A 71,582-nucleotide genomic window follows, 5' to 3' on the forward strand; every position below is an offset into this window, starting at 1 on the left:
CTTCTGACCTGCAGGGATACATGCAGGCAGCACATTGTATATATACATAACAAATCTTTGAAAAAAGAAAGAAAGAAAGAAAGATGGTGTCTTAGGATTTCTATTGCTGTGAAGAGACACCATGACCATGGAAACTCTTATAAAAGAAAACATTTACTTGCGTCTCACAGTTTCAGAGATTTAGTTCATTATCATCATGGCGGGGAGCATGGCAGCATGCACGCAGACATGGAGCTGGAAAGGTAGCCAAGTATCCTACATCTTGACTTGCAGGCTACAGGAAGTGAAGAAAGACACTGGGCATGGCTTGAGCATATATGAGACCTCAAAGCCCGCCTCCACAGTGACACACTTCCTCTAACAAGGCCATACCTGCTCCAACAAAGTCACACTTCCCAGTAGTGCCACTTTCTTTGGGGGCCATTTTCTTTCAAACCACCACGGAGGGTGAGTAGCAGAATCTGTCTTACTGGAGTTTTGTTCATATCAGGTGAGACACTGGATATAAAGTACTAGGTTTAGTACCTGGCACATTTACCATGCTCGGTCAATGTTAATTTTGTTATTACTATAGTGGATGTTCTAGGACTCTGAGAGCATAATTCTGTCACATTGCATGGTCAGAGTGAAGATGAAGATGGTGGGCATCTTCAGGGGCCTTGGGAGCCAAGAATATCTTCATTCGTTCTCGATCTTAAGCACGGATGACTATAAGTACCATTCAGTGCGGGACCTACGAGTAGGCTGGAGAGTGTGGGATGTGGTCTAGCATGCTAGCTGTGGTTCCGAGCATGGTTCCATTAATGTTGAGCCCCTGCGGAGGCCATTGTATGAAGGTTAGGAAAGGTCTTTCCATCATGATGTGTTCAGATGCCTAGAACCTTCTGAAATCCCTCCATCTAATTTCCTTCCAGAATCCTCTGGAGACCTTAGGGTCTTTTTCAAGGGTTTACATTCAAGCAAGCATCCATTAATGTTGAGCCCCTGCGGAGGCCATTGTATGAAGGTTAGGAAAGGTCCTTCCATCATGATGTGTTCAGATGCCTAGAACCTTCTGAAATCCCTCCATCTAATTTCCTTCCAGAATCCTCTGGAGACCTTAGGGTCTTTTTCAAGGGTTTACATTCAAGCAAGCATCCCTTTGAAACACAGAGTGATCACCCCTTGGCCACCAAGACCTTTGTTAGAATGGATATAACTTGCTCAGTGTATAGTACACGCATAAACTATTCCATGAATATTAGTGATGGCTGTCACTGCAATGATGTCCTTCTAGGATGTCAACTTTACTGCGTGCTCTATGTGTGACCTCTGTTGGTCTCAGCATCCTCATCTACAAAGGAGGGCCAACAATAGCCTCACATGGGGTTGTTGCCAATATTAAAGCAACATGTGTAAGATTGACTGCATTTGGTTGCATTTCATGTATGCTCCCATACGCTTATGTTTTAAGGTTTTTGTAGCCAACACTCTTCACTCACTATTTAAACATAAATACCTTAGTATTTCAGTCCATGTACATTTTAATTCTAGTTATGTGTATGCATGTGTGTTATGTGCATGTGAGTGCTGGGGCACGTGGAGGCTAGAGGCATCTGATGTTGCTGGAGTTAGATGGTTGTGAACCACTTGATGTGGGTGCTGGAAACTGAGCTCAGATCCTCTGCAAGAGCAATATGTGCTCTTAACTGCAAAGCCATCTATCTCTCCAGCCCCCCCCCCCCATGCTTGCTTTTATTTCTCCTGGTTTCTTGCTTATCGTCTGCTATAGGTATGGAACTCCAGTTTGCTACAGTCTTTTATGCAATGATGAAGTTCTTCAGAGCAGTACCAAGAGCCAGATGCTGTTTATTGAATACTGTCTTTTCAATAGACTTTGAAAGCTCAGGGCTCAATTCCCAGCACCTAAATGCTGTTTCACGACCATCCATAAGTCTAGTTCTAGGGGGTCTGATGCCCTCTTCCGACCTTGCAGACATCAAGCGTGAATATGGCACACGCACGCACGCATGCACGCACACACGCACGCACGCACGCACGCACGCACGCACGAGCACGCACACACATACACACAGAGGCAAAATGCACACTACAAAATAAAATGAATAAATATAATTAAAGAGAGAGAGAAAGAAAAGCACACAAGCAAGCTGAGCGTTGTCTTTAGCTATGACATAGCTCATTGACATGTTCTAGATCAGTGGTTCTCAACCCTCACAACCCCTTTGGGGGTTGATCGACCCTTTCACAAGGGTCATATATCAGATATTTACATTATGATTCATAACAGTAGCAAAATTACTGTTATGAAGTAGCAGTGAAAATACTTTTATGGTTGGGGGTCACCACAACACGAGGAACTGTACTAAAGGGTCGCAGCATCAGGAAGGTTGAGAACCTCTGCTCTAAAGCAAAGATGTGATGGGTAAGTTTGGGGCTAAAACTACTGCCAAGGATCCCTGCTGTAGACAGTGTCTTGGCACAAAGTTCTGGCTGGTATTCATGATGTAGGCCAGGCTGGCCTCAAACTTGCAGCAATCCTCCTGCCTCTGCCTCCTGAGTGTTGGAGTTACAGACAGACACCACCACTCCTGGTGTTTGAAAATCCTTTTAGTGAATGTGCTTGCATTTGGAATTGTGCCTGACATGTCCTTTCAATCCTACAGTGTTATGCACTGCTGGGTACTGTAGTTCACTCATACCCCACCCTCCCCCTCACCTAGTATATCTCCAAGTAGTTCTTCACAAGCTTCAGATACAATAAAAACTATCATCCCTCAGGGTATGTGAGTGAGAATATTTTTTTTTTCTTTCTAACTCAGTGAACATATAAGGGTCTCATGAGATATACTTTAAATAGACTTAACCCAACATCTAGGAATAATCAACAAAATATAATCACAAGCATAAAAGAATGTGAATGTTTCACGTTAAAAATACGGAGACCTCATGTTAAATGTGGTGTTAAAAATCGACAATTAAGGGCTGGAGAGATGGCTCAGAGGTTAAGAGCACTGACTAGTCTTCCAGAGGTCCTGAGTTCAATTCCCAGCAACCACATGGTGGCTCACAACCATCTGTAATGAGATCTGGTGCCCTCTTCTGGCTTGCAGACATACATGCAGGCAGAACACTGTGTACATAATAAATAAAATCTTAAAAAAAAAAAAAAAAAGAGTTTAAAAAAAAAAATCGACAATTAAGCATGTAGGAACCAGGAAGTTCAAATAAATTATTTCTCTGCTATGCATTTAGCCACATCCTGAATTAGTTATGAAATCCATTTAACACCACAAACAGTGATGTCTTCAGCTGGTTTATTCAGAAAGAAAACAGGAATAAGAAATGCTTGAATGTTATATGTGTTCTATTCATGTGGTCAGGCCTTTTTTTTTTTTTAGATTAATCTGTATTTTGTGTGTCTGAGGGTTTTACATGTATGTATGTGCACCATGTTTGTGCAGTACCCAAGGAAGCCAGAAGAGGGCGTAATATCACCCGCAAGGAAAATTACAGCGTGTGAGCTGCCGTGTAAGTGCTTGGAATTAAACCTGGGTCCTTTGAAAGAGCAGCCAGTGCTCTTAGCATCTGAGCTGTCTCTGCAGCCCAATCCAGTTCATTTGTTGAGGAAAGAAACTGAGCTCTTGCCTAGCTGTTTGATCTGGGTGTTCTCTCCTCTTGAACATTGCGTCAGTCTGTCAATGAAAGAAAGACCTAACCACAAATGCAGCAGCCTGTGTAGTCTTTGGTCTCATCCAAAGACTACGTCATGGTCTAGTCTGTCCCCTGAAAGCATTGTTCTGAAAACATAATCACTTTGCTAACATCTGTCCTCACTCTTCTATGGACACACAGTAGTTGTGTCCACGTCATAGTAGTTGTAGCTTGGTCCCAAGAGGAGCCAAGTACGTTGTGTCTCTACTCCATAGCTGGGAGCTCTGCATGGCTCCAGCCACAGCCCGGAACTCACTGGCTCCTTGATTCCACCCCCTGTGTCTTTCTTTCTTTTTTTCTGCTTGCCAGCAGCCCCTCCCTTCCTTCCCTCTTGGGAGGCCTAGGAGACAGGGGTTCTTTTGCTTTTTGTAATGAGGTCTCATTGTATAGAGCAGGCCAGTCTCCCGTTCACTGTGGTCCAGCTTGGCCTCAAACTTGCCATCCTCTTGCCTGAGCTTCCTGAGTGCTGGGATTACAGGTCTGAACACACACACACACACATACACACACCTGCTCCAGCAGATATTCATTTTTAATATATATCTATTTAACCAGAGCCTACTGGCTCAAGTCTGTAAGCCTAGCAACTCAGTAAGCTGAGGCAGGAGGATCACAAGTTCAAGGTGAGCCAGGAGATAGGGTTCACCAGGCTGGCCTTGAACTCATGGAGATCCACTTGCCTCTGCTTTCCAGGTGCTGGGATTAAAGATATGCATCACCAAGGCCTGCAAGAACAGGTTTTTGTAATCATATATATATCTATATCTATCTATCTATCTATCTATCTATCTATCTATCTATCTATCTATATCTATATCTCCAATTTTCATATATAATCCAAAGCTGATCATAGCGGCCCGCGTGTTGGGGTGGGAGTCTATCATCGATGACTGCCGAGGCTCCCGATGCCTGTCCAGCTACCTAACAGTTCTCCCTTATATCCCACCCCTCACTAGGCTTTGCAGGTTCTGTTAGCAAACAATCCTCCAATCCATGAACATCCCCTAATGCCTTGCCAAGACATAGTCTATAGAACTCAAGAAACTCACTCTCCCATCAACCATCCACCCGGTCTCCGAGTTGTGCCCTCCAATACACACTCCACACTGCAGTCAGAGTCATAGACGCAAAGCCAGCTGTGAGACACCTCCGTCCTCAAGCTTTCTCTCTGCGCGCCCCTCCCCCACTGTCCTTCTCCAGGTCCCTCCCACATCACATTTGCCATTTGGTCTCCAGCTATGTGGAAACTGTTTTTCAGCTCCACGACAGTATCGTGATGTTCTTTTATTGAGGATGTTTGAATATGTCATTTCCTCTTTTCTGACACCCTGCCCTCCCCCAACTCCCTGGTAGATTTTCCTTTATATCTTCTGTAGAAAAGACTGGGATAATTGCTTACCCGTTACCCAGTCGCCATGCTCTGCAAACCTTACTTGGGCCGTATTGTGCCTGGTGAAGGGGCTGTAGGGTTCTAGTCTTCTCTACAGCTTGCAATAGCCATACAACATTCTGTCCATTATGACAGGAGTTCCAATAAGGAAGCCTATGGGTGGGGCCTCCAGGGGAGCTCTTTGGAAGGGCAAGTTCCTCTTCCGTCTCTCTTATTCTCTGAAATGCAATGGAGGGCGAATGCTCCAGAAGCCATCGACGCCGGTAGGGTGAAGAGACTGTGGAAGTGCCTTTTATGGTGGAACGGCCGGAAGAGAGAGAGAGGCCCTGGGTCATCGACGACCTTGGAATGGCTGGACTGTTGGCACGGACGATGACTCAGCATCAGCCCGAGGAGCTCCCTTAGTCTTTTGGGAACCTCCATTCAGATAAAAAACAAAAAAAAAAAAACAAAAAAAACAGCCCATCCTTGGATTCACCCCAGAAAAGAATTTCAGGATGAGCCAGTATGAAAGCAAAGTTAGATTTTGTTAAAAGTCATTTTAAATATAGATTTTTAAAGCATAAGTGTTAAGAGAAGGGGAGGGTGAGCGAAGAAAGTAAGCCCTACCCAAGACCGTGGGTACGGGCTTCTCGTCTTCACAGAAGCCACACGCTCCGGTGAGTTTCGAAGCTTTTATTTCAGAGGGTTGCTGGGAATTCAATGAGACACCAAGGTGGTTCTTCAGGTGAACCCGACTGGACCGCAATCGACAAGGTGAAACCAGATCACAGAAACACAGAAAGTAAGGAGAGCACCATCAAAAACCAAGTTCATAGTCTTGTGTGTGAGACGCTTAGGAAGCATCCGGGCGAAGTGTCGACTCAAGATCATACACATTCAGGGCTTGAGCCTATGTTCTAGTCTGCTTTTCCGTTGCTATGAGAAGAACCTTGGCCACACACACACACACACACACACACACACACACACACACACACACACACACACACCTAGCACCTCAAATGGAATAAGTTTATTCTGGAGCCAAATTTGAGTGACCATAGCCTGGGAACCTATACTTAGCTTTCCCCAAATATAACATTCGAATGTGGAAGCAGTTTCATGGAATTCTTATAGGAAAAGAACAAAGGGAGTTATAAAGTTGTTTTTTAAATACGTGGGTGGAAACCTTAAGTGGACAGTTAGAGCAGACAGATGAACTCAGCTATCAGCCTCAGATGTAGCCAATAGTGTTCTTAGCCCCGGGTGGAGAAGAGGGTTTTGTTAATTTATTCCTAAGTGGTTTTTTTTTAATCTGTTTATCTTGAATTTTATTAAATCTGATACAGAGGAGGGCAAGAATTAGCTTTTGGCCAAACATAAATTGTAATTAGCTTGTCAGATCAGCTGGTCCCATGCTCCCCTTAGTCACTAAAGTGTTTACCAGTCAATCAGATGGACCCATGCCTCCAAGTCCAGTTTATAGAGGAAAGAGTTTATTTCTGCATAAGCTTCCGGGTGATAGTTCATCACTGAGGGAAGTCAGGACAGGAACTCAAGAAACCCAATTTTAGGTACACAATATGCCATATTTTAACAAATGTGTGCACTCATGTAACCATCGTAAAAACAAAGATGTTGATCTTTCCAAAAGATTCTCTGCTGCTGTGCCTAGTGGCAACCCAATCCTCTGCTCCAGAGTCCCACCAATCCGGTCCCCTGCTCCAGAGTCCTACCAACCCAATCCTCTGCTCCAGAGTCCCACCAACCCAATCCTCTGCTCCAGAGTCCCATCAACCCAGTCCCCTGCTCCAGAGTCCCACCAACCCAGTCCCCTGCTCCAGAGTCCCACCAACCCAATCCTCTGCTCCAGAGTCCCACCAACCCGGTCCCCTGCTCCAGAGTCCCACCAATCCGGTCCCCTGCTCCAGAGTCCTACCAACCCAATCTTCTGCTCCAGAGTCCCATCACCCTGGTCCCCTGCTCCAGAGTCCCACAGACATGCTGTCTGTCTTTATAGATAATTTTCCTCTTTAGAGCATCCAGCACGTGGGAACCACGCTGCACTCTGTTCTGTGTCTGTCTTCTTTGGATCAGCATAATGGTTTTGTGGTTTGATTCATCTATGCTGGGAGAGTTGTTAGTTTGCTCTGTTTTATTACTGAACAATCCCATAATAAGAATACACCACAATTTGTTTACTTATTCATTTGTTCACAGATGTTTGAGTTGTTCCCAGTTTGAATTATTTTGTATAAAACCACTGTGAACATAGTATGGGTCTTTGTGTGGACAAAGGGTGGATCCGATTCACATAAAATTTCTTAGGCCTACTGCTACTATGAAAATTTCCAGGAATTCAGTAGTCCTAGCCCATTGCAAAGTATCCCTCCTAAGGTAAAGAACAAGCCTTTACATCTAGTTCCTCTTACTACAGAGGAAAAGACATAATTCCTAGATTTGAAGAGGAGCATGTACTTTATTTGGCCATGGCATGGCAATCCAGTTATCAAGTAATCAAAAAAGCAGCCAGGATTTGACCCCAGAGCAATGAGGGCCCTACACACAAGGTCAGGCTGCCATGTGCAAGGTCAGGTCACCACATGCAAGGTCAGGCTGCCATGTGCAAGGCCAGGTCGCCACATGCAAGGTCAGGCTGCCATGTGCAAGGCCACGTCACCACATGCAAGGCCACGTCACCACATGCAAGGCCAGGCTGCCATGTGCAAGTTGCTACACTACTTGGGCCTTGAAGACCAAATAGAAACGATGTACTTGAAGAGTCGGACAAAGACAGGGGTCTTGGGAAGACAGCTGCGGAGAACATCAGCCTAGCCCCTGAGGACTTTAAATCAAAGCCATGCCACCCTCCGGCGATGACTGGAGGCCTTTGGAGAAAGTTGATCTGCTATTGACTATGGATAATAAGCATCCAGCACGTCACCGTGGGCCACTGTGTCAGCTTCTGAACCCCAGTTTTCCATTAGAGATGTCACCTGACACAAGAGAGAAACTTGGGTCCGCACTGTCCACACAGCAACCTTTCTGATAATTTCATACACAAATGCTATGAAATATGATGATGTCTACCCACATCGCCCTCCTCCAACTCCCCCCATAGACTCACCAACACGCCCCCTCACAACTTCATGTCCTTTGTGTTTTTTTGATAACCCACTAAATCCAGACGGTGCTGCCCATATGTGCTTGAGTGGGTCCGTGCACTGGAGTATGGAAAGGTGAGCCATGGGACATCCTCAAGGAGGAATGAGTCTCCTCCTCAAGCAGCTATCACGGTCAATAGTTCCTCTGTACAGAGCTTGGAGACCATCTACTCCAGGAGTATGTCTCGATCTTGTGTAGGTCTTGTGCAGGTAACTACAGCTGAGGTGTGAAACGTTTGCTTGTTTTTAAACTGTATTGGCATGTGACATTCAGAACAAAACAAGCCTGGTCTCTTTGTTCGTCTTGTTTATCTTTCAGATCAGTATTGGTCTGAATATTGTTTTGAGCAGCTGAAGTGAAAGCAAATTATTTTGCAACGATATCTAATTTGTACCTATAGACCAAGTCTGTGTCTTCCTGACTTCCCTAGGACTGGTCCTATCTCCTGTGCCCTGTCCCTCACCGTCACGTGATGGTTAATGCTTCTTTTAATGAGCGTGGGGGCAGCCTTGCAAGAGAAGTGAAGGAACCCCGAGGTGCGTGTGGAGGACACATGAATGCTGTTCCCTGGCAGCCAGGCAGAGTGGTCCCATGTTACCATGGCAACGGAAGTGCATTGATGCTAAATGTCTGAGCAACCTCCACATTTTTAAATAGCAGCTGGTCAGTGCCACTGCCGTTCCTGGATTTGCTCTCTCTCAAGTCACTGCTTGGCCCCAGCTGTCCTGCTCTCTGTTGACAAATGGTTGTCCTTCACAGTCACACCACTAATAGCACACTAATTAATGAATATGCTAATTATCCTTCCTAACTCCGGGGACGTTTGTCTAAGTGACCTGTCACACACAGCGATGCAGCTAATGTTGAGTCCTGAGGGGCTGGGCATGAGACAGTGGCTCCATAACCTTGGAGTTGTGGGGTACTTCTGGTGAAATTGCCTGAACCCAAAGACAGGTGTCTTGGGGACACGTTATTTCCTGCAACAAATGTATGTTTTCCTTTTAAAAGAATCTCTCTTCAGAAGCAGAGAGGCGTGGCCCAATTGTTAGCCCCTGGGAGGTCTGCTAAAGCAGAGCTGTAGAATGACCAGGATTTCCCAAGATCCCCAAATGATTCCACAACAGAACTTAAGAGTGGTTGGACCTCCAGGCTCTGCAGTGTGATCTCTGTCTCTGTCTCTGTCTCTGTCTCTGTCTCTTGGTTTGTGTGTCCTCTTGACCATGTTTCTGGTAATGGTAGGGATAACTTTTTTTAAAGATCATTTTATTTTTAATTACGTGAATCAATCTCCCCCCCCTCCCCGTGTGTGTGTGTGTGTGTGTGTGTGTGTGTGTGTGTGTGCACGTGAGTACAGGAGCTCAAGCATCAGATGCAGGATGCTGGGAATCAAACTCAGGTCGTCTGCAAAAGCCATCTTTCCAGCCCCTGGTAGGGATAATTCGTCCCCTGAAGGGCTGCAGGGAAGGACGGCTGTGGAAACTTTTGGCAAAGAGCCGGGCCCGAACCACGTCCCAGGACACAGCTACCCAGTGCCTCCGGATGTAGGCGTTGGAGTTCCGACAGCGCAGGTGCTGCAGTGGTGTGGCATGCTGCAGGTCGCCCTGCCAGGGAAACCCGACCAGCACTACCTCCCGCTGCAGCCCTGCCCTTTTGTTCCATCTCGGCGGCAGCTCTCTATTGAGATAAATGGCATTTCCAGACGCTTCACCTCTGATAAGTGCTCCTCTGCTGCCGTTGCCAGAATCTTAATGTGTGCTCTGTGATTTAATGGCCATGTAGGCTGGCTATTAACACGCTCTTGGGTGGAGTGGACCTGCGTCTCCACCACAGGCTCTCCACGTTCATTTGGTGACTCTGGGGAGCCTAGAGGGGGGCGCCCCTGAACCACTTACCAAAGGTCTTCTCAGCCTGCTGCATTGCAAGTGGTTGTGCACTCTGCTCCCTGTGTGGGGGTCTGGAAGGTTTAGGAAGCAAGCAGGGGCCTCCCCTTCCTGTGTCCCAGAGCTGGGAAGAGTCCCAGTGAGTACTATTCTCTATGTGGGCCCCCTGAGCACCCCTTTGAACACCGCGGAATGTAACTGCTAGAGCAGGAAAGAGATGCAGGTGAGCTTCAAGACAAGCGTGCGTTACAGAAACGTTTAAAAACTCAACGTTGGCGGGCTGGAGACACTGCTTATCAAGTCACCTAGGACGCAGGTTCGGTGGGCAGAATCCGCATCTTGCGGCTCACAATTGCCTGTGACTCCAGCTCTAAGGGGATGGATACATGGGTGAACACAACAGAGAGAGAGAGAGAGAGAGAGAGAGAGAGAGAGAGAGAGAGAGAGAGAGCAAGAACATTAAAAGACCCCAAAAACCTGCAAGGAAGAACAGATGGTTCAATGGTTAAGAGCACTGGATGCTCTTGCAAGGACCTGGGTTCTATTCCCAACACCCATGTGGAAGCTCCCACCCATCTTTAGTTCCAGGGGATCTATCTGATGCTCTCTTCTGTTCTCCTGGGCACCAGGCATGCAGGCAGTCACAGACACACATGTGGTCAAAACACCCATACATATAATTAAAAAAATTAATCATAGAAAATCTTGGAAATTTGGGGGTGGGGGAGTTCAGTGGGTAATGTTCTTGCCACATAAACACCAGAACCTGAGTTTGATTCTCCTAACAGAAAACGCCCTGTGTGTGATTACCGGCCAGCAGCTTATTCTAATTGCTGAGTTCTAGGTCGGTGGGAGATCACATTACAAAATAAAAAATAAGGCTTGTAGGGTGGGACTGGAGAGATGGCTCAGAGGTTAAGAACATATAATGTTCTTCCGGAGGGCCCAGGTTCAGTTCCATGTCAGGCAGTTTACAATTTCCCATGACTCCAGCTCCAGGGGACCCAACACTCTGGTCTCAGTGGGCACCCCAGGTATGTGGCATACACTTACACAGACATACAGGTATACACATGGTTAAAGAGGAAATAAATTGTCCCCTCGAGCTTTGCCCTCCCAGAGCTCCTGAAAGGCAGATTGGAGGGGTAGAGCAGCCCTCAGTGGCCCGGAGGTGAGTGGGCCCAGGGGCCACTAGAGACAAGGCCCTGGGTGGGGGTGTGGGGGTGGGTGGGTAATCTTAAAAAACAAAACAAAACACTCCAGGTGGCCAGTGCCTGAGGAATGGCACCTGAGGTTCTCTTCTGGCTTCTACATGTACATTTCTGAGGGGGTCCCTGCAGGGATCCAGGCAGGGAACCAGACCTGGGTCAGACTTTGGGGAGTCTAATACAGTACAATTTGGGTAAAGGTTTCCAGGCAACAAATCAGTCCAATTTCAGGTGCACCATAAAGCTTAAGGTGTGACTATATAGACATGCCTTTACAAAGTACATGTGACGGTGAGGGTGGGTTCTATAGCTAAAGGGCCTAGAATCTAGTGTGGCCTCTGACTGAGATAGCATAGAGTACATGTGACATCCCCCTAAGGATGGGTTCTGTTGACAGGGAACTAAAGATAACGGTCTAGGGAGGGAGAGTCCGGGACAGACATTCTGGGGAATTTGGGTGAGGCCCAACTCTGTAGCAAAAGGTGGGTGAGGTCTGCAGCCACTGATAGTAGAAAGGTCTCCAGGTCATTAACAAAATCTATTCCCAGCCTTCTGGGCTGGCAAACAGGTGTTTTATCTCCTCCATTGAGAAGAGGCGCCCATGTGTTAAAATTCTTGGCTCCCTAGTGCTCTGTGGGCTCAAGGACACTGTTGCTCCCCACAGATTTCCCTTTCCCCAGGCTCCCAATCTGAAAACTTTAGTTTGGGATTATAAGTGGTGGGAAGTCCCAGCTCTAGGGTGGGTCTATCAACAGCTCCTAGGGTCTTATTTTCCAGGGGATGCTCCCCTCCTCCAGGCTCTTTCCTCTTCCTGGCCTTTGTTTAACCTCCTGGGAATAGAAATCTTGACAACTTGAGATTGTCCTCAGAGCTTAGCTTAGCAGAGTCTACCCTTGACAGATGACAGATCCCATAAGATGTTAAAAGCCCCAACTTGGGCTGGGTGTGGTGGCACACACCTTTGATCCCTCCACGAGAGAGGCAGCGGCAGATGGATCTCCGTGAGTGTGAGGTCAGCCTGGTGCACATAATGAGTTCCAGGACAGCCAGAGCTGCATAGTGAGACCCTGTCTCCCCAGCCACCAAAAAACAACAAACCTAAGTGGTAGGCGAGAATGTCTTCCACTGTGTGGAGAAAGTTGTTCTACACAGAGAAAGTCCAACATGCAAGGGAAACAGGAGAGACTGTGGTTGGTGGAGGGGCCGTGCTCCATTTGAGAATGCAACGTTTGAGTGTGTGTGTGTGTGTGTGTGTGTGTGTGTGTGTGTGGGTGGAGAGAGAGAGAGAGAGAGAGAGAGAGAGAGAGAGAGAGAGAGAGAGAGAGGGAGGAGATCTCCCTCCCTAGCTCCAAGGTCCAACCCCATTTCTGTTCTTTATAACTCAGTTTTTCAGCCCTTCAGAGTCTTTGGGCCAGAGTTCCCCCTTTCACACAAGCCAGTCTGAACTGCTTCTCTTCTGTGTGTCTGGAGATCCTTTAAGGGGGACTGATTTTCACACCTGATATGTCATCACTAAGATAGTTAATTTTTCTTTCCATTTTTGGAGACAGAGCCTCACTTTGTAGCCCAGGCTGAACTCAGATTCTAAGTCTTCCTGCCTCAGCCTCCCAAGTGCTAGGATTTCAGGCATGGGCCTCTGTGCCACCTGGAAGAGCTAGCTTTTTAAAAAAGACTAATTTATTTTTCTTTTATGTGTATGAGTGTTTGCCTGTATGTGTGCCTGCGCACCACTTGTGTGCAGTACCTGTGGAGGCCAGGAGAGGGCACCAGATTCTCTGGAACTGGAGTTACAGGTGGTTGTGCATGTGGGCACTGGGAGCTGAACCTGGATCCCTGGGAAGAGCAGCCAGTGATCTTAATCACCGAGCTGCCTCTCCAGCCTCTCCGCCTTCATGGGTGCTCAGATTTGTCCTCTGAGATCTCACCCTGGTGCACATACAAATCTTGATCTCACCCTGGTGCACACACAAATCTTGCTAGTGTTGAGTCCCTAACCAAGTGTGTCACAACTCTGTGATTGCTAATGTGTGTATCGGGTGCCTGGGTTATGGAACGCCCAGTTAGCTGATAAAAACATTGTTTCTGGGTGAGTCTGTGAGGATGTTTCTAGGCAAGTCCACTGAATCACTGGGTCGGGTGAAGATCTTCCTTCAATAATTTAGGTGAACAACATCCAGTCTATTGAGGCCCAAGAGGAACAGATAAAGAATGAACCCCCCTCTCCTGAGCTGGGACATCCATCTTCCACCCCTGGAGATGGAAGGACTGGTTCCCTGGCTTTGGGATTCAGTCACGGCCTTGTACCATTGACGTCCCCGACTGCAGCACGCCATCTTCTTTCCTGGGTCTCCGGCTGGCACATGGCAAATCATGGGGTTCCTTGGCCTCTGTGTGAACGGATCCTCACATTTAATTTTAACTATATACCACTGAGTCCTGTGTATCCCAGCTCTGCACACCCCCTCTGTGAACATCTCAGAGTTCACCGAGGACACACGATCTGACCTGTGCTGCTGTAGGTGTAGGGCAATGGCCTCGTCTCCACGCTGGCCTCTCCCACTCCCAGATGTGGCTCTCTGCTGCCGACAAAGACGGTGACCAGCGCCCTCATTCAGTGTGAGGTTTTCACAAAAGAGCCTCCCGAATATTTGGGTCTGGGACAAAAATTGCAGGCAGTTTGCCTTTTCTGTATAATTTCCGAAGGATTGCTATTTACACAGAAAGATGTCGTGTTGAGTGGCACCCCCAGCAGGTCTACCCATACAACGTAACTTATATGTGAGAACTGTAATATAAATACATATTTATATATAAATGATATAACATTTCCTCTTACTCCCTATAACTTCTCAAGTCCATTGCCTCTTTCTGTAATTATTACTGTTATTTACCTACAGAGATGTACATACAAGCATGTAAATACACTGCTGAGTTCATTTAATGTTGCTTGTATGTCTATGTATTAGGGCTGACCACTGGGTATTGGATGACCAATTGGGGACTCATCCCTAGGGAAGACTTAACTCTCCAATGCTCAGTGGTCATTGGTTGCTTGCATTCATCTGTGGGGTCTTGTGGGATTTCCCCAGACGTGTTGACATGTCAACTGGTGTCATCGTTCAGTTCTTGTTTAGGTGACCATATTGTCGCGATTTCAAGGGTACAGCTTCCCTGTCATGGAGGACACAGTCTCCCCCAAACACTTCCTGTCACAGTGGGAACTGCACTCTTCTCACTAAGCTGGAAATAAATTCAGGGAAGCCAGTCTAGGTGCTTGACAGTCCTCTTCCGGGCTTTCTCCTTGGGGGCTGTCTGGTAATCCTGTTTCTGACTTTTTTTTTTTAAATAGAGTTTTAAATTTTATTTATTTATGTATTTTTTGTTTTTAGATGTGAGTACTCTGTCTGCATGCAGGCCAGAGAGGGCTTCAGATCCCATTATAGATGGTTGTGAGCCACCATGTGGATGCTGGGAATTGAACTCAGGACCTTTGGAAGAACAGCCAGTGCTCTTAACCTCTGAGCCATCTCTCCAGCCCTGTTTCTGACTTTTGATGTATTCTTTGGTTTAGTTTTAATCTGTAATTGAATGTATAAATTCCTATTATTCATTTCCCTTTTTAAAATGTGTGTGTGTGTATGTGTGTGTACTCACATGTATGTGCCTGTAGAGATCAGAGGTAAACCTTGGATGTAGCTCCTCCTCCAGTGCCATCACTTTATTTTTTGAGACACGGCCTTTCCCTGCCTGGAACTCACTATTAAGTGAGTCCCGGGGATTCGCCTGTCTCTCTTCCCCTAGTGTGAGGTTATAAGTGTTCTGCCACACTTGACTTGTGTGGTACTGGGGACTGAACGCAGGTCCTCATGCTTGCGTTGTTAATCCTTTACCAGTGAAGCTAGCTCCAAGCCCCATAGCTTTCTTTTATTGCAGGAAATGAGACACCAGCTGTCTCGTTATCATTCATTTACTCATTCATTCATTCATTCATTCATCCATTCATTCATTCACCATCCATCCATTCATCCCAGCCTATGTGGCTGCTATGCTGCATGCTACAATGTGTCAAATGGCATTGCCCACTAGGAATTCAAAGAACAAAAGGCATAGACAGGTCTTTTTGGTGCTGTATTCACTTGATTTTATTTTTTAAAATCTCATTTCCCTTTTTTTTTTTTTTTTTTTAAGACAGGGTTTCTCTGTGTAGCTTTGGAGCTTGTCCTGGATCTCGCTCTGTAGACCAGGCTGGCCTTGAACTCACAGAGATCGACCTGCCTCTGCCTCCCGAGTGCTGGGATTAAAGGTGTGTGTCACCGCCCCCTGGCCCCCTTTTTCTTTCTTTTTGACAATACAGGAAACAGTGGTGGCTCCTGGAGCCTCATGTTGGTCGGGGTCCGGAATTCCTGCTGAATGATCTCAGGGAGGCTGCCCATGACAAGCAAATCGGAGAACGTGCCACACACTTGCTTTTCCCCCAGACTCTGCTATTCCTAGAAGGCAACACCGAACCATAGGCCGGGCACTTTGTGGAATAATAATTAGAAAAGAAAGAGTGAAAAAAAGAAGGAGGAGGAGGAGGAGCAAGGGGAGGAGGGAGAGCAAGAGGAGGGGGAGGAGCAACAGGAGGAGGGGAGACAGAGGAGGGGGAGGAGCAACAGGAGGAGGGGGAGGAGCAAGAGGAGGAGGGGAGCAAGAGGAGGGGGAGGAGCAAGAGGAGGGGGAGGAGCAAGAGGAGGAGGGGAGACAGAGGAGGGGGAGGAGCAACAGGAGGAGGGGGAGGAGCAAGAGGAGGAGGGGAGACAGAGGAGGGGAAGGAGCAAGAGGAGGGGGAGGAGCAAGAGGAGGGGGAGGAGCAACAGGAGGAGGGGGAGGAGCAAGAGGAGGAGGGGAGACAGAGGAGGGGGAGGAGCAGTAGCTGTGAGTGACTGCTCGGGGACCTTTGGAAACTCTGCTGGTGAAAGGTGGAGCCAGGCTGGCACTTCCCCTTTCTGCACAGTGAGGCTGAGGCGCTGGGGCCACACTCGTCGTCTCTGGAGAGCCCGAAGCAAGGATGGATCAAGAGACTGTGGGCAATGTTGTGCTCTTGGTCATTGTCACCCTCATCAGCGTGGTCCAGAACGGTAAGGGGAGCCCTCCCCCAGGGAGAACGGCGCTGTAAGTCAGGCACACACACAGTTCTGTGTGCACATGGACTCCGCATCTCTACTTCTCTGGATTTGAGTGTGCAGGGGTGGGCGCCTCTCTATGTGAGTTTGGGTTTCCTCCTCCTGGACCTTCTTTTGCTTGAGTGGTGATGAGCGGTCATGTTTACGGAGGAAAGACAGCAACCTGACCCAAGTGTCTGCAGTTGGTGTATGGATAAGGAAGGGTGGAAGGCAAGGGGCTAGAGAGAAAGCACGGGGTACGAGTTCATTCGGATGCTGGGCTGAATCGACTAATCTGCAGGACAACCGAGATCACCTGTCATCTGTGTGTGTGTGTGTGTGGGGCATTGATTTGAGAGCTATAAACGGGAAAGCACTTTATTATTATTTTACTTCTGTACTTAAAAAAGTTCTTTTGGAGAAACATCCAAAAACATACTGTGTGTGTGTGACTGGGGATAGAACTCAGGGCCTTGTATATTCTAAGTAAGTAGGTAAGTTCTCTACTATTTATCCCAAATCTTTGGTGTAGAGCTTTTCACACACACACACACACACACACACACACACACACACACACACCCCACACACACATTTATGTATATATATATGTATGTATGTATCTATCTATGTATGTATGTATCTATCTATGTATCTATGTATCTATCTATCTATCCGTCATCTGTCTTTCTGTCATTCTGTCTATCTCTCATCTCTCACCTGTCTATCTGGGGAAACAGTCCTGTTTCTTAGCATTGCTATTAACCTCATTAAAAGTTAAAGAACTAACAGGACACAGATCTGTGAAGGGCAGAGCTGTCACCTTGAAGTCCTGCTTTGGGCCTTTTTTAGGCTGATTTTTTTTTGGGGGGGTTAAGGATGCCAGTGGCTTTGTGTTTTACAGTTTATTAAGAGAAAATGGGAGTGCCATCACTATGAGCAGCAGCCAAGGCTTCCTGGTAATTGCTCATGGTTATGTATTGTCACACTTGGGAATTCGGAGTACTGAGCCACCTTGGGATGCTGTAATATTTGTCCCCATCTTGAGTGTGGGGATGCTGGCACAGAGCAAGGCCCCGCTCGGCACACCAGAAGCATGCTTTCTATATGCAGCAACAGCGTGGAGCAGTCGGACCCAGACATCTTCATGCTGCATCACACTTGATCAACTTGCCACTCGGAGAGGGAACAAGTAGCTTATTTAGGCCACTACTTCCTCAAACTGCTGCTGTCTCATGCAGGCTCTCTTGGCTCGGTAAATTGACAGGGAGGAGTAAGTGGCCGACCTGCACACACCCACGGAGACCTTGCTTGGCACCAGGCGGTGCCCAGGGGGCCTGATGATAGGACCGTAAGCAAGGCTCCTTCCAGGAACAGTGACAGCAGGACTCCTCCAGTCTCATGAAGACAGCTGGGGGGGGGGGGCAGGGACAGCGCTTGCTCAGCCCTGGGTAGGGGCCCCCCTCTATCCCTGTCCTCCATACCTGACACTCTTACGAGCATCAGTGAGCTTGTGTCCTCTCTCCTGCCAATGCCGCTGGAACTGGGCTCAACAGGAAGTTCAAGTTCACTTTCTCCACCATCCTCTCAGCTCGGAAATGAATCAGGGGAAGCCGCGAAGCCGCGAGGCTCCTGGTTAGGAGCCTGCGTGGTAAGCAAGCAAGTGAGCAGGCTGTACCATCACACCATCACAGCCCCCACACCACTGATTCCCCCCCCCCCCGCCCCGTGCCCCGAGGAGCCCGGTAGAACAAGGTGGAGACAGAGCATCACGGTGCCGATGTTGGCACAGAGGAAGGGAGAGGCCGCTGCCCTGTACAACGATGCCACACTGTGGCTTGGGATAAGCTCTGCTCTCCTGGGAGGGAGGAGCCTGAGCGACCAGGTGAGGCTGAAAGTCATCTGTGAGGGCCTTCTGTTAACTGCTGGAGATGCCTGTTGGGGACAAGAATTCTTTACGTAACCAGACACAGTACTGGTGCTGACCTGTAACTGTGAGCAAGGCCAACGCTAAGTCCTAAGTTCAGGCTCTCTTTGCAAGTCTAATAAACTCTGGGCTTCAGCTATAAACCCGTGTGAGAGAGCTAAAAAGATATGCAAAAAACCCACGCTTTACATCCTCCATGCCAAAACACCATTTGGAAAACTTCCTGTTAGTCAAAAAATGTTTTCCATGTTACTGAGTATTGAACACTATAAGGATGTGCGGTGACTGGCTCCACTTCCTCAGTGACCCCGCAAGCCTGGTTTTCTGAGGATGGGCAGTGCCCAGCCTGCCTGGTGTGACTTCCCCCTCTCTGCCTTCAAACACTTTAGTCATCAAGACGTTTGAACTTGAGGCTCTCTTCCAGTTTGAGCCAGCAGAATGCCAATGGCGAGGCCAGGCCAGGCCAGGCTGAGAAACCCAGTCGGCAATCACCAAAGCCCAGTTGCTTTCCCAGCACGGCTGTGGAGGAGTCTCTGCCCTCTCCTGCCAAGGGGCCAACAGCTCTGTCACCAGGCAGACCTGGAAAAAGCATGCAGATTGTCTCTAACTTGCTGTCCTGGCCAGTTTTATGTCAATGCCACACAAGCTGGGGTCATCAGAGAGGAGGAAGCCTCCACTGAGAAGATGCCTCCATAAGATTGGGCTGTAGGCAAGCCTGTAAGGCATTTTATTAATTAGTGATCGATGTGGGAGGGCTCAGCCCATTGTGGTGGGGCCACCCGGGGCTGGTGGTCCTGGGTTCTATAAGACAGCAGGCTGAGCAAGCCACGAAGAGCATGCTAGGAAGCATCACCCCTCCATGGCCTCTGCATCAGCTCTTGTTTCCAGGCTCCTGCCCTGTTTGAGTTCTGGTCCTGACTCCTTTGATGATGAGCAGTGCTGTGGAAGTGTAAGCTGCATGAACCCTTTCCTCCCCAGGCTGCTTTTTGGTTATGGTGTTTCATCGCAGCGATAGAAACCCCAACTAGGACCCTTACTATGGCTTCACTATTGACTTTTCAGTTTTATCAAGGTGTAAGAAGGCTGCCTACAGAACCATTCCACCTTTCACTTTTAGTAGGACAGACAATGGATTATGTGAAAGTATTGCAATACAAGCTTTGTGTTAGATACTGGAAGTATCCTGAGCACATTTAAGATGGTCCAGGCTGAGCTGTAGCACGGAGCAGGTTAGTTGTATTAAATGTAATTTTGACTTAAAATATTTCTTACTTAGGGTGGATTTACTGGGAAAGCAACTCCATCAAAGTAGAGGAAATGATACAGGAGCCCCGGGGAAGAGGGTGGGTGAAGGAGGGCTGTCCTGGACGTGGGGGGCAGCGAACACGGGACTCATTCTGGCAGGAGTGTGCTGTTCCCACAGCCCACGGAGTGATGAGAAAAAGTGGAGGAGTTAGCCTCCTCCTCTCCCCCTCCACCACAGAGCCACCTTCTCCCTTCCTGGGTTCTTCCTAACATGAAGACCACAGGGGGTGGTTCTCAACCTGTGGGTCCCGACCCCCCAGAGGGGGTCGCATATCAGCTATCCTGCAAATCCGACCTTTATATTACTATTCATAACAGTAGCAAAAATACAGTTATGAAGTAGCAATGAAAGAATTTTATGGTGGGGGGGGTCACCACAGCAGGAGAAACTGCATTAGAGGGTCACAGCGTCAGGGAGGTTGAGAACCACTGCCGTAGAACAGCTCCTGGTAACGCCGGCCGCAGTTCTATTAAAACAGCCTCATATAAAATACTTTCCTGTGGACCCGTGGCTGTTACTCTGCTGGCTCCTGTTCATGTGGTAGTGAACTGGAATCTCAGGATCTTTTTAATGTGACCCCAAGAAGCTTACTTGAGTCCTCTCGGTGCCCCCTCCCCTTTCCTCATCTGAGAAGTGGGTGAGGACCGCCTGGGGTGGATGTTGAGGGTGTTGTAGATGATGGTTCAGGAGTTGTCAGGATCCCCTTTGTGGTGAGTGCTGAGGGACGTTTGCTTGCTGGTTCTGGTTTAATATTCACAAGCCGGGAAAGGGGGCGCACTAGTGGTCTTTGCCTACGTGGCTTCTGGAATTTACAGGAGGATCCCAAGGGCTTAGGGAGAGTGGTGAGGAGTAAGGAAGACAAGGGAAGGAGGGGGTGGCATCCACAGATACTGGACTGAAGGAGACTTGCTCCAGGCGGACGCGTGGGTGGGAAGGGTGTGCAGGTGTCGTGAGGTGAAGTGAAAGGGAGATCTTGAGAGGGAAAGGAGTGAGGGCAGGTGAGGAATCAGGCGTGAGGGGGTCGGGAGGCCTGGGCTTCTTCTTGGGGGAAAAGGAAGGCTTTGCTTTTCTGAGTGCGAAGGGGCGGACGAGGCGAACAGAGACCCGTAGCTAAGTCCTGCTGTTGACTGAGGAGCTGGCCTTTGAGTTCCGTGATACCGGTCTCGACTCTCTGCTCAGAGGCAAGAGAGGCCATCTTGAGTCCTGGAAAGGAGACACCTAATTTTCTGTTATGTTTTCTGTTAGTAGAGACATTCAGAACAGACAGACTTATGTAATAATAAGAGTAAGTACAAGTATAATAGTTAAGTATCTATTATACTCACGTGATAGCGAGAGGAGAGGCCCAACTGAGCTGGAATTCAGCAGCCCTGAGCCTGAACCCTCCTGAGCAGTGATCCCCCTGTCTTCAGAGCAGAACAGCCCCCTCTTCAGAGAGTTCACAAAGATTCAGTGAGGGGATGCTTACAATGTGGTGAGCTCTCTTCTGTACAAGCTAGTCCTTTGGATGTGCTCAAAATGGGCGTGTTCCTACAGAAGAGTGTTATTTTGTGTTTGCGTCAAAAAGCCCTGAAAGGCTCTATTTGGTGCAGCTGGTAAGGCGCCCTTCTCGAAATTTTTGGAAGAGATGAATAGGAAATGGGTGAAGAAGGAAATCCAATCACCCCCTCCCCCCGCCCACTTTCCACTCCCGGGATGGGAGTACGGGAAGAAGACAGGGGACGGAGAGGCAACCTTTACTCTGCACCACCTGCGGCATGCCCTCTGGATCCTCCCTCCTTCGTCACTACAGCCGCGGCCAGCTCTTGAGTTCTTCCCGCTCGGCTCTGCCCTCTCTAAGCACCTGACGCACTTAAGACGAAGCAGCCTTTGGTTCTGCAGTTGCTCTGTGTAAGCCCGTGGGGCGCTCCTTGTCCTCAGCACACAGCACTCACCAGGACCCAGCGGTTTCTCTAAACCCAACGGACAGTTCTAGACGCTCAGCTTCTTCCAGGCTTGGCTCAGGTGCTGCCCTTCTTGTCGAGCTTAGGCCTCCCTCTGGGAATCCTACGCTGTACACGTTTGTGGCCTTTTACTGGCCTCTCTCTCTCTCTCTCTCTCTCTCTCTCTCTCTCTCTCTCTCTCTCCTCTCTCATCTTGTGTATCTCAGGCTGGCCTCAAACTTACTGTATAACTGAAGATGACCTTGAACCCCTAAAGTTCCTGCTTTTACCTCCTGAGTGCTAGGATTAGAGGTCTCTGCTACCATGCTCAGTATTATGTGATGCCAGGGATCAACCTCAGGGCTTTGGCAAACCCTCTACTGACCAAAACTACAACTCTAGTGTCTGTCTCTGTCTCTGTCTCTGTCTCTCCCCCCTCTCCCTCTCTCTCTCTCTCTCTCTCTCTCTCTCTCTCTCTCTCTCTCCCTCTCTCTCTCTCTCCCTCTCTCTCTCTCTCCCTCTCTCTCTCTCCCTCTCTCTCTCTCTCTCTCTCTCTCTCTCTCCCTCCCTCTCTCTTTCTCTCTCTCTCTTTCTCTCTCTCTCTCTCTCTCTCTCTCTCTCTCTCTCTCTCTCTCTCTCTCTCTCCCTCCATGCTGGAGTAGAACCCAGGGACTTTCAGGTGCTGGGTGAGTGCTCTTCCACTGGGCCACACCCCAGCTACCTCCATCTCCTTTGTCTCTAGCTTCATACACCACACATTTGTATTCTAGAGGTTTTATTTACTGGCTACCTGTCTCCCCTTTTTGCTATTGTCAATAAAACATGAGCTCCTTGGGGCCAAGGATCTCAGTCTATTTTGTTTTCAGATTCAAGCTAAGCATCTGGTTCATGGTAATAGACAACAGACAAATCTTTAAAATAAATAATCATTCACTGGAGATGGCTGAGCTGTTAAGAGCACTGGCTGCTATTGTAGAGGACTCTAGTTCAATTCCCAGAACCCACACAGTGGCTCACAACCATCTGTAACACCAGGTTGGGGGATCTGATGCCCTCTTCTGGTCTCCATGGGCACCACACGCATGTGGTACATATACGTACATGCAAGGAAAGAACCCATATACACAAAAAATTAGAGTAATCTGTATAACTGGGAAATTACCCTTTATAAAATAATCATCCATAGCCTCATTTGCAGTTCTGCTGGGTCCTGATCCCCAGCTCAGTCCATCTCCTGTCCTGAGCTGGACCTGTTGAACCACACACACAGTTCTTGTCCTGAGCTGGACCTGCTGAACCACACACACAGTTCTTGTCCTGAGCTGGACCTGCTGAACCACACACACAGTTCTTGCCTCTAGGCTTTGCATAAGCTTCTCCACTCAAGCACAAGTGATTCCTGTTGCATTCCCCTGATCCCTACAGCCATTGACAAATTCCTGCCCAGTCTTCAGATTTTATCTTAGGTATCGTTTTCTCTAGATATCCTGTGACATGACCAATAAATTAAGCTAGTGGGCTTGACCCTTCTGAGCCATTCTGTGGAGTCTTGCTGCTTTTCTTGCTTGTCAATATTTTTCAACCATGAGTTTCTTAAGGCAAGGCTGTGTGTGCCTTGCTCGCTGCCTTGTCCCAACACCAAATGCATCGATGATGGAACCGATGCTGAATACATTCTCGCTAAGTGACGTTTGTGGTGGGGAGGACATGGAGGCCTGTTTGGACACCAAATCCAGGAAGTATGCTTGTGTTTTAGGAAAACAGTTAGAGAACAGCCTCCTGAATGTGCCTGATTACGAACCACATCCAAATCTTTCCCTCTGGCAGCATTCTTCGCCCACAAGGTGGAGCATGAAAGCAAGACGCAGAATGGGAGAAGCTTCCAGAGGACCGGGACTCTTGCCTTTGAGCGGGTCTACACTGCCAAGTGAGTTCCAACTCTGATGCTGCTAATAGTGGGGACATGGGCATGCAGGGATGAGACTGTCCTCCAGGGCACATCTGCCTCTGCCAACCTTCAGAGTGTTCAGGAGGCAGGCTTCTGGGAAGGTTGGACTTCACTTGGAAGGCTTCTGGATGTCCTTCCTCATCTTGGAGATCACAAGCCTTAGAGGAAGGAAGTGGGGCAGGGGAGGGAGGAATGGGCTCTGTGATCCAGAAACACCCAGGGACCAGTTTCCTGTGGGTGTTGAAGCTCTTCTTCCCAAGCCAGCTGTGATCCACAGCAGTTCTGAAAGCGCCTCCCTCATCCCACCCTGGCCTCGTCCGGCGGCAGTCTGGAGGTGACATCAGTGAGTTTTATAACACAGGGTCCCCTTGAGTCACCAAAATGAGAACAGAAAGATGGAAGCTCTGAGTAATGTATTTCCCTGCCCTCTTGCCTGGACTTTTGAATAGAAAAGCTGTTGGCAGACACCTGAACAGCCTTGGAAAGAGGTTTGTGGGGTTCTGTTTGGCTCACAACCCTGAGAAGACATTACTCAAACATGATCTTCCTTTATGCAGAATATATTTAAACAGGGGTCAGCCGGGCATGCTGGCGGCCAGAAGGGCAGGCTCCCTGCTTTGATGTAGGGCTACTTTGAGAGAGGGTGTCAGTTCCAACCCTAGGGGTGACTTTGGTTCTTCCAAGGGAAAGTCACAGCCATCCAACTGTAGGATCAAAGCCAGGGACTCTCTGGGAAGGTCAGGAGGCTCTGTAAGGGGCCCCTGCCAGACCTGTGTGAGCAGCTTGGTGGGGCTCCCACTCAGCTATCATTGGCTTCTTGTGAACTAAACTGTTTCCGGGGGTGAGGATAGGATGGACCTCAGGAATGAATACATCTTCTCTCTCGTAGATGCTATTCACTCTTTCTGTGAGGTATAGGGTGTGTGCAATTCCAGGGAGGGTCTTCTCCATTGATATTTCCCAGCCCTGGCTCCCTTTGCCCCTAAGCTTCTAAATTGGTGCCTGCCTTGTCTGGAGCACTCACAGTTACTTTCGGAGTCCCCACAGAGCACTCCTAGATGCTTGATTTCCACCCCACCTGCCTGGTCCTCCACAGCAGACACTCCTGCCAGCTGAAGGAAATCCTTTGCTGAAGTACCCACAGGGAGATTTCTTTGTTAGCATGTAGACCTTGGCTTTGTTAATCCTCAGTGTCAATGTAAGGCATTAAAAGACGTAGGTTAAAAGGCGTTACAGACCCATTTGAAGAAGAGCAGAGAGAATATATAGGTTGGCGTCAATGTTTCTGCACCATTTGCTGTGGAGATAACACAAAGGGGCCCTCAGAAATGTCGTGTGCAAGAGATGTAAAGGTATATCTCTGATCAGGGGAGGAGACAAAATTGTTGAAAGAAAACCACAGTTTCTAGCAGTGGGGGGTGAGCAGTGTCCTTCTGCCCTGATAATTACTTTCTTACAGTGACAGAGTTTTTACAGATGCCTCAATCCTCCAGTGAGAAGCCGCAGTGGACCGGTCCGCACATTCTTAGAAGTTAAGTTCCCACCATGCTGGCAATGCACAGGGAATGAAGCATCCTGGGCAATCTGGATTCTTTCTTTTTTTTTGACACACAGTCACACTGTGTAGCCAAAGCTAGCCTCAAACGTGTGATCCTTCTGCCGGTGCCCTGCCCAGGATTGGGATTCCAGGCGTGTACCACCGTGCTGGGTCTTAGCTGTCCCATCTCCGCTGCTTCCCCCCCGCTAGAGAAATAGCTTTGTTTTCTACGAGCCCAGAGCCGCTGGCCTCCAAGTTGCACAAGTACCCCAAGGCTGGTGGTTGAGCCGCATGACCAGGGAGAGCGGTTTAGAAACCCTGTGATTGTGTGGAGGTCCCAAAGATAAGAACATGTGCGAGGCGAGTATCGGGTGATGGTTGTGTGTGGGGACCCAGCCATGAAGACACTGCAGCCTGGTTTTCAAAGTCCCCGTCTTTACCACTCAGCCCTCCTGAGAGGTGGAGGCGAAGGAGCAGACAAGGAAGTTGTGTAGCGTGGTGGGAAGTTAAGACCCGGGGGAGAGAACTTTCTCTAAGATAGAAGTTGCTCAGACACTGTTGTGGTTCTGTTACAGAGACCACTTCCTCCCTTGGCCAACAAGCATCCGTGCACGCATATGCAGGTTGCTAAGGGGCTGGAGCTCTGTACAGCAGGATCCTGGCAAGGTCCAGGCGTACCCTGGCTGTTTGCCTGTGCCAGGTGACCACCCAGAAGGTGCTGAGGGTGAATAGAAAGCCACACCAGCGGTCTCTGCTCCGCCCCACCCCACCCCACCCCAAAAGCACCAAGAAGAGGTAGAAGAAGAAAAGAGGATGTCTTTAAAGAGTCACTTACTTTTATGTGTTGAGTGTCTGGCCTGCACGTATGTATGTGCACCATGTGTGTGCAGTGACCATGGAGACCAGGAGAGGGCATCAGATCACTGGAACTGGAGTTACAAATGATTATAACTTCATGTGGGTGCTGGGAATCAAACCTAGGTCCTTTGCAAGAATAGCCAGTGCTCTTAACCTCTGAGCCATCTCTCTGTCCCAAGAGCATGCATTTAATCTTGCTATCTAAAATTTAGGATGTGAAGCCGTATCTGTTGTTAATACACAGAATGACATTAGTACGCTATATATCTATATATCTATATATGCATAAATACACACATCTATAATACAGTATACTACACTATAAGCTATATATAATTAATACACAAATATATCTGTCATAAGCTCTAAGACCCAGATTTTTTTTTTCTTTTTGAGACAGGGTTTCTCTGTGTATCCCTGGCTGTCCTAGAACTCACTCTGTAGTCCAGGCTGGCCTCGAAGTCACAGAGATCCACCTGCCTCTGCCTCCCAACTGCTGGGATTAAAGGCATGCGCCACCACCATCCTTGTAAGACCCAGATTTTTGTTGATGAGTGTAGGATCATGAATATTTCGAGATCTTGGCTACAAAGGAAATAACCTGAAAGACAATGATGTTTACTGATGGACATAGAAGCCCAAAGCACGTTATTTTAGCATGAGCTGTGACTGTTGGGATATAGAGAGTCTGGGACAGTGGATGATCACATGACCCAGCCAACATCAGTAGAGTTCATCAGGTGAGATCCCTCCAGGGACAGTTGTCTGTCCACGAGGGCAGTGCCGAGCCAGAGCTTTCTGGGTAAAATGAGCTGGACCTTGGCTCTTTCACGTGTGCAGGATGCAGATCAACGCGCTGGTCTTGGAGCATCAGCACAGCTAGTGAGTTCGAGTTCAAGTTTGACTTTGGGAGGAAAATCCGAGTTAGCTGACTGTGGGTTCTTCCTGGGGAGTGAGTGCAGGTAAGCACAGCTGTGGCATGCGATGGCTGTCCAGAGAGGTGTAATTTCCTGAAATGTGTTCTACGCTTCCACGTCCATGAGTCATTAACAAATGAAACAACAAAGAACAAGTACTTCCTAGTGATGCCCGAGAAGCTCCAGAGGACAGTCTAGTTCACCAAGAGCGGGGTGGTGTAGTTAACCACGGAGATTCCCTTTCTGCTCACTTTTTGTCAGAATACATTCGGAGAAATGGCACGATACTCCAGCATCTCTTGGTGTCCACTGTGGGCTCATTTTTTTTTTTTCAAGCAGTGTATAGTAATTTAAGCCACTGTATCTACAAGGAGCCTGACTGGTGTCGATAGTGTGATTAGCTCTTATTCATGGTACTCCTTATTTCCACGTAATCCAAACCAACAGAATTCTGAAGTGTTTCTCTAATGTATTTCCAGAGGTGGGAAAAAAAGGAAAGAAAAGATAGTCCAAGGCCTCTCCATAAAACAGTCAGATTGTGGGGCTTCAGCTTTACAGCGTGGCAATTCATTGCAAGGCCAGCTGAGCAGGCCCTGCTCAGACCTGAATGAGAGTCAAGATGGGATTACCAGCTCCGTTTTGAGAAAGAAAAGATACAAAGCTCCTGAAAAGGAAAAGAAATGTGGTAGTACTGTGTGTGTGTGTGTGTTTGTGTGTGTGTGTGTGTGTGTGTGTCTGTGTGTGTGTCTGTGTGTGTGTGTCTTTGTGTGTGTGTGTGTCTGTGTGTGTGTGTGTCTGTGTGTGTGTGTGTCTGTGTGTGTGTGTGTCTGTGTGTGTGTCTGTGTGTGTGTGTCTGTGTGTGTGTGTCTGTGTGTGTGTGTGTCTGTGTGTGTGTGTGTCTCTGTGTGTGTGTGTCTGTGTGTGTGTGTGTGTCTCTGTGTGTGTGTGTGTGTCTGTGTGTGTGTCTGTGTGTGTCTCTGTGTGTGTGTCTGTGTGTGTGTCTGTGTGTGTGTGTGTGTGTTCATTCGGCTGTACCGACTCCACACGGAGCGTGTTTCATTAGGAAGAAGGTGATTGGAGAATAGGCAGGAGCAGTGGGAAGCCTGCCTAGTCACTGGACAGTTCTCTCTAAGGTACAGACCCCCGGGTAGCTCGGGGTCCTCCCCTTTTCATCACCCAGCCAGAGTTACCACTTCATGGGCTGTGGAGACGGCTCAGGCAGCGAGTGTTTGCTCTGCAGACACGGGGACCGGAGTTCGAGCCTCAGCAGCCCTGCGAAGAAAAGAGAAAAGAAGAGGACTGGGTGGAGTAGTGTAAGCTTGTAGCCCAGCGCCAGGGAGGGAGAGAAAGGCAGATCCCAGCTCTGGGGAGGGAGAGACAGTGGATCCCAGCTCTGGGGGGAGGGAGAGACAGGCAGATTTCAGGGCCTCATGGGCCAGCCGAATCCACAAGCTCCAGACTCAGTGAGAGACCCAGGCCACCAACCTCTGTGCTCCGCACACATAGGTGCTCACATGCACACCAACATGCACATCTCCTCCCAAACCACTACTTCAAAACAGACAAAATATGAGGATCGGGCTGAAGCAGAGAGAAATCCTTGTTACTAATCGTCAAGTCAGCTGACACTGTATGCTGGTAACCAGGGGAAGAGCTTCCCCTGCCTTCCTTGAGCTGGGAGACAGATCACAGTCTCTCAACCCCAAGGCTATGGTGTTGCGACTCTACTGATAAGTGGGCATGGGAACACTGCTGCCAGCCCAGGGCGGCTGCAGATTAATGTGGACCCATCTATTGAGTAAGTCAGGAACTGCAAACAGTGTGAGGACCTCCTGCCCTTTGGAATTCTGTGTTCACCAGACCCGTGGAACTTGTGTGGGTGCAGATCACCACCCCATGAGACCAGCGGGTTCTGCGTTGTGTGCTGTGCCTAGTTTGAAGCTGTCTCCAGGAGAGGAGGCATGGGTCTGTCACCTCTGACATTCGCAAACTTCTCTAGTGAAAGGCTCCTTTGACTACAGAGGGACATAAAGGTCCTCATGGCTGGGAAAGGACAACCCGACATCTCTAGGCTCTCTATACTATATGGATCAAGGGTGATTGATTAATCCAGATGTATTATCCAGCTGTGCTGGTTAATTTTTTGTCAACTTGACACAAGCTAGAGTCCTCTGGGAAGGGCAACCCCAAATAAGAAAATGCCTCTATCATATTGACCTGTGGGCAAGTCTATGGGGACATTTTCTTAATCCATGATGGATGTGGGAGAGCCCAGCCTACTGTGAGCTGTACCACCCCTAGGCTGGTGGTCTTGGGTAGTATAAGAAAGCAGGCTGAGGGGGGCTGGAGCGATGGCTCAGTGGTTAAGAGCACTGACTGCTTTTCTGGAGGACGAGGGTTCAATTCCCAGCACCCACATGGCAGCTAACAACTGTCTGTAACTCTGAGATCTGACACCCTCACACACATGTAGATACATATGTAGACAAAACAGCAATGCACACAAAATAAAGATAAATTATTAAAAAAAAAAAAAAAGAATGAAAGCAGGCTGAACAAGCCATGGGTAACAAGCCCGTAAGCAGCTCTCCTCCATGTCCTCGGCTTCAGTTCCGGCCTCCAGGTCCTCTCCCTGACCTCCCTTCATGGACTATAAGCTGTAAGGTGAGAAAATAAAACCCTTTTATCCCGAGCTGATTTTGGTTATGATGTTATATCCCAGTCATAGAAAGCAAAAGCAAGCCAAGGTTTTCACTGCCGTAACAGAACAGCGGTCGCAGGCTGGTTTTGAAGTACCGAGGTTTGTTGGGATCGTGGTTCTGGAGGTTCAAGTAGAAGATCAGCCGACCCCATAGGGTCGGGTTAACGGTGGGGGCAGCATAGCTTGGATCACAGTGGAAAGGTGTCAGTCTGAGGGGACATAGTTTAAGCCAGAGAAAGAGGGGAGGAGGGGGAGAGGGAGAGTGGTGAGGGGGAGAGGGGAGAGAGTGTCCAGCAAACGCTTTCAGGGCACGTCTTCAGTGACGGCTCATAGGCCCGTCTCCCGGAGGTCTTTAGCGCTGCGTTCTTGGGACCAGTGTGCAGTGTATGCCAATATGTAGTGCATGTAATATATGGGGGACTGCCCCCGTACTCAATGAGAACAGCAGACTCTGAGTGGCTCTGAGGCATGAGACCCTAGCCGGAAGCAGCCTGAACATCGAATTTTGGCTTTTGCCTGTGTGGCTTAAACCCTGCCGACCCATTGCCCCAAACTGCACCATGCGTGGAACCACCTGGAAGGCTGGCTAAGGCACGGGTGGCTGAGCACCTCGCCCAGTTTCCAGTGCCACACGCCTGAGCTGGCACGTGTGTATCTAATACATCCTCAGTTGCCTCGTTTACATGGTGAAAGAGTTCCAGGGTTTGGAGACCAACAGGCTGGGTGTGAGGACTTCTGGGATGCGGCCCACATGAGAATCTCTGCATTACACCCCCGACTTAGAACCTCAGAGGGCAGAGTTACTGACGCGCTCTTCATTTTGTGGGTGAGGACGTGGAACCCAGAGAAGCAGCTCATGCCGAAGCTGACCCCTGTCCCGCCAAGTCCCCTGACCGCGTCCCAGACAGCTGTTCTTTCCAGTCTCCTGTGGCTCCCTGAATACCTCTCCCACCCTTGTTCCAGTGTTTTTCCATATTCATTGCAGTTCTTTGGTTGTTGTTTGTTTTTTTGAGACAGGGTTTCTCTGTGTAGCCCTGGATGTCCTGGAACTCACTCTGTAGACCAGGCTAGCTTGATCTCTTGAACTCACAGAGATCTTTAATCCCACAGAGTGCTGGGATTAAAGGTGTGTGCCACTACCACCTGGCTGCATGTATTTTTTAAATCCTAGTTTAGGGTCTACGAGCTACACCCAAGAACACTTACTGTTTATATTGTGAAAAAGTTCCAGGGTTTGGAGACAAACAGGCTGGGTGTGAATTCTGGCTTTCTTCAGCCCCCACTCCTGAGCTGGGAAACCCTAGAAAGTTAATCAGCTACTCTAGGCATTTGGTTTCTCCTCTGAATATGACTGTAGTTATGGTAGGCAGAATAATGGCCCCTAACACACCCTATTCCTATGAGGCTGTCATTTCATTATATGGAGAAATGCAGGTTGGTTTTGAAAAAAAAAATCTTTCCTGGCTCATGTAAGTCAGGCTTATTTGTTTATTTGTGTGTGTGTGTGTGTGTGTGTGTGTGTGTGTGTGTGTGTGTGTGTGTTCAGGTGCCCAAAGATGCCAGAAGAGGATGTTGCATGCCTCCCTTGGAGCTGGAGTTACAAGTGGTTGTGAGCCAATGGAGATAAATGCTGGGATCTAAAGTTGGGTCCCCTGGAAGAGCATCAAGAGCTCTTAGTAACCGTGCCTTCTCCCCAGACCCATAAATAGAGTCTTTTAAATGAGGGGACAGGCTTTACATTAAGAAAGGCTCATTGGTCGCCCTTGGCTTTGAGATTGGAAGGGGCCATGAGCCAAAGAATACTGGAGTATCCTCAGAGTCTGAAGAGTCAAGGCAGTAGCCGCACCCTCCCCACTCCAACCCCACTGAGCTTCAGAGGGAATGCAAATCTGCCCACACCTGAGCTACAGCTCAGGGAGATTCATTCCGGACTCTGCCCTCTGGAATCGTGACACAATGAATCTGTGGTGTTTTAAGCCACTGAGGTGGTGGCCGAGTGTTACAATCGCTAAAGCAAACCCAGAGTCATCCAGTGCAGTCCCAGGAACGTGGGACGCTTACAAGGGAGAGGACGGATGGCAAACTCCAGCACAGTGCCCGGCGTGGAGCGGCAGCATTCCCGGGGAATGCCCTCTCGCATCGGCTTTTGTGAATGGACCTTGGTTTCTTTACCGCTGTGAGGATCTGTTTTTCCACTGGCCTGCTGCTTCCCACGGGACACAGTTTCCCTTGGCTGGGCATTTTTCCCTCTGTCGTCTGCGTCGCTCACTTGTTACTCCAAGAAGTGCATGGGCACCACCCACCACGGGAGCTCTGCCAAAGAACCTGCCTCTGATGCGCTTCACCTGAGAGCAGAGTTAATGAATTCTGAGCGTGCTTCCTTGTTCCCACTATCTGTTGGATGTGCGGCTGGCTGCTCCCTCAGGGTAGGCGGAAGACAAGAGAGGGGCCTGTGACCCCTGCACAACGGTGATTATGAACTGGGGTCTTCAGGTAATTTTCAGGCCACACTGTAGTCACGTGTTTTCTGATTTCTTTCTGCCCTGTTTGCCCTACAGCCAGAACTGCGTCGATGCATACCCCACTTTCCTTGTGGTACTCTGGACTGCCGGACTACTTTGCAGCCAAGGTAACCGTGACGTCTCTTTGTGAGTCCTTTTTCTATAATGTGCAGCTCTCAGGGGCTCAAAGGGGCAGACATTCTGTGGAATAGCCTCGACTGGACCTACAGCTCTTATCCAGGTCGCCCTGGAGAGATGTGTTCCGGGCATGCTCAGTGCAGGCGCAGTGTGGCGTGGTCATGCATCGTCAATGCTTGCTCCCTGGTGGCTGGTTGAGAGCGCTTCGCTGACAAGGGTGGTTTAAGGCTAAATGTGACTCAGAATCTGTAAGCAGTGTTAGCTCAGATACAAGGGCATTGTAAATGAGAGCGCCAGAGGGCTCTATTTGGGGACTGCGGCTGCTGGCTCCTGGGTTAATAAGCTCGCAGCACTCTGGCCCTTCCTCGGGCATGCATCTACAGAGTACGGGCTGGGCTCCAGCCGAACCTGGGGGATCAGCTGCACGCAGTCTTGATTTCAACGATTCTGAAGGACAGATGGATTCCCAGAGGTGCTCTGCAATTAAATGGAAACCAGAATCATATGCTGTTGGCTCTCTTTGGAGATGGAGCACCAGAAAGCCTTGGCCAAGACCTGCGTTTGTCTGGTGGCGGCTCAGGGTGATTGGAGCTGCTGCAGTGGTCCAGCAGGGCCCATACAGAAAGGCCAGAAGCAATCATTGACAAACCACGGGATTATTATGATTTTCTACTGCTCTATAAAGTATGTCCTGTGGATGTTAGTTTCCCTGCGACCCTTGAGGGCACTTGGGTTCAGGGAACAGAGTTCAGGGTTCGTCAACTGGTGAGCTCATGGGCAGGATTAGAGCCTGGCTGGCTCTTCAGTTCCGAGTTCTGGAGTTTCTCTAAAGCATTCTTTACTGGACTAATTTATATTGTAAATGCACTTTGAACATTTATTGTATGCCAACTTTGTCCTGAATGTAGGAAGGTTAATAATACACAAAAGGACAGTTACAAAGTAGGTAGATGGGAGCTGGGGGGGGGGGGCTCCGTGATTAAGAGCATTTGCTGCTCATGTAGAGTTCAGTTCCCAGCACCTACTCTAGGCAGCTCACAACTGCCTGTGACTCTGGCTCTGGGGGGAATCTGATGCCCTCTTCTGACCTCCAGGGGTACTACATACACATACCCCCTCATACATATACCTATACATAGACATATAATTAAAACAACAATAAAAAATTAATCCTTTTAAAAATAAGAAGATAAGTAGATAGATGGACATGTTTTTGCCAACAGTGAGACTTACTCCCATGAGCATTAGAAACCACTGAAGAGAGGCCACATAGTCTCCTTTAGCGCCTTGAAGGCTCTCAGTAGCTCATCATTTATTTTCCATTTTCTACCCTGAGTGAGATTATAAAAATGTATCTGGCATTATTTGAAAAATCAAGTCAAAGAAAATCCATATGAAGAGTTGTGAGTCTTGTTGGGTCTGAATGATGCTAGATAAATCTGCTGTTGCCTCTCCAGCTAGGTGATTACAAAGGGAGTCTGAGAGTATTTCAGAGCCCTGGAAACATGCGTCTCTGTCAAAACAAACATCCACATCGCCAGGGCTCAAACGCACCAGTCAGCTACGGTTGATCATTGCCATCTTTTTATGAATGCAGAGATTATATAAGTTGTTCAGCTGAAAGGAACCCCAGAGACTATTCTGTTCCAGACCTCTCACTTCAGAGACTATCCCAAGATCCGGACGGACAAGTGGCTTATTTAATTTCATAATTTTAGAACCTAGGTTTGTACCTGCTTTGTGGTTCACATGGCTCGAGTTCCCCTTGGAAGGTCTCTGCTATTCCCTGCATGAGGCAGGAGATAGGAATCCTTTCCACACCTGTTGCCCATCAGTTTATGTCCAGTTGAATTCCAACTGAAGGAGAAATAGGCCAATGAAAGTCAGAACAGAGATGTCCAGGTGGGAAAATTTTATGCAGAGCAAATCATTAATCGTGACATAATTAATTGTGGCAGTCTTGTGACTTTTAGGAATTAGGACAGACTTTGAAGTTTGTTTTTCTTCCCCCTCCTTTATTTCTAGATGGTTTAAAAATGGTTAATTTTATTTTAAATTCTGTGTCTGTGTGTCTGTGTATGGGTTTGTGCACGGGTTTGTGCACATGAATGTAGTTGCCACTGGAGGCCAGCAGAGGGTGTCAGATCCCCTAGAACTGGAGTTATAGAAGGATGGGAGCAGCTGGCTTGTGTGCTGGGAATCAAACCCTGGTCCTTTGGAAGTGCAGCAAGGCTCTTAACCTTTGGCTCATCTCTCCAGCCCCTCTCTCTATAGGTTCTCCCCTACTCCCATGAGACGGGGTTTCTCTTTGTAGCCTTAGCTGTCCTGGAACTCACTTCTGTAGATCAGGCTGGCGGGCTGGGATTAAAGGCGAGAACGACCACTGCCTGACTTTTTTCTGGATTCTTGACGTGTGTCCTAGGCTGACCTTGAACTCCCCTCAGTCTCCCAAGTGCTGGGATTATAGGGGTGAGCCACCATTCCCAGTGTGGTTTTTGGGGGCTTTTCTCAACCTATGTTTCCTTACTGTAAAATAAGACCATTATCCACTCACTCATGTTAAAGTCCTCAAGGTGAGGAAGGGAAACGGTGTCCATGAAGGCCACAGCAGCTTCAACACAAAACACTTGAGCCTTGTATCTATTGAGAACTTCGCTGTTTCTGGCTCACACACAAAGTATTACTTTTTTTTCCTGTTGAGAAAGGATTTATTTCAGCACACAATTCTAAGTTACACTCCTTTACAGTCGAGAGGTCACAGAGCTCGAAGGAGCTGGTTACGTAGCATCAGGAACAGAGAGCAGGGATGAAGGAATGCATAAATGCTCAGTGTGCTTCCTCCGCTTATATCCAGTCTAAGGTACCCTGCCTAGGGAATGGTTCTGCCCAAAGTTAAGATGCATCCCCCTGCATCAACTAATATCATCAAAATGACCCCCCACAGCATGCCCAGAGACATGCAAGACAATTCTAAATTCTGAGAGGGGACAATACCAACCACAGAGGAGAAAATATGTATTCTGGCAAGTCTATCAAAAAAAGTGTTACTTTTGCGGGGCTGGAGAGATGATTCAGCGTTTAAGTGCACTTGCTGCTCTTGCAGAGGACCCAGGTTCAATTCCCATCCCCCGCATGGCAGCTCACAATCAGCTGTAACTCCAGTTCCATGGGCTCTCTCTCCCTTCCTCTGTGGGTACTGCATGCAGATGATGCATATACATACATGAAGGCAAAATACTCATACACATAAAATAAAAATGAATATTAAACAAAACTTTAAAAAAATGTTTCTTCTGTATGGTTCAAATTAACAATGGGAACTCCATAAATGTTACCGATGCTGCCGATGGCAGTGATATGGTTTTGAAATCAGAAAGACCTGGATAATACTTGCTGGACTTCAGTAGAACATTCATTTGATAAATATTGTGGAAAGCCTACATGCTCCAGGCACTCCAGCAAGCACAGAGGTGATCCTGGAAAAGACAGCATCCTTATGGACTTTTGGTCTTCACTTAGATTTCTTCTTCTGCAAAACAGAGACAAGAAAGCTCTCCCAACCAGTCGGTGGTTTTGGAGCCCGAGGTGCCCGGCTCCTGTGAGGTTCTCACTAACGGAAGCTGCTTTGGTGTTTGGATAATGCTGGGGGGCTTTCAAAGTGTTTTTACTCACATAGTCCTATTTACTCTCACGCTCGTTCTTAAACGATAGAAAAGTTGTAACCAGTCTTTGTCCTCACATAGTAGGAGAGCTGTGTCCAGCCTTTGTCCACACATAGTAGGAGAGCTGTGTCCAGCCTTTGTCCACACATAGTAGGAGAGTTGTGACCAGCCTTTGTCCACACATAGTAGGAGAGCTGTGTCCAGCCTTTGTCCACACATAGTAGGAGAGTTGTGACCAGCCTCTGTCCACACATAGTAGGAGAGCTGTGACCAGCCTCTGTCCACACACAGTAGTAGAGCTGTGACCAGCCTCTGTCTACACACAGTAGGAGAGCTGTGACCAGCCTCTGTCTACACACAGTAGGAGAGCTGTGACCAGCCTCTGTCCACATACAGTAGGAGAGCTGTGACCAGCCTCTGTCCACACACAGTAGGAGAGCTGTGACCAGCCTCTGTCCACACACAGTAGGAGAGCTGTGACCAGCCTCTGTCCACACACAGTAGGAGAGTTGTGACCAGCCTCTGTCCACACATAGTAGGAGAGCTGTGACCAGCCTTTGTCCACACACAGTAGGAGAGCTGTGACCAGCCTCTGTCCACATACAGTAGGAGAGCTGTGACCAGCCTTTGTCCACACATAGTAGAGAGCTGTGACCAGCTTCTGTCCACACACAGTAGGAGAGCTGTGACCAGCCTCTGTCCACACACAGTAGGAGAGTTGTGACCAGCCTCTGTCCACACACAGTAGGAGAGCTGTGACCAGCCTCTGTCCACACACAGTAGGAGAGCTGTGACCAGCCTTTGTCCACACATAGTAGAGAGCTGTGACCAGCCTTTGTCCACACACAGGACCAGTTAAGCACCTGTTCTAGATCATCCTACTCATAGGGAACTGGTGTTTTCAGCTCCCAACCCTAAATTTAAGATTTTATGGGGGTGACTGGAGTTCTGTCTGCAGCTGTTTCCCCAGATGTTGGAATGCAAAGAAATCTTCCCTAGAGGCCAGAAACCCCAGGTGCACAGGGACCGGTCTCAGAAGTGGGGCTTTGGTTCCCGCGGTGACCCCTTTCCTGCCTTCCTTCTCAGTCGATGGCCTCACACAAGGCCCTCTGGCTGCCCGAGCCCAGCTTCCCATATCTAGGGATAGACATGTTATTCACATCAGATGATTCTTAAGCAGGTACTCCGTGTAGCATGCCACAGGGCTGGTCAAGGTAATCTATTATTTCAGTACTTGCCCTTCACCCAGCACTTTGCTTTTATTTGAAGTGTATGTCTGCTGGTTGCTTTTTGTCAGCTTGACACAAACCTGGCTATGTCTGGGAAGAGGGAACTTCACTGAGAAATATAAGATTGATCTATAGCAAGTCTGTGGAGTAGTATCTCAGTTAACGATTGATGGAGGAGGGCCCATGCCACATGGGTGGTGCCACCACCCACCCAGGCAGGTGGTCCTGGGGTGTATAAGAAAGTAGGCTGAGTAAGCCATGAGGAGCAAGCCAGTGAGTATTGGTCCTCCGTGGCCAAAGTGTCAGCTCCTACCTCCAGGTTCCTGCCTTGAGTTTCTGCCCCAGCTTCCTTCGATGATGGATCCTGATGTGGAGCTGGAAGCTGAAAGAAACCCTTTCTTCTCCAAGTTGCTTTTGGTTACAATGTTTTAGCACAGCAATAGAAACCCAAACGGAGACTGTGCAAGGCTCCGCTTTCAGAACCCGGGGTCTCTGATGGATTTTGTGATGAAACGCTAATTGCTTAACCACTGTTACTGTTGTGTGGACAACGTTTCGGGAGACTGAAACTGATCCGTGCGTTTTCATTTCTCTACTTAGTTCCTGCTGCCTTCGCGGGACTGATGTATTTGCTTGTGAGGCAAAAGTACTTCGTGGGCTATCTGGGAGAGAGAACTCAGAGGTAGGTCTCGGGGTGCTGAAGAACTTGATTTGATGAATGCTTTCCCAGTAGGAGGGTGTTCCTGCCCAGGAACACCCCGACTACCGCTGAGCGCTCAATAGGATCTCCTTGGATGACGGGAGGACAGACCCCCTCCCCGAACTTTAAGGGCTTTGAAAATAAAACTGGGGAGTTGCCTAGTTTTCCCATTAAATTTTTCCTTCGCATAGCCTTGGCTCACAGGGGTGTTTTAGCATGCTGGGCTGTACATTGCTTGCAACCGCATACCAGCTGTTCTCTGTGGTGGAATCTGGGGCAACAGTGACTTTTCAGGTCTGCCTTCCCTGGCCTCTTGTGAATTAAACATCTCAGCGTTTGCCAAGAGAAATGAGACCTAAAGTTTGCACCTTACCACAGCTTCTCTTGAGTCATAAATAGATCCGGGGACCCACAGGACCATTGAGAATACAAGATTTAGTAATATACAAGTCCGAGGCTACAGATGAGTTCATCGCACTGTCTACAGATGAGCCCCACCCAGCCCTCCTTCCTTGGACTATGACACTTCCAACCCTTGACTACCTGACTCCACCCCTGGAATTCACGCCATGGGGAGAATGGACTCCTGCAAGTTGCCTTAACAGCATAGGTACTGTGGCGTGTGCACACACACCATCAGTCAGTCAATGCTAAAGAATTTTGAGAGAGAAGGATCTAGTGACCTACATCTTCTGATAGCACCCCACTCCCCCAAAAGCCCATCCAGCTGTGAGCTGATGAGGTTAGTACCCTCGTGATCCAATGATTTGTTCATAACGCCACCAACTGGAGACCCTTCAACATGTGGGCCTTTAGTGGCATTTTCTACCCAAGTAGTAAGAGCCAGCTGGTTGAGCATCTCAACTTCCATTGTCTGTGAGCTGCACGGGGAGCTTGTTGGAATGCAGGGTCTGTGTCCTGGTTTCAGAAGGACCTGGGAATTTCAGTTCCCCACAAGCTCCCAGTAGATGCTTTTAGTCCAAGGGGGACAGAGTAGGGAGGAGGTTGGCACCCAACTGCTGAGCAACTTTGGAACACTTGTTCGAGAGTCTCTGGGGTTCCTTTCGACTACACAAAGTTCTGGTATGGAACTGTGGACGCTGGCTTTGGCTCCCTCGGGTGACAGCTTGAAACTGCATGTGGCAGCGGGAGAGCACCTGTCCTGCTGAGTGGGCTCTGCTCTGCCCTTGGTGCGGATTGTCCCACGTCCTCGGCTGGTTCTTTACCGACAATCTTAACACACCATTGCACGACCCTTTCCAGACAGGTCAGCTCCACTCAGATGGGCCCAGGCCCAGCAAGCCAGGGTCTTGCAGAGGGACAGAGAACGTGGGTAGCCGTGGCATGCCGCTGGACCGTCACTTCTCATGAGGAATTACCTCCTACCCCTGGCAGTTTAGAAAGGAGAGGCCAGGAGGGGATAGGGCTAAGGGGGAGGGGAGGGGTGAGTGGGGGAGGGGAGAGTAAAATCTTTTTTTTTTTCTCACTTCTCTGGAATGTAAGAGCGGATTCCATCACTGGGTGCTTATCTCTCATTAATGCAAACCTCGTTTCTTCCCTGGCAGCCTCAGGAGGGTAGTCTGAAGCGCCTTCACTGGCTTATTTAAACCTTCTCCCCAGCACAATCTCCATTACACCCAGCGTCTAGCATGAGCCTTATAGGCACTCTTGACAGGGACCTGCAAGACCTTGACACCCTGCAGAGGTGTCACCTCTGCAGGCCCTTAATGAGTCCATGGTGCCCCCAAGCCTCCGTCAGATTGTCTGACCACTGTCAGGACCTGCCAGGATCCTGTCATCAAGGAGCTGGAGTTAAGGACACTAAGAGAACTCAGGGAAGCCAGTGCCACCGAGCCCTAACGGTGACAGGCTCAGAAGGCGGGCTCCCTCACCTGGCTCTGGAGCGCGCTCCGTGGTGGACAGCAAAGGCACTTCCGCCGTTGCTATGAGGGAAGAGGGTAAATGGAGCATTGCTGGGTAAATGAGTTAGACTCTGAACCCCGGGTGTCTACAAGTGGCAGCCTTTTGGGGGTGAAATGGGTGTCATTTGTCTGTGTCTACACCCCCTCTCCCCTTCTCCTGCAGCACCCCTGGCTACATATTCGGCAAGCGGATCATCCTGTTTCTGTTCCTCATGTCCCTTGCCGGCGTACTCAACCATTACCTCATCTTCTTCTTCGGAAGCGACTTCGAGAACTACATAAGAACTGTAACCACAACCATCTCGCCTCTGCTTCTCATCCCCTGATTGCAGAGTGGGGCAATCACCTGATCAATAGAGAGGCATTATAACTCAGCCCTGTGACGGTCTCTGCTCCTCCTCAGCTGGAAATGCTGTAAATCCAGCGGCCCTCTGGGTCCTGCAGCATCAGTTAACCTTGCTTTTCCAGGAAGAAAATAATTTTGTGTCAGCTCCGCCCCTTGAGCGTGGCAGTGGCCCAGGATTTATCGTCTCACTCCATCCTACACTTCTCCTGGCTTATCTTGCTCTCTGAAGATGTCTTGTGACCAGACATGTGTTTTCCTAAAATAAAATAAAGACATAGACAAACTTTGGCTGATGGCTCAGTGTGGGGGTGATATTTCTGTATTAACTACGAGTGTTCCTTCAGTCTACACAATGGTAATTAAAATCACAATATCCTACTATGGACAGTGAGGTCTTTAGGAGTCCTTTGTTGACGAAGTATCTTGCCCCACCCCATATTTGGATTAGGTTGGCATCTTACATCACTACTGTCATGCCCAACATTTATTATGTGGTACAGTTTAGAATGTGCTGTAAGAATTGAAGATATCATCAGGTCCATCCTAAGCCAAATGTTGGCTGAACAAATGAATAAATGAATGGATGGATTCATGAGTTACTCGCTAGTCAGAGTCCTTGTAAAGGGGCAGCATTGATAGAATGAATTTATATATATGAGCTTTATTGGATGGGCTTGCAGGATTCGGTGTAGGTGGCTGTCACACATTAGAATCTGTAGTCATCTGTCTACAAGGCTGGATATCTCTGCAGTCCCAATCTGGTGCTCACGGCCTGGGGAGATGCTGCTTTTCAGTCTACATTGGAATCCTGAAGAAGTTGATCCTACCACCACCAAAGGGATGCCGTGGCAATGGGGGTAGATGGGTTCACCAGCAAGAGCGAGGGCAAGCAGGCAAAAGGCAAAAGCTTCCTTTTTCCCTGTCCTCGTATGTGGGCTGCCACCAGAAGGTGAGGCCCAGACTGAGGGTGGGTCTTCCAACCTCAAATGATGCAGTTAAGAAGAGCCCTCACAGGAGTGCCCAGGGTCTTGGTTGATTCCAGATCCAGTCAAGTAGGTGACCAAGACTGGCTGTCACGATTAGCATGCATAGATTTTCATACATATGTGTCATCATACTTTGTTTTTAATCCCATGCCCCATCCTCTGCCGTTTCTTTGTCCTTCTTTCTGACTTCCTTCCTTCCAGAAAAGTCTCCCTTCTAATCATGTCACATATATCCCATTGTCCCCTCCTTCCTTTAGATCTCTTCCTCCCTCCCATGATCTCTGTTTTCATGCCCCCCACCTCTCTCTCTCTCTCTCTCTCTCTCTCTCTCTCTCTCTCTCTCTCTCTCTCTCACACACACACACACACACACACACACACACACACACACACGTTGTGGAATAACCTTTTTGTACACTGTGAAGATGGTTTAATTAAATGCTGGATGGTCAATAGTTAGGCAGAATTTTGGGGGCCAAGAGGATGGTGGGAAGAAGGCAGAGACGCTAGAAGATGCAGAGCAAACAGGATGGGCATTATGGAGATGAGGTAATAAAGCCACGAGGCAGAAAGTAAATGAATAGCAATGGGTTAATTCAAGTTATAAGACCTAGTTAGAAACAAGCCTAAGCTATTGGCCAAACTTTCATAATTAATAATGTCTCTGTGTTGTTATTTGTGAGCTCACACACACACACACACACACACACACCTATAACCTGTGCATCAGAGAAATCACATGCTATTTGTCTTTCTGAGTTGGCTTATTTTGCACCAATTGAAGCCATGTTCCTGCAAATATGACAGCTTCATCTTTTAAACCTTAATACAATTCCATTGTGTATACAGACTGCATTTTCTCTATCCACTCATCTGTTGATGGACAGCTGGCTGTGTATCTTAGCTATCATGAACAGCACATCAGTAAACATGGATAAGCAGGTATTCTGTGGTCCGGTGACTTAGGGGCCTTTGGGAATGAACCCAGGAGTGTTGTTGCTGATCGTATGCTAGTTTTAAGGAAGCCTCCGTACTGGCTTCCACAGTGGGCTCTCGAGTTTATATACCCACCAGACAAAACAAGAGTTCCTCTTCCAAATCCTTGCCAGCATTTGTCCCGATTATTTCTTTTTCTCAGTGATAGACATTCTGCTGCGGGTGAGCAGGTACCTCAAATCAGTTTTGTTTGTCTTTAAAGGTGTGGGTCACCACACCTACTTCAAAGCAGTTTTAATTTGTATTTGCCCCGATGACCAAGGATATTGGACATAGCTTCAATTATTTACTGGCCATTTGGTCTCAGTCCTTTGAGAACAGTCTATTCTGCTTTCAAGCAGCCCATTTATTGATTGTTTTATTAGTGTTTAATTTTTGATTGCATTGTAAACTCCAGATATTAATATCCTATTAGACATATATGTTAACAGAGATTTTTTTCTCCCATTCTATAGGCTGTGAACCTTTTATTGTTATGACTGTGAGTGTGAGTGAGTGAGTGGGCATGTGTATGGGTGTGTGTGTGTGTGTGTGTGTGTGTGTGTGTGTGTGTGCTATGGCGTGCCTGTGGAGTCAGTTCTCTCTGTTTTTATGTAGGTTCTGAAGACTGGACTTTTTTCATTGCAAGAGGTCCCATTTGTCAGTTCTTGCGATTATTTCCTGTACTATTAGAATTCTTTTCAGAAAGTCCTTGTCTCTGTCTGAGTCTTAAAATGTTGTCCATATTTTTTCCACCGCGTGTCATTTTGAGTTTGTTTTTGATCTTAGTGGGTCATAGTTTCATTGTTTCACATGTCTCCCGGCACCATTTGTTGAAAAGGCTCTTTCTCCTAATGCAAATTTTACACCTCTGTTAAAGATGAAGGAGTTGTAGCGGTGTGCATTTATTTCTAGGACCTCTGTTTTCTTCCATTGATCTGTGTGTGTGAGAGCATGCACATGTGCATGTGTGAGCGTGTACATGTGTGTGCGTGTGTGTTTTCGTCACTGTGGCTCTGTAATACAGTCTGGGTTCAAGTACCACGATGCTGCTAGCACTGCTCTTTCTGTTCGGGATGGCTTTGGCTGCTCAGGTCTTCTGTGTTTTCGTTTGCATTTTGGGATTTCCCCTCCCTTTTCTTTGACACGTGCTGTTGAGATTTTGATGAGGACTACATTGGAGCTGTAAATTGCTTTTGGTGATAAAGCCACTTTCTCCGTGTTCTGTGAATCTGTGATCACGGGAGATCTTTTTATCTTTAGCATTCTTCTCAATTTCTCCCTTCAGTGGTTTCAAGTTTTAATGATTTATCTACTTTTATTTTATGTGCATTGGTGTTTTACCTTCATGTATGTCTGTGTGAGGGTGTCGGATCCCCTGGAACTGGAGTTACAGACACTTGTGAGCTCTATGTGGGTGCTGGGACTTGAACCCAGGACCTCTGGAACAACAGTCAGTGCTCTTAACCGCTGAGCCATCTCTCCAGCCCCAGTTTAAAGTTTTAATAGTAGACTCCTTCAACCTCCTTGGTTAGTTTCATTCCTAAGTATTTTATGTAGTTTTTATTTTACTGATTTTAATTTTGATTTTTATTGCTTTTTTATTTTACTGACTCCTTTCTGCAAATTTGAGGGCTTTCTTTCTTTCTTTCTTTCTTTCTTTCTTTCTTTCTTTCTTTCTTTCTTTCTTTCTTTCTTTTTTCCCAAACAGGAAAGCAATTGACTTTTGTATGTTGACTCTGTGTCCAGTTACTTTGCTTAGAATGTTTAGTGGAGCTAAACATTTTATGATGAAGACTTTAGGGTCTTCTAAGTGTAGCGTCATTTCATCTACAAACAGGGATAATTGACTTTATTCTTTCCCGCTGTCATCCTTTTCTTTCTTTCTCTTGTTTGGATGCCCTAGCTAGGCCCTCTAACATCGTGTCACACAAGGCTGAAGGGAGTGGGCACACTTGCTACAGTGGTTTGAATGAGACCGGCCCCAGGCTTGTATATTGGCATGATTAGTCCACGTTGATGAACTGTTTGGAAGGAATAGGAGGTGTGTCCCTGTTGGAGGGGGTGTGTCCTTGCTGGAGGGGGTGTGTCCTTGCTGGAGGAGGTGTGTCTTTGCTGGAGGGGGTGTGTCCTTGCTGGAGGGGGTGTGTCCCTGTTGGAGGGGGTGTGTCCTTGTTGGAGGGGGGGTGTCCTTGCTGGAGGGGGTGTGTCCTTGCTGGAGGGGGTGTGTCCCTGTTGGAGGGGGTGTGTCCTTGCTGGAGGGGGTGTGTCCCTGCTGGAGGGGGTGTGTCCCTGTTGGAGGGGGTGTGTCCTTGCTGGAGGGGGTGTGTCCTTGCTGGAGGGGGTGTGTCCCTGTTGGAGGGGGTGTGTCCTTGCTGGAGGGGGTGTGTCCTTGCTGGAGGGGGTGTGTCCTTGCTGGAGGGGGTGTGTCCTTGCTGGAGGGGGTGTGTCCTTGTTGGAGAGGTTGTTTTGTTGGGAGCGGCCTTTGAAATTTTAAAAAGCCAGTGCCCGGCTCAGTGTCTCTCTACCTGCTGCCTGTGGCTCAGGATGTAAAGCTCTCAGCTCTTTCTCCAGCACCACACCTGCCTGCATGCCACCATGCTCCCCACCATGACTAAGAATGGACTCACCCTCTGAAACTGTAAGCAAGCCTCTAATTAAACGCTTTCTTTTAGAAGAGTTGCCTTGGCCATGGTGTCTCTTCAGAGCAGTGGACTAATGATTAAGACACTTATATGAGTCCCAACTTTACAAGAAATATTTTCATTTTTTTCTCCACTCACAATAACATTGGGCATATGTTTGTCATATACAGTCTTTCTTATGTTGAGATATGTTTCTTCCATTCATAGTCTCGTCAAGATTTTTATCATGTAAAAGTGATGAATTTTACCAGAGGGCTGCGTCTCTCGGGAAGATCATGTGATCTCTGTCCTTAAGTCCATTTGTCTGCTGCATTACATTTATTTATGTCGAACCATCCTTGCGCTCCTGGAAGGAAACCAATTTGGCTATCATGTACGGTCTTCTAAATGTGTTCCTGAGCTCAGTTTGCAAGGGCTGACTGAGAATTTTTGTGTCTGTGCTGATCAACAGAATGGGTCCATGGTTTGCTTTTGTGTGTTGTTGCTATTGCGTCCTTACTTGGTTTGGGTATCAGAGTAATACTGTCTTCATAGAATGTGTTTAGCAGTGTGTGTTCCCTTTCGTTTTTGTGGAACATTTGAGGAGTATTTGCAGGAGCTCTTGTTTAAGGGTAAGAAGGAGAGAGAGAGAGAGAGAGAGAGAGAGAGAGAGAGAGAGAGAGAGAGAGAGAGAGAGAGAGAGAGAACCCACCATAAAACCTCAATGTTTGGGTGGGAGCTCCACCTCAACCCCTGGCACCCTGGCATCCTTATACCTAAAGAGGTCTGGAACGTTTGGAAGGAGTCTGGTGGAAGACCCACTTCGGCTCCCTTCCCCATCTCTTTCCCTGGACCCGCCCCTTCAGAGCCTGCCAAACACAGCTCCTCCCCCAGAGAGGCTGAGGACGACTCTGCAGGGGATATATAAGCAGCATCCCCGAAGAAAACAGACTCGTGGTTCCCCGGTCTCCCGGTCCGTCTCCTCTCTGCAGGGCTGGGGAATCGCCGGGAGCGCTTCACCCATTAAACCTGGGCTTTTCCGGATTTGGTCGGATGCGGTTTGTCGTGACGGCGGAGAGGCCTTCAGGAGGCCTAAAGCCTATCACTCAAGTCCTCTCTTTCCTTACTTCCATTTGGTTTTGATTCATCCTGCATCTTCCACAATCTTCTCACTATCGCCAGCTGGGGATCAAGTGTTCAGACACACGAGCCTCTGGGACCCGTCACATTCAAACAATAACAGATGGTCTCAGAGATCGCAAGCACAGCACCGGCTATATTAAGTTGTTTAAAAATGCAAATTTCAGTGCCACTCCAGAGACAGGATTTGGTAGGCTGGGGACAGACCCCTGGCAAATCTCATTCCTGTGGGGAGTCTTGGGTTTTCTTAGTGTGGAAGCCTGCAGGATCCCTGGATCTCACGAGAGCTTTGCTTCGGCGTGGCACCATAACACGACAACCGCCCACTCAGTTCCTCTGAGCAGAGATGTGTAAGTGTAAAAATGCACACTGGATTTAGAGAGCAACGTGGGTAATGCCACATGATGTTTTCGTATCCATCATCTTTTGAAATAGTAGTTTTGTGGGTATAGTGCTTTTTTTTTTGTTTATTTTTGTTTATTTTTTTTATTTTTTAAAATTTTTATTTTGCAATACAATTCAGTTCTACATATCAGCCACAGATTCCCTTGTTTTCCCCCCTCCTGCCCCCCTCACCTTCCCCCCAGCCCGCCCCCCATTCCATTCTCCTCCAGGGCAAAGCCTTCCCCACAGACTGAGATCAACCTGGTGGACTCAGTCCAGGTAGATCCAGTCCCCTCCTCCCAGGCCGAGCCAAGGGACCCTGCATAGGCCCCAGGTTTCAAACAGCCGACTCATGCAATGAGCACAGGACCCGGTCCCACTGCCTGGATGCCTCCCAAACAGATCAGGCCAATCAACTGTCTCACCCACTCAGAGGGCCTGATCCAGTTGGTGACCCCTCAGCCATTGGTTCATATTTCATGTGTTTCCGTTCGTTTGGCTATTTGTCTCTGTGCTTTATCCAACCTTGGTCTCAACAATTCTCGCTCATATAAACCCTCCTCATTCTCGCTAATTGGACTCCCAGAGATCCACCTGGGGCCTAGTCATGGATCTCTGCATCCAGATCCCTCAGTAGTTGGATGAGGTTTCTAGCACGGGTATAGTGTTTAAATGAAGTAGATTGGTAGAGTTAATTTCATGAGTTTCTTGGTGTTCTTTAAGTTCTTTTAAAATTGTATTTTATTTTGAGTGCTTGCATGTATGTGTGTGTGTGCACTATATTTATGCAGTGCCCTAAGAGGCCAGAGAGGGGGCTGGAGAGATGGCTCAGAGGTTAAGAGCACTGGCTGATCTTCTAGAGGCCCTGAGTTCAATTCCCAGCACCCACATGGTGGCTCACAACCATCTGTAATGAGATCTGGTGCCCTCTTCCGGCATGCACACATAATAAATAAACCTTTAAAAAAAAAAAGAGGCCAGAGAGGGCGCCAGATCCCCTAGAACTGGCATTACAGATGGTTGTGAGTTGCCATGTGGGTGCTGGGAACCAAACCAGGTCATCTACAAGAGTAGCCAGTGCTCTAACCACTGAGACATCTCTCCATCTCTCCACTGGAGAACATTGATCTGTGAGTTCTGCTGGAGCTGGGCAAGGCCTTGAGGCTGAAATAAAGGCCTCCTTCTAACCACTGATCCTCAGGTGTTCTAGACAGTGGGATACAAAGTACCTATGAAAGTCACTGCTCACAGCATGTGCATCCTCCTATCTAGATCAGGAAAAGCGTTCTTTGTAGTTTGTCGCCCTATGATTATCTGAGCACTGCATTAAGCAGTTCTGATCACAGGTGATGCATTATCAAAATACAGACGCCCAAGAGGCTGGGGTTGTCTGGATATGGAGGAAGACGGCTCGTGGATCTGTGGTATAAATGAAATCACTAAGAAGCAATGCCCTCGACTGTAGATTGCCTTAGGCAGGATGGGAGGGTATTCTTACTGAAATGTTTAGGGAGGGGCTTTCCTCTTCATTTCTGCAGAATTGCTCCCCAAGTTAAAATTTTGCCTTGCCACACCAGCACTCCCAAATCCCATGCGATGTGTAGCCTCCTGTTTCCACGCTGAGTCCCTTAGATACTGTGCTAGCAGGTACCACACGGTGTCCAAAGGAAGCACGGGAATTAAAATAGATCGCAGCCCTGCAAGTGAGGACGCTTTCGCTGGCATGGAAAGAAATCAGGTTAGTGCTGTATGACGAGACTTTTCCTGGGGAGATGCCACACACATTTCCACTCATCCCACACAGGGAGCCCACAAAAGACCAAAGTGTGGACCAACTTGGTGAACCGTGAGTTTTATTGGGGTCACTGACAAGAATATGGGTGAGGGGTCTCTTAAAGGAATATGGGTGAGGGGTCACTTAAAGGAATATGGGTGAGGGGTCACTTACAGGGGTAGAAATGACTCACAGACAGCTGCGTCACCCAAGCCCACCCCAGCATGGGTGACAGCTCACAAAGCTGGGGACTTGGAGCCCACCCACCTCACAGCCTGCAGGCAGATCAACAGGTTGGAGAGCGTCCTTTTCAGGTGCTTCAGTCGGTGGAAACCTCTTCCGGGCAGCTCAGCTTTTCTTGAGTATCTGCTTTGCTGCTCTGTTGGACTGACAGGGATGCTCAGCTTTGATTGCTTACTCTGGTAGGGAGGGGCCTAGTGAATCTAGTCAGTTTCAGGGACTTCCTGAAGCTATTTTGAGTGATTTACCTTCCTGCCTAAGGAGCTTCCCTGCTGGATGGAAAACTTGGATCTTGGAGAAAACCATTACACAATAGTTAGGCACCCCAAAACTCAGGTGCTTCACTGAAAGGAAAAAACTGTTTCTCTTTTAAATATTTTAGGGGACAGAATTTGATGAAAATAGGCGGAAGCAGAAAACAATGGCTTACTATGGATAGACAGCCCACAGTTGAGGGCTGTCGGTCCCTCATAGTAGGGAAGGTGTGGCTGCTCGAGAGGCTAGATCCCCTTTGTGGTAGTGGGAGCGGCTTATTACATCTTAGCTCAGAATTTCTCAACCTTCCTGACACTGCAAACCTTTACTACAGTTCCTCATGTGTGGTGACCCCCAACCATAAAATTATTTTCATTGCTGCTTCATCACTGTGATTTTACAACTGTTATGAATCATAATGTAAATGTCTGATATGCAGGACATCTGGTATGCGATCCCTGTGAAAGGGTCGTGACCCACAGGTTGAGAATCTTAGTTGATTAGGAAGCAGAGAACTCGGTCCAGAGCCAGAAGCAGGTATCGCTTTCAAGTCCCTCCTCCAGGAACTCACTTCTGCTAAGTAAGCCACAGTCTCAAGGATGCTACAAACTCCCAAGGCAACGCCACCGAGTGGGGGAACCAAGCCAGCTCAGGAGGCCGCCAGGGACATTTCACAGGCAAACCACAGCAGCCCTGATAACAAATGTGAACAGACTGTGTGACAGAACTACAATTTCCGCGTGGCTCTTGTCTCAAAATGCAAGACTTAAGGAAAGTATCGCTCTGCACCAGGATGTCCCCTCTCTGTCATTTGGGAGATGTTGGTGGAAGGGTTTGGAAGCCTGCATTGTGAATGCAGCAGGGTATGGCGGAGCTACACAGTGAGAAAAACGTTCTGAAAGGAAGGAAGGATTTCCTGAAAGGGGGAAAGGATGACCCATGCGAGGCAGGAATTTAGGAGAAATGGTTTGGCGGAATTGCAGCGGATAGCTTGGAAGACAAAACCTGTTCAGCTGGAAGTAGGGATCCATCTGGAGGTAGTCCGCAGGTGACAACTTCAGTGGTGTAAGATGTGGGTGCGAGGGTTATCTGACGGCAGTACCTATCACCTTGTTGGCTAATGGAGTTGATTGGGCTGATCTGGCTGGCTGAGTGGGTGTCTCTTCCCTCACCCCTCAGTGGAAAATGACAATCTTCCCCTGGAGAGGACCGTTCTTGGCCTCAGGGCTAGTGAGTAAATCAGAGTGGCCCGTGAGGACTGTCTTGATAACAGATGTAGGAGGGCCCGTCCACTGTGGGCGACACCATTCCCTGGGTAGGCAGTCTTGGGCTGTGAGCTAAGAGAGTGAGCTAACACTGCACGAGCTGGCAAGTGAGCCATCGAGCGGCGCTCCTCCACGATTTCTGGTGAGCTCCCTGCACTGTGAGTTCTCTGGTTGGAGCTGACACTGCGTGGAGTTGCTGTCAGGCCCGCCCTCGGGTTCCGGCCCAGACTTCCTTCAGTGAGGAACTGTAACCTGTGAGTTGAAGGAAGTTGCTTTCCATCAGGGTTTTTTTTCAGAGCAACAGAGTTAGTGTATTATTTTTATGCTAGGAGATCTTAAAGTCGTAGTCAGAAGAATAATCAGTGACTTCAGATGCATAGATATACCTGTTCCTTAATCTTTAAAACAAACATACCACCCAGTCTTTATTCATTTACTGTAACAAAATACCTGGGTCTATGTGCTTTGCAAAAGAAATAAAAATAAAAAGATTTATTTTGGTATACGGATCTGGAGGTGACTGCATTCTGGAAAGAGCCTCATGCTGTGCCACAGTGGCGGACGACATCAAATAAGAGAAGAACATGACATAAAAATGCTAACAGCGCTGGGTGGTGGTGGCACACACCTTTAATCCCAGCACTCGGGAGGCAGGGGCAGGTAGATCTCTCTGAGTTCGAGGCCAGCCTGGGCTACAGAGCGAGTTCCAGGACAGGTGCAAAGTTGCACAGTGAAACCCTATCTTAAAAAAAAAAAAAAAAGGAAACCAAACAAAACAATGCTAACAGCTCAAGTTAAGATGCCAAACACACAGAATGGCTCCACTTTCAGTAGCTTGCTTTTCCCATAGTGAGCTGCTTGTTGCAAGACCCAGCGCACTCTCTAGAGCCAGGCTTGAAGTGGTGTCCCCATGACCTAGGTCCCATGACCTCTCACTTCTGCTACATTAGAGACCAAGCTTCTGGCACATGAGCCTTTCAGGGGCAAGACATTTCCACGCTACAGCAGCCAGGCACTGTTACGACACGGGCTCATTTACAGAGAAGGAAAGTAACCCTTAGAAAGAGAGAGGATGCTCTGCCTCAGGTCACAGAGCTGGGAACTGCTAGGGCTCAGGACTGTGTGTATGTGAACATCTACACCATTCACAATGCTTCAGCCAGGGTTGGGTTGGGATGCTCATGGTCAGCCAGGGTTGGGTTGGGGAGGCTCGTGGTCAGCCAGGGTTGGGTTGGGGAGGCTCATGGTCAACCAGGGTTGGGTTGAGGAGGCTCATGGTCAGCCAGGGTTGGGTTGGGGAGGCTCATGGTCAACCAGGGTTGGGTTGAGGAGGCTCGTGGTCAGCCAGGGTTGGGTTGGGGAGGCTCATGGTCAACCAGGGTTGGGTTAGGAAGGCTCATGGTCAGCCAGGATTGGGTTGGGGAGGCTCATGGTCAGCTTCTTTAACTTCCATCTGACTCTTACGGGCTCCAGGAGTCTAAGTGGGCATCCTCAGAATGTTAGCTGCTCTGTGGGACGGCTGCCTATCATAGTTCACCCTCCTAACTGGGGCCCAAAGTGGGATGGTTTCCTCTTCTGCAGACAGACATTTGCCTGGCCCTATTAATCTAAGACACATCATCATTGGCCTAATTTATGAAAGACATGTCAGGTAAGGAAAATCACATTGGGGAGCCGGAGAGATGGCTCAGCAGGTAAGAGCACTGGCTGCCCTTGTAGAGAACGTGGATTTGGTCCCAGCACCCACGGGGTGGCTCACTAACTGTCTGTAACTCCATTTAAAAAACAAACATTTTATCAAAGAAAGGAAAGAGAAAAGGAAGAAAGACATGAAAACAGTATACATCCAAAGTAAGTGTAACTCCAGTTCCTGGAGATCTGACGCCCTCTTCTGGCCTCTGCAGGCACAGCAGGCATGTGGTGCACAGACATACAAGCAGGCAAGGCATTCGTAACAGGAAAAAAAAAAACTTGTTAAAAATTGAAAAAGAAAAATCACATTCGTAAGAAATGAATTGATCATGTATATTTTCCACTCATTTTTTTTAAATGATTTTTCCAGTTCACAACTGAGTCAAAAGAGAACAGGATGGCTCCCTGCCCTGACAAAGAAAAGTGTGGTCCCTTTCTTGTCGGTTAAACAAACAAGATTTTAAGGAATTTCCCCATCAGCCTCCAGGACTTGGCAGTAATTTCCAACTCTACAGTCTTTTACTAACTGAAAAAGTAATCTGGCTCCATTTGGTGTGTGCCAGAGTAAAATGATAGCTTTGGCGTGGTGTCAACAGAAAGGGTAATTGAAATGTTTTCTTAAAATACTTTGTCTTCTATCTCTGTGGTGTCCTGAGTTCTTATAGCATTGTGTGTGTGTGTGTATGTGTGTGTGTGTGTGTGTGTGCATGTGTGTGTGCATGCACCATGGGCATGCAGGAGCACAGGGCGTCTTCTATCTCTGTGGTGTCCTGAGTTCTTATAGCATTGTGTGTGTGTGTGTGTGTGTGTGTGCATGTGTGTGCATGCACACACCTGCTTGTCTGTATGTGCACCATGGGCATGCAGGAGCACAGGGCATCTTCTGTCTCTGTGGTGTCCTGAGTTCTTATAGCAGTGTGTGTGTGTGTGTGTGTGTGTGCATGTGTGTGCATGCACACACCTGCTTGTCTGTATGTGCACCATGGGCATGCAGGAGCACAGGGCATCTTCTGTCTCTGTGGTGTCCTGAATTCTCATTGAATTGTGTGTGTGTGTGTGTGTGTGTGTGTGTGTGCGTGCGCATGCACGCACACGCCATGGACATGCAGGAGCACAGGGAGACCAGAAGAAGGTGTCATATCACCTGGAGCTGGAGTTCCAGATGGTTGTGAACCATGTGATATGATGCTGGGAACTGAACCCAGGTCCTTGGAAGAACTGTCTCTCCAGCACCGAGGACAGTCTGGATTTTAATAGCAGTTTTAGAATCAGTGCATAAAAAGAAAGTGTGTGGTTTCCCTTCTCTTCAAGCCATTTGCATAGATCTTAGGCATTGCCAGGGATTTCTATAGAAAAGGTATATATATATATATATATATATATATATATATATATATATATATACACACACACGCTTCTTCCACAGCAACAAGTTGCAGCATATTGCACCCACACATACCCAGGAATTCACTTGAAGTCCTGCCCAGCGCATACTTTAGAAATTAGGTTAGAACAAGCTGCTGGTTGTACTTCGCTCATGGCCTTTTCGGGATTAGAGTGCCTTTGAGCACGGAGGCTGTGCTGGGGGTAGGGGGGTCATGTGACGGTGTGGTTACATTACCCAGAGGCTTATGAACTGCCTGCCTCACAGTTCGAGTGGACAGAACTGAGAAGCCTTTTGGGTTACTTTATCAGAACACAGGGAGAAATTCCTGTGGAAGTTGGTTTTTGCAAAGCCTCAACATTTCAAGCACAAAACCTGTTTTATCTGGTTACTTCTGGGGGCTAATGAATTCTGGGAAGTGATGGTAAGACATCACTTATCTCCATGTTCGCTCCCATTTCCCTTCCTGGAAGAAGTTTCCTCTTAAAACTGATCATCCAGGCAAAGCCTTCTCTAGGGCCAGCAAGCTCCCGGCATGCCCTGGGGGCCAGTTCTCAGAGCCTGGCACAGTCACATGATAACTCATTTGCATAATTTTGCTGAATCTTTGACCTCCTTGGAACACCCATATTTCACCCATGCTCCTGCAGATCACCATCACCCCCCTTCCTCAGGCTGGAGTCACAGGTGTGTGCCATCACCCCCTCCTTTTCCTCAGGCTGGAGTCACAGGTGTGTGCCATCACCTCCTCTTCCTCAGGCTGGAGTCACAGGTGTGTGCCATCACCCCCTCCTCTTCCTCAGGCTGGAGTCACAGGTGTGTGCCATCACCCCCCCTTCCTCAGGCTGGAGTCACAGGTGTGTGCCATCACCCCCCTTCCTCAGGCTGGAGTCACAGGCGTGTGCCATCACTCCCTCTTCCTCAGGCTGGAGTCACAGGTGTGTGCCATCACCCCCCTTCCTCAGGCTGGAGTCACAGGTGTGTGCCATCACCTCCTCCTCTTCCTCAGGCTGGAGTCACAGGCGTGTGCCATCACCCCCCTTCCTCAGGCTGGAGTCACAGGCGTGTGCCATCACCCCCCTTCCTCAGGCTGGAGTCACAGGCGTGTGCCATCACCCCCCTTCCTCAGGCTGGAGTCACAGGTGTGTGCCATCACCCCCTCCTTTTCCTCAGGCTGGAGTCACAGGTGTGTGCCATCACTCCCTCTTCCTCAGGCTGGAGTCACAGGCGTGTGCCATCACCCCCCTTCCTCAGGCTGGAGTCACAGGCGTGTGCCATCACCCCTTCTTCGTCAGGCTGGAGTCACAGGTGTGTGCCATCACCCCCTCCTTTTCCTCAGGCTGGAGTCACAGGTGTGTGCCATCACCCCCTCCTTTTCCTCAGGCTGGAGTCACAGGCGTGTGCCATCACATCTGCCAGTTGTCTTGTTTTTGAAACACTGAGTGAATTTACACTGTACCAGGGCTGCTTAAACTTTTCCCACTGATAACCTCTTCTTGATGAAGAAATTTGTATGCGATCCTAAGCACACAGGTGTATAAACAGGTACACAAACCAAGCATTTATGGCGACCTCATACTGAAATTCACTTTGAAAGAATTCTTTGGTAGACATAATTTTACAATTTGGTAAAGACATAGTAAACTTACATAGCGATGGGATGGGTGTGCTTGTTTTATCTTGACATCAAGAATTTAATCTGGGCTGAATATTTGGTGCAGTGGGGCGTAGAGCATCTTCAACATTTTGATTTTATAATTGGCAATGTTGAGAATGCTATCTTGCACAAGTGTGTAGTTAAAAATGGCAGATGTGTGTTTAGGGCCATGTCAGACATTGTTGGAAATTCTGTCCTAATCTCAAGCCAAGATTCATTTACAGAATTTATGAGACTCAAGCCAGCAACTCCAACAGCAATGTTTAAAACCAAACATTCTAACAATCCAAGGATATGCTAATTTTATATTTACATGCTGAGGTATGACAGAGATGACAGAGGAAAACATCTAAAGTCTTTGTTTTCTGTAGTTAAACCACCATGTGTCTATAAAACCAGAAAGTCTCATGTGTATCACTAAGTATCAAAATTCATAATATGCAACAGTCTTGAATCTGAGCTGAGGTGTTTTGGGCAGGCCTGTTGATATGTTGTGTAATGGCATGATGATGGCATGATGATGGCATGGTGATGGCATGATGATGATGACATGATGATGGCATGGTGATGGCATGATGATGACATGATGATGGCATGATGATGGCATGATGATGGCATGGTGATGGCATGATGATGATGACATGATGATGGCATGGTGATGGCATGATGATGACATGATGATGGCATGATGATGACATGATGATGGCATGATGATGGCATGATGATGACATGATGATGGCATGGTGATGGCATGGTGATGGCATGGTAATGGCATGATGATGGCATGGTGATGGCATGGTGATGGCATGGTAATGGCATGATGATGGCATGATGATGGCATGGTGATGACATGATGATGGCATGATGATGGCATGATGATGGCATGGTGATGACATGATGATGGCATGGTGATGGCATGGTGATGGCATGGTAATGGCATGATGATGGCATGGTGATGGCATGATGATGGCATGATGATGGCATGGTGATGGCATGATGATGACATGATGATGGCATGATGATGACATGATGATGACATGATGATGGCATGATGATGACATGATGATGGCATGGTGATGGCATGGTGATGGCATGGTAATGGCATGATGATGGCATGGTGATGGCATGGTGATGGCATGGTAATGGCATGATGATGGCATGATGATGATGGCATGGTGATGGCATGATGATGATGGCATGGTGATGACATGATGGCATGGTGATGGCATGATGATGGCATGGTGATGGCATGATGATGGCATGGTGATGGCATGATGATGGCATGGTGATGGCATGGTGATGACATGGTGATGGCATGGTAATGGCATGATGATGGCATGGTGATGGCATGGTGATGGCATGGTAATGGCATGATGATGGCATGATGATGATGGCATGGTGATGGCATGATGATGATGGCATGGTGATGACATGATGGCATGGTGATGGCATGATGATGGCATGGTGATGGCATGATGATGGCATGGTGATGGCATGATGATGGCATGGTGATGGCATGATGATTGAATGGTGATGGCATGATGATGGCATGATGATGATGGCATGGTGATGGCATGGTGATGGCATGATGATGGCATGGTGATGGCATGATGATGATGATGATGGCATGGTGATGGCATGGTGATGGCATGATGATGGCATGGTGATGGCATGATGATGATGATGATGGCATGGTGATGGCATGGTGATGGCATGATGATGGCATGGTGATGGCATGATGATGATGATGATGATGGCATGGTGATGGCATGGTGATGGCATGATGATGGCATGGTGATGGCATGATGATGATGATGATGATGGCATGGTGATGGCATGGTGATGGCATGATGATGGCATGGTGATGGCATGGTGATGACATGATGATGATGGCATGATGATGATGGCATGGTGATGGCATGGTGATGGCATGATGATGACATGATGATGGCATGATGATGACATGATGATGACATGATGATGACATGATGATGGCATGATGATGACATGATGATGGCATGATGATGACGTGATGATGCATGATGATGATGGCATGGTGATGGCATGATGATGATGGCATGATGATGACATGATGATGACATGATGATGGCATGATGATGGCATGGTGATGGCATGATGATGGCATGGTGATGGCATGGTGATGACATGATGATGATGGCATGATGATGATGGCATGGTGATGGCATGGTGATGGCATGATGATGACATGATGATGGCATGATGATGACATGATGATGACATGATGATGACATGATGATGGCATGATGATGACATGATGATGCAATGGTGATGGCATGGTGATGGCATGGTGATGGCATGGTGATGGCATGGTGATGGCATGATGGTGGCATGATGGCAGGCATGTTGCAGAGTGCTCATGCTGTGTGCTCAGGACTGAGGCAGCAGTGAAGTTTTTTTTTTTTTTTTTTTTTTTTTTTTTTTTTTTTTGGTTTTTCGAGACAGGGTTTCTCTGTGTAGCTTTGCGCCTTTCCTGGGACTCACTTGGTAGCCCAGGCTGGCCTCGAACTCACAGAGATCCGCCTGGCTCTGCCTCCCGAGTGCTGGGATTAAAGGCGTGCGCCACCACCGCCCGGCAGCAGTGAAGTTTTTAGATGTCGAAAAGGCATGGGCTTCTGGAAACACCCACGGTTCATCACGTTTGATTTTGAATTAATTGTTGGTGTTCAGAAACATTTACTATTGTGAAAATGTTCACAGCTTCCATATTTAGATAGTCGCCACGGGGTTGTGGCCACATTTGGAGAAGCTGGGCTGTAGAGTGTGTCCCGCAGGGACGCAGACACAGAAGTAAGGACTGCAGCGGGGGTTGAGGACGAGTGCCCACGTGAGAAGCAGTGACTGACAGTGGCTCTGTCATGAGTGACGTTTGGATCCAGCTGTCAGGCTCTACGCATGGGAGGCAGCACGTTCTCGCCAGGCTGGGGCTGGGTGACACACCGGAACGTCTTCTGCCAGGAACGTGGATCTATCAGCTTCGCCCTGTTTTTAGTTTTTGCTCTGTGGAGAGTCTCATGTTAACTTGCAAAATGATTCATGTATGAGGGAAGAGTGAGGAAAAACTCCTTTAAATTTTTTCCCTGTGACTCCTGGAACTATCAAGAAAACAAACCAAGATAGCGAGAGTCCAAAGGAGAGGAGAATGGCATCTATCCAAAGGCACATCTGTGAGGCCAGATGCGTGGCCCATGCCTGTAACCCCAGCACTAGGGAGACAGAAGCAAAAGAATCATGGGTAAAAGGCCAGCCTGAGCTACATAGTGAGCTCCAGGCCAGCCTGAGCTGTGAGAGCCTGTCTCAAAACAAAGTGAAGAACAGGGAGGAAAAAACAAAAAGAAAAACAACTTGGCGTAGTCACTGTGGTATTGCTATGAAGAGACACTATGATCCGGGTGACTCTTCCGAAAGAAAGCATGTAACTGGGGGCTGGCTTACAGTTTCAGAGGGTTGGTCCATGAGCATCCTGGCAGGGAGCCTGGTGGCAAAAAGACAAGCATGTTGCTGGAGCAGTAGCTGAGAGCTTTATAACGTGATCTACAGGCAGGAGGCAGAGAGAGGAGGGAGATAGAGATAGATAGATGGATAGACAGACAGACAGACAGACAGATAGATAGATAGATAGATGAGAGTTGTAGAATATTATTTTAAGATGTGTTACTTTTGTTTATGTTACATTCACATCTGTGAAGCTGTGTTACTGTGCCTGTCTAAAACACCTGATGGTCTAATAAAGCACTGAATGGCCAATGGCAAGGCAGGAGAAAGGACAGGCGGGGCTGGCAGACAGAGAGAATAAATAGAGGGAGAAATCCGGGAGGAGAGGAAGAAGGAGTGAGAGAAGAAGAAGGGGCCAGCCACCCAGCTACACAACCAGCAAAGGAGTAAGAAAGAAAGGTATAGAGAAAGGTAAAGGCTCAGAGGCAAAAGACAGACAGCTTAATTTTTTGTTGTTGTTGTTTTTGTTTGTTTGTTTTTTTGTTTTTCGAGACAGGGTTTTCTCTGTGTAACAGAGTCCTGGCTGTCCTGGAACTTGCTTTGTAGACCAGGCTGGCCTCGAACTCACAGAGATCCTCCTGCCTCTGCCCCAGATAGCTTAATTTAAAGTTAAGAAAAGCTGTGAAGAAACAAGCCAAGCTAAGGCCAGGCATTTGCAATTAAGAATAAGCCTCTGCATGTGATTTCTTTGGGAGATGGATGGCGGGCCCCTGAAAAGAGCAAAAACAACCAACAATGAGAAAGAGAGAGAGAGAGAGAGAGAGAGAGAGAGAGAGAGAGAGAGAGAGAGAGAAACCTCAAAGCCCATTCCTGAGTGACATGCCTCCTCCAACAAGGCCACACCTCCTAATCCTTTCCAAACATTCAACAGGGGACTAAGCATGCAGATAGAGGAGCCTATGTATGGGGGCCATGCTCATTCAGAACACCACAGCCCCAAGACCAAACTAAACTGGCTCCTGTGCTGACAACAGACTGCTTCCTGTCAGGTTCTCCCCAGTGACAGGAACTCCCCATGACTCGTGAACACGCATACTTCCTTCAAAGGAGGAAGCAGAAAGGCCTCCTGGGCTCCATTTTGTAAATCACACTGTGAATGAAATCTCGCGTTTCACAGTAAAACGATCGTCCCCAGCTTGGATGGAAGTCTGTTTTTGAACCAAGTGGACTGATAGCCAAAGGATGGTTCTTGTGACTGTAATGACGTGTGTAATAAGCATTGCCGTTTCCGGACTCCACAATGGTCTGCACTCAGAATATGTCTCACAATGCAGGAGAGATCCAAATGAAGTTTCTACAGGTCTCTTCCCTCCTGGTGGTTAAGAGATAGACCACACTGGATACTAGGACATAAGTATCAACAGCAGTCGCCCTAAACAAAGACTTTAATTTCCTCTGTCATACCTCAGCATGTAAATATAAAATTAGCATATTCTTGGATTTTTAGAATGTTTGGTTTTAAAAATTGCTGTTGGAGTCACTAGCTTGAGTCTCATAAATTCTGTAAATGAATCTTGGCTGGAGATTAGGACAGAATTTCCAACAATGTCTGAAATGGCCCTAAACACGTGCTAGTGTCTATGTCCTAATCAGGCTGTATGATGTTGTTATTAGTGAATTTATTGCAATAAAGTGATTATATTTTTTAAAAAAGTGTCTCTGGCCAGGCAGTGGTGGCACATGCTTTTAATCCCAGCACTCAGGAGGCAGAGGAAAACGGATCTACGAGTTCGAGGCCAGCCTGGTCTATAGAGTGAGTTCTAGGATAGCCAGGGCTACAAAGAGAAAGCCCATCTCGAAAAACCAAAAGAAAAAAAAAAGTGTCCTAGTATTGCACTGGTAGATACTCATATATTTGAAACTCAAATTTTTCTGTGCATTTTAGTTACTAAAGTGGCCGTCCTAGTTCTGGTCAGGATGAATAAGAAGCATTTCCAGCATGAAGAGCCTCTAAACCACAGATCTATCTTCTGCTCCTTTCTGGTCTCCTAATTCCTATACATGACTGGACTTTCCAGCATATAAAAAGAGGATATCGTCACCGAGATGAGCCGCCTTCTAGCCTTGTCTACTTCATTAGCGTCTTGACTAGACTCTTGTGACTATAACATCCCGTCCTTCCCTTGCTCTGTAGTAGAAGTGATTTTCTCTCTATCTATCCACTCACTTATTTGCCAACTAAGTCTTCCTCCCGTCTGGTCATAGATCAGTCCATCCATCAACCCATCAATCCATCCATCTGTCCATCTATCCATCCATCCATCCATCCATCCATCCATCCATCCTCCCACCCATCTATCATTCCATTCATCCAACCTCCACCTACACATTCATTAATCTGTTTATCAAATCGTTCATCCATCCACCCATCCATCCATCCATCCATCCATCCATCCATCCATCCATCCACAGACAAAGTATAATACTATGTAGTAGTAAATCTGTAACCTCCCTGAGAGCGTGCCATGAGAAGATGATTCATAGTCTATGTTAAAGCCAACTTTTGGATGTGTCTCCGGCCAGAGGAAGCAACTGCCATGATGAACACAGCGTCTCTGATACCAGCGTCTTTGGATCTGTCTAACTTTACCGCATATCTTAGATGTTAACAGTTGCCTAGAAACTGACCCCAAACTCTGAAATGTGGTACAGGGGAGCTGAAGGCTGGACAGGCATCTCCTAAAGTACCAGTCCGGGAAGGCTAGGGAAGAGACGGATGGGTCACCCCTTCCAATCGTGAACACGGGTTTCAGGCCGGCAGGGGCTTCTGTCATGTTCACCAGGTTACTTCTGGGGGCCGTTGCCATTTCAGTCAGAAAAGATGAGAATGTGGTGGCATGCGAGGTGATTAAGATCAGGCCTGGCAGTGGCCTTCATGGCTTCCTCTCACCAGGAAGCTAGTAGCTAGCTATCATCCAAGACTAGCCACCGGGCCACTCTAGTCATGAAGGAGGCAGGCTGTGCGTTCCCAGTGAGAAAGCATGATGGTGGATTTGGGTAACTTACCAGTTTCCTCATTCCTCCTTCCTCACTTGCTGGGTGAGATGCAGACTGTATTAGTCGCTTTTGTGTGCTAAAACACCATGGCCCAAAGTAACTTTTATATTTTTGGTTGTGAGCCTAGCCTTTAACGGCTGAGCCATCTCTCCAGCCCAACCCAAAGTAACTTAAGGAAGAAAGGTTTTATTTTAGCTTATGGTTCCAGAGTCCTCATGGCGGGGAAGGGATGGCATGGTGGCATGAAGAAGCTGGCTGATGGCATTTCCTCTGCACAGGAAGCAGAGAGTGTGGAGGAGGAAGAGGGAAAGGCTATAAACTCTCAGTGCCTGTTCCCAGAGTTGTCCATCCTCCAGCAAGGCTGCACCACCTCCCCAAACAGCTCCACCAGCCGGGGACCGAGCATCCAAATCCCTGAGCCTATAAGGGACATTTGTCATTCAAACCACGACAGATGTGATCCCTTCCGTCATAGATGGATGTATAGCTCTAGTCTGGGAGTCCTATTAGGGTCACTATGTCTTTTTCCCAGGATTCCTTGCAGACCTTTAGAAAATGACTGCTTGCAGGGAATGGAAGCTCAGCTATTGAGGACCTGTTAGTACTAAAAATACCATCCTGGAAAGGTGCTCTGCTCCAGGGTTCAGTCACAGGCACTCTAGATCTTCAAGGCTGACCTAGCCTTGGCTACAGGTTTGTGGCTGCTCAGAGGCATTCTGCAGTTGCCATGGAAACCATCCACTCACAGACGTGTTCTTCTCTCGGGTCCCCTGAACTCTGCCGCAGCTGCCGAGGCGGCTAGCATCTTCTCGGATGCTGCCATGGGAACCACTGAAATGCTAGCATCTCTCTCTAGCCCACTAGCCCACCCAGCAGGGAGAGCCTGGGGGCCACACAGTGGGGGCTGGGCTTCTAGAGCATGAGGTTACCCAGTTTCTGCTGCCTCTATGGAGTAGTTCGTTCAAGTTCAAAGTGGCCCCCTAGGACGTGGACTAGTGGAACACATCCCAGGTGGCTGGAAAAGAGTGAGACCTGCAAAGCCGGCCGAAGAGAAAAATGAAGATGGTATCTGCGATGTGCCCCTCTGAGGAACCTGACTACTGTACTTGGAGACATCTGCCCCCTCCCGAGAGGTGCAGGCTCCAGGTAAAAGGAGCCTTCTCCCCCAGTGGAGCCAGGCCCACTCTCTACTGTGAATCCTTCCCTGGAAAGTCTGAATATATTCATGGAGGAGTCAGGACCCTCCTTGCTTCTCTGTCCATGGTGATGTGTCCTTTTGGGCTGTGACCGTGGGAAGACTTTTCTTTCATGCTCATGAATTGCAATTCGTTGACTTCTTGGTCATGACAAGGTTGCCTAGAGCGAGCTCTGTGTGCAGAGTTCACAACACCGAGGATGACACTGAGAAAGGGAAGTGACAGGAAGGTCCCCAACTGCTCAACACACCTGAAACCCTTAGGAATAGTGCCTCTTTCTATGGTGCATGCACGGGGTGCTGTGTGTGTGCGTGTGTGTGTGTGTGTGTGTGTGTGTGTGTGTGCGCGCGCGTGTGTGTATAGACCGGCTTCAAAGTCTATCTGTGCTCTCCTTGAACAGCTAGGCTTAGTGTTGGTAAAATTCCTCCCCTGGGGAGACAATGTCTACCCTTCCTCCTAAGGTCCCAATGACAAACCAAGGCAGATTCCACCGAAGTCCCCTCTGACTTTACTGGTCTTACCTCCAGAGCACAGATGAGGAGTCAGCTCCAAGAGTGTGGATGCCCCCTTCCCAGAAGGCTGCACTGGCAAGCCTTTACTCAGTAGGGACGAGGGCTTTCCCGTAGTCACAAAGGCGGAGCACCACCCTCCTCCTCCTCTTCTCTAGTCTAACTACTCCCGCTTCTCAGGGCCACATGCAGTTAGGGTGGCGTTACATAGAACCGGTACGGAGTGGCTGTACAGACAGTCAACAGGCTCAGATGCGATGATTGAATGCCCGAAGGTGGCTGTTAGCCTCGAAGGCTCCTTCAGTACAACACGGGTCGTCTACCATGTCAAACACAGGGAACTGAGTATCGGCCACACTTGCTCTCTGGAGACATGTGAAGAGGAAGCTCTCAACCAGGGCGGGCCTGGTCTACTGTCCTGTGGGGACCAGAACAAACACTCTGCCTCTACTTTATTTTCCTACTGCTTGACTCGCAGGGGACCGAATGCCACCACTTGGGCCTCATGGGTCCCCCTTAACTGCTGCCCTCCATGTTGAGGACCACAGAATAGTGACCGTGGCCCACTGGCTTCTAACAGCTGCTCTCCTTACGGCTGAAATGCTGTGAGCACTGTGCCTCGTCAGAATTCCATCTCAGCAAGGGGTCGCCCTATACGCAAGCGCTTAGAAAATATTGTGCATTCTTAAACCGAAGCCAAAACCATCATCGCAGTCTCCAAAAGACGGAACTTCTGCTAGGCAGAGGGAGTCGGGAAGCTCGGGCGAGTCGGCCAGGGCGGGCAGGGATCAACTCGCTGCCCAGCGATTTTATGCTATTACGGGCTTTAGCATTTACCAAGTGCGAAGGGAGGCAAGCCGATCTGCATTCTACGGACGTGGACAGTGGGGTGATGAGAAGGGAGGTCACTGGGAGACGCCGAGAAGGGAGGTAGGCTGTGGTGTGGGCTGGGAAAGAGGCCCTAGGAAAAAGCTTCATCTATAGACCCAAGCAAGGCTCATGTATGAGGATCAGGCTGACTCTGGCGCATACCTGCGGGGCTCTAGGGTCAGATGTGGGGAGGCGCCAAACCTCCAGGCTGGAGCAGGGAGCCCTTCCGAACAGTGACTGCCCCGCCCCCTCCCTGGGGCCTGCCCCAGAGCCCTGCAAGGACTCTGGATCTCATTAGGCTGCAGCTGCCTATAGCCTGCTCTCGGCACGGGTCTGGTTTCTATCACTTGACTGTTGATTTGACCTGTAATCATCCTCAGAGGGCACATTCCTGGCCCGTGGTTTAAGAGAAAAGCATACTTTTGCCTGCAGCCGAGGCAGCTTTCTGGTTAGAGCTGCGGAGCCTGGTTCTGAGGCTCTCCCGGCGCTCCTTCTGTTTGCATCTGGCTGTGCCTGTAGTTTTGATTTCAGAGACGGGCAGGCAGGATGCAGGAGGGTATGATCCCTCCCCCAACCCCAGTCAGGATCTGCCTAAGAGCTAAAAAGTGCAAACGCAGCCAGATGAATGTGAGGGGCAGTATTTGTGGTGGAGGCCCCCAGGGAGTCCTGGGACTCCGCGTCTTTACTGGAAACACCCAATAAACTGCTGGCCTCCAGGCCTCCTGCCGCTTCAGTGCTGTGGAGAAGGTTCCTTGGACCACATTCCTGCTTACAGTCCCACACCAAACATGGCTTTCCCACACGCGGCCCTCTAGGAGCCAGTCTGAGCTGGAGAGATGTTCTTGGATACAAGCGTCATTTCTCAATGTATGTATCCACTCTCTGTACATCAGACGATGGGGACCGCTCAGGAGTGAGGGATCAGCTGTGCCTATCCGTGTCCTGCTCACCTCACAGAGAAAAGACAATGTCAAGGTTGTCCCGGTGTGGAAGGCTGGGCTCAGCAGGCACCTTGGTGGCAGAGCTGGGTGAACAGAATTCAGTGGCTGAGCATGGAGAACCACAGCTAGCTGTTGGGGCCAGTGCTGAGCAGGCCGGCTCCTGGCACTTAGGAATCTGGGTTCAGGGAGTCGGTGGTGCCAAAGGATTGAAATAGTTGCTGCAGTAGGGCAGGCTCTGCTGGTTCCCACAGTGGAAAGCACACACAAAGAAGATTGCACTCGCCCTCCCTGAGGTCAGTGTTCTACCCATAACAAAACCCCGCTCTCAACAAATGGGATTACCCATGGCCAAGGTCAAGCCTCTAGAGATGGCGTGGCAGTGACTGATGACCTACCTTTGACCCAGCGGGGTATGTACCAATGAACATCTGATGACCACTTGAATCTAACCTAATCTAATTTTACCCGTACCTTACGTTTTCCGAGTAGCAGGCTTCCTTAATCCGTTGACTGACAAGAATGTCAGGTCTCTAGATGCTTGTCTCATCAGCTCTCATTGTTGGGTCTGCCGACACAACGTTCATCTGATGGATGGTTTAATTTTTAACTGCAGACATCTGTGACTTCAGAGGACCCAGCAGAGAGAGGAGGGGGTGAGAAATTACTCAAGGAGGGGAAAGCGGAGCTATTGGCTGTCAGGAATCAGAGGGAGCTCAAGGCAGGGGACCTGGAAACCGGGCAGGGACATTATGATGGCTTAGTCTTTATTGTCAACTTGACTCAATATTTAGAATATGACTCATGAAAGCCACACCTCTCTATACGGTGATGGTACAAACTGATGCCATGACGGCTCCATGGTGTGGTTAAGGGGAATTGTTTTGCTGTAGACATGAGAGAGAGCAGCCAGAGGCATCTGGAAGAGTCCACAGAAGAGAGAGAAGGTAGCAGACTGAACATGGTCGGCAGACTGGACCTGGCTCTGAAGGAAGAGGAAGCGGAGCAGAGAGGCGGGGCATAGAGGAGAACAAGGGAACAAGGTGGGGGGGGGCAAAGAGTGAGGGTGAGCAAGAGCCTGAGAGCAAGCGATGGAGAAGGAGAAGGAGAAGAAGGAGGAGGAAGACAAAGGCATGAACACAGCGGAACTGTAGGAATAGCAGGGTTATAAGGAGAATGAGCGGTTGTGCGGAGGGAAGCCCATGAGCTAGAGGGAATTTGATGGCAGAGAAGATGAGGAGTGCTAGGATGCTGGCATGAACTTTGAAATGTGTAACAGGTCCTTGTGATGCTGAGGGACCTGGAGGCCAGCATGTGCTTTGGTATGGTTGCCCCTGGCCTGTGTGACACATTGTGTGTGTGTGTGTGTGTGTGTGTGTGTGTGTACGTGTGTCAGACCAGAACTACTCATATTATGGCCAAAGGCAGAAGAGAGAGAGAAAAGGGTCCCACTAGCTCCTTTAAATGCATCCCCTAATGACCTGGAAACCTGCCACCCCTCCTCAAAGTTTCTACCAGTCTTGGAATCAATCCCCTTGCCCTCAGGCCTTTGGAAGATGCTTAAGGGGCAGCCATAGCCATGGTCATGTTTCCTGTTTCCTGGGAAAGTAGGTGTCTTAGTTAGGGTTTCTATTGCTGCAACGAAACACCATGACCAAAAAACAGCCTGGGGAGGAAAGAGTGTATTTGGCTTATACTTCCACATTGCTGTTCATCACCAAAGGAGTCAGGACAGGAACTTAAGCAGGACAGGAACCTGGAGGCAGGAGCTGATGCAGAGGCCATGGAGGGGTGCTGCTTACTGGCTTGCTTCCCACTGTTTGCTCAGTCTGCTTTCTTGTAGAACCCAGGACCACCAGCCCAGGGGTGTCCCTACCCACCTGGGCCCTCCCCCATCAATCACTGATGAAGAAAATGCCGTACAGCCATATCTTTTGGAGGCATCTTCTCCACTGAGGTGCCCTCCCTTCAGATGACTCTAGTTGGAGTGTCTAGCTGACAGAAGAGCAGCGAGCACAGGGGTTTACCGCAGCCTGGTTACTCTTCACCGTCAATCTGGCTGGATTCAGAGTCACTATGGAAACCCACCACTGGTGGTGCCAAAAGGGTGTTCCCAGGGGGGTCTGACCCATCCTCAATGTGGGTCTTCTTGCTGCATCATCCTGGGACAGAAAGCAGAAAGCCAGAGAGAGTAAGAGAGGTCCAAACTCACTTTATCAAGGCACGCACTCCTGTGGTATCTGACTCACTCTCACACCAGCACTCATCTGTGGATGAGGGCTCCGCCCTTGTGACAGTCACCTCTCCCAGGCTCTATCTCCAGCATTGTTGCTTTGGGGATCAGGGAACTTGTGGGACACCTGTAGACTATAACATTCTCAGGATGAAACCTTGGCATGAGGTATCTGTCAGGTCCCATGTCAGCATCCTGACATCTAGAGGAGTTCCTGGGCTCCCTCCATTCTGGACCTACCCAGCCTCTACACCATGAAAGTTCTCCTGTGGGTTCTTTTTTTTTTTTTTTTTTTTTCGAGACAGGGTTTTTCTGTGTAGCTTTGTGCCTTTCCTGGATCTCGCTCTGTAGACCAGGCTGTCCTGGAACTCACTCTGTAGCCCAAGCTGGCCTCGAATTCACAGAGATCCGCCTGGCTCTGCCTCCCGAGTGCTGGGATTAAAGGTGTGTGCCACCACCGCCCGGCTTATGAATTCTATCCCAAACACATCCTATGTGTCCAGAAAGGTTCCTCCCAGGCCCCTCCTCTTCACATCCCTCTCCAAGGCCAGCTCTTACAGTATCTTGGTGGTAGAATTTCCCCATCGTTTATTATTAAACTTGCTTGAATAGTGACTTTGTGATCGCCTTAAACTGTATGGATCTCCTGCCCTCATGTGGATGGCATGTTCCTCATGCCTTCCGGCAGCTGTGCCAGGTGTGGAGTGATGGAAATGATGGGAGCAGAGGCTGGGGACTCTGGCTAGCTTCCATCCTCCTGCCCAGGTGACTTTCAGTGGTAACAGGGATTCATCTTGTATGCCTGCTACCTCTGCTGGCCGCGTGTCTCAGCGCCAGACTGGCCTGTCTAGAGGGACTTCTCGCCTATCCTGCCCATAGGCTTCCTCTGCAGTCCCTTCCAGTCCTAATGAACTGCTAGCCTGACTCCCTTCTGTTAGGAGCTCCTCATGTCAGGATGGCCAATTCCTCCTGGCCCCCAGCGATTTCCTCCAGTGAACAGTGTGTCTTAAGACACATTGAGTTGATTGAAGACTATGTAGATGGAGTGGGCCTGTTTACACTCTCTAAGACAAGATCTTTTTAGAAGGTAATTGTAGAATAACAATTCTATAAGAAAAACAGTACTCACTGGTGGCTGAGTCTGTCCTGTGGGTTCCCTCCTCTAATCGTACCCCATGAGTGAAGGCTGCTTACTGTCTTCTCTGTTCCCAGGGGCCAGCCTGTTAGCCACCACACTATGGAACATTCTGCTACCACCTCCATCTTCAAGAAGAGTGTATTAGGCCACCATTATGGCTGCGATAAATGATCACAAATGGAATTCTTAAAATAGACAAACTCAGAAACAAAACAAACCAAAAAAAACAAAACCAAAACAAACCAAAACAAAAAACCAAAAAACCAAACCCAGACAAACTATGTCCCACTGTTCAGAGAAGTCTACATAGGTGTCAGTAGGGTGCATGCCTTCCAGGGTGCTAGGGGAGAGGCCTGGTCTTTTGAAGCTTCCTGCTGCCTACTGTCTCTGGCCCCTGGGTGCATCTCTTCCTTCATGGCGTATCTTAGGATTGACGGTGACTCTGGCTTCCCTCCTACAGGCCCTCTGTGCCTTCTGTAGGTCTACCAGATAACCTAGGAGACTCTCCCCACCTGAAGGTCTTTAACTGAGTCATATCTGCCAAGTCCTTTGATCATGTAAGGTCGTATGCTCACTGGTTCCTGGAATTGGTATATTGACATCTTGGGGTGGGGTGGGCTGTACCACCCTAAGCATGCCTGATCTCATCAGTGGGTGGGGGGCATGATTCTGTTTCTACAGTGAAGAACCCAAGAAGAGACAAAGTCTCCCACTGTCCAGAGCTCTTTTTAGCTGCCCAATTAATACTTCTGAGTTAAAGTGGTTCTTCAAAACTGAGATGACTTGTCCCAGCTGTTAGAACGATCTTCCTGGAGATCTGAGAACAGTTCTCTGAGGTCACTGATTATCAGTTCTCATGTCCCCTGATGGTGGTTTTGTTTGTTTGTTTTTTGTTTTGTTTTTCGAGACAGGGTCTCTCTGTGTAGCTTTGCGCCTTTCCTGGATCTCGCTTTGGAGACCAGGCTGGCCTTGAACTCACAGAGATCTGCCCGGCTCTGTCTCCCGAGTGCTGGGATTAAAGGCGTGCGCCACCAACGCCCGGCTCTGATGGCAGTTTTCTGAAGAGCATCTGGACACTGGGCTGTCACTGGGTGGCTGGTTATCCTGTCTGAAAGCTCTGTGAGGCAGCATTTCCTACTATCTGGAGGAAACCACATCAGAGAGGAGTTTTGATTGGAGAGAATGGAATTAAGGACGTTCCTGTCACCGAATATGCAGTTGGCATGCAATAGTTTCATTCCCAGGCTACCTTTGAGTTCCTCAACCGTCCAGCTGGCATCTGTAGCATGTCCGCTGTGTGCATCCTGGGGACATGCCTGAAAAGTTCAGCTGACCCTTCTGAAGGGCCTGAGGGTCACCAAAGCCCCAACATGTACACACACAATTGCCTCGACTGTCAGGAGGTATGTCCAGAGGAGGGGCCCGAACAGGGAGGACTCTGAATGGCTCGTTTCACCTCTGATGGGAACTGCTACATGGAAACATGGTTGAGGAGCTTACAGGTGATCAGGATACCCCAGGGCACTGGGTAGAAGGGCTGGCTGTGCGGAGCCCAAGGCTGGTCAAGTGCAGAGAGCAGAGGAAGATGGCCAGCTGGGCAGGATCGTGGGAAGGTGAAATTTTTCTCTCCTAAGAGGTGGCACAGCCCCTTGGTCCCACACAGCTCTATTTTCACCTGCCTCTGGGTCCCCAGTCTCTCTGTTGGTTTTAGAGACAGGATCTCATTATGTAGATCTGGCTGACCCAGAACTTATGATGGAGCCTCAGCTGGCCTTAAACTTGTGATCCTCCTGCATCTGCCTCCCAAGTACTGGGATTACGGGCATATGCTACCACGCCTGACCTGTCTTAATAAATAGAAAATTTGAAATAAGACAGGATGTATTTCCCACTGGGTGTCTGTAAAGCTCTGGGGCGTGACTGAACGTCCTGCTCTGCTAGCTTCTCCAGGGGCTCATGCTACAGCCTCGCATTTTGAGCTCAGAATCCGAGCAATGCTGTTAACCGGGCTCTGGGGTTACAGGAGAGCAGTGTGGCTTCTGTTTGCCAGGAGGCAGATGCATTTCCCCGATTCTGGGTGCATCCCTTCGTTCCGACACCAAGTAGCTGTAGAAGTGGAGCAAATCACTTAACCTCTCCGAGTCTCCCTTTCTGAGTGACAGTAATAGCCTCCTCTCTGCCCGTTGTCAGGATTAAAGGAGCCAGTGTATGTAAAGTTCCCAGGCCAGAGCCCAGAGCTTAGTTGCCAACTGCCATTGCTGGGAAATTCTGCCCAAGGGAAGCTTTGATTACAGGCCCGTTCTCTTTCTCTCCATTCCAGGGTCTGCTTCCAAGACAATTAACAGACCAGAGAGTTCTGCTACCTATCAGCCACCGGTGGCCAACAGACTCCCCATGTTGGCAAAAACACTGTCTCTTGAAGCCGGGCCACTTGGGCAGGCGCCAGCATGTTGCCTCATAGCGCCCAGTACAGCCCAATCAGTGACAGTTATGCAAGACGTTCGCTTAAATATTTACCTTGCTCACAGCCACCCAGTGCGGCAGGGTGAGGAAGGAAACCCGAGAAGCAGGGTGGCTTTGGCACCCTCTGCTCCTAGTCCGGTAGAACACATGTCTTGATGGGACGCATCCTTGTGGACTGGCCAGCCTGTTGCTTTAAAAAACAAAGCACAGCAGTGTTGATCTCCACTCAGACTCAGGGATGAAATCAGAAGTGTCAGATCCCTGGTCAAGACTGGGAAGTTTGACTAGTCCCCCTGTGAGTCTGGGTACATATCCATATTCCCCATAACAGTAAAACTAAAGGAGTCCCCAGGAGGGTCACACAGTTCAGTTCAAATAATCACTACCTGCAAGCTTTTGTCGTTAAGGTTGCCATAACAGTGTCTCAGAGAAGGTGAGCAACAATGTCCACACAAGCTAATACCAAGGCCACACAGCTAAAAGAAGCAGTCCACGATTCAACTTTGGTTCTAGTAGCACGGCGTAAAGAACGTCCCAAGTCCTGTCCAAAGGCTCTTACAGAAGATAGGTCCCTAAGGTTCCACAGTAGCCTCACTGCCCTGTTTGATAGAGGGTGGGATGGCCCAATGTTTTCCTATGACTTGCTTCCACTGAACACTTCTCAGGGTGGTACTGGATAGGGTCAGATGGTCAGATGTCCAAAGTGCTAAACAGGTATCTGGGCTGAGGGCTGGGCTGGGCAACCAAGGACCTCTGCTTCCTGAGGAAATGGAGTCTGTGTTGTAGAAAACTGTGTGGAGGGACTAATGGATCGATCTTCCATGCTATCCAGGGTGCTCAGGTTAAAACAGCAACACACACACACACACACACACACACACACACACACACACACACACGTATATGTGAGGATAGTGTTCTTGGGGCACTGTGAGTCTGTGAACAATTGCTAAACGCTCTGGAAAGGAAACTAATCCCAATAAACAAACGCACACAGTGGTGATTTAACAAATGCCTGTTTTACATCTTGACAGCCAGAGAGGAGAAAGGATGGGGCTCCCCACCCCCACTCCCACCGCCATTCTTACTGCTCCCTTGATCTCCAGGGCTGAACCACTATCTCACTGACTGATAGAAAGCTCCATTAGAGCCTTTATGAAGAGGATTAATGACTGTAAATTTAGTGTTTGGTAAACATGGCAGAGGAAGCATTTCCCCAGGCCGGAAGCAG

The 71,582-nt window shown here is 48.5% G+C and overlaps 1 protein-coding gene across 1 annotated transcript; it reads left to right on the forward strand.

Moving 5' to 3' along the window:
* Window positions 1-16,313: 16,313 nt before the first annotated feature.
* Window positions 16,314-40,363, forward strand: Alox5ap (arachidonate 5-lipoxygenase activating protein). The gene is made up of 5 exons (XM_059249544.1): window positions 16,314-16,459; window positions 23,466-23,565; window positions 32,158-32,228; window positions 37,730-37,811; window positions 39,915-40,363. The coding sequence occupies exons 1-5, from the start codon at window positions 16,390-16,392 to the stop codon at window positions 40,075-40,077; spliced, it is 486 nt and encodes a 161-aa protein (XP_059105527.1). The 5' UTR covers window positions 16,314-16,389; the 3' UTR covers window positions 40,078-40,363.
* The last annotated feature ends 31,219 nt before the right edge of the window (window positions 40,364-71,582 follow it).

Source organism: Peromyscus eremicus, chromosome 23 (genome assembly GCF_949786415.1).
Source record: "Peromyscus eremicus chromosome 23, PerEre_H2_v1, whole genome shotgun sequence".
Lineage (NCBI taxonomy): Eukaryota > Metazoa > Chordata > Mammalia > Rodentia > Cricetidae > Peromyscus > Peromyscus eremicus.

Excerpts from the sequence above, each read along its gene's own strand:
- Alox5ap (XM_059249544.1), top strand. The coding sequence starts at position 16,390 with ATGGATCAAGAGACTGTGGGCAATGTTGTGCTCTTGGTCATTGTCACC. Across the intron at positions 23,566-32,157 it reads GAGCGGGTCTACACTGCCAA|CCAGAACTGCGTCGATGCAT; the intron begins GTGAGTTCCAAC and ends TTTGCCCTACAG. Across the intron at positions 37,812-39,914 it reads CTGGGAGAGAGAACTCAGAG|CACCCCTGGCTACATATTCG; the intron begins GTAGGTCTCGGG and ends CTTCTCCTGCAG.